The 60948-nt window shown below is 36.4% G+C and overlaps 3 protein-coding genes, 3 long non-coding RNA genes and 1 pseudogene across 6 annotated transcripts; 4 read left to right on the plus strand and 3 right to left on the minus strand.

Annotated features, from left to right (window-relative positions):
* Positions 1 to 4100: 4100 nt before the first annotated feature.
* Positions 4101 to 5830, minus strand: LOC108323033 (uncharacterized). The gene is made up of 2 exons (XR_001831634.2): positions 4929 to 5830; positions 4101 to 4862 (listed from the first exon to the last, which is right to left on the minus strand). It is a non-coding gene; the product is annotated as an uncharacterized LOC108323033 (long non-coding RNA).
* A 3008-nt stretch (positions 5831 to 8838) lies between these two features.
* Positions 8839 to 11234, plus strand: LOC108323031 (beta-amyrin 28-monooxygenase-like; annotated as a pseudogene).
* Positions 11235 to 12409: 1175 nt separating this feature from the next.
* Positions 12410 to 14677, plus strand: LOC128195533 (uncharacterized). Its single transcript, XR_008247152.1, has 2 exons — positions 12410 to 12472; positions 14297 to 14677. It is a non-coding gene; the product is annotated as an uncharacterized LOC128195533 (long non-coding RNA).
* Positions 14678 to 16911: 2234 nt separating this feature from the next.
* LOC108323058 (uncharacterized) lies at positions 16912 to 18176 on the minus strand. Its single transcript, XR_001831636.2, has 3 exons — positions 17839 to 18176; positions 17617 to 17704; positions 16912 to 17489 (listed from the first exon to the last, which is right to left on the minus strand). It is a non-coding gene; the product is annotated as an uncharacterized LOC108323058 (long non-coding RNA).
* Positions 18177 to 20479: 2303 nt separating this feature from the next.
* On the plus strand, positions 20480 to 23738 carry LOC108323046 (F-box protein At5g39250). The gene is made up of 2 exons (XM_017555370.2): positions 20480 to 20618; positions 22659 to 23738. Exon 2 carries the CDS (start codon positions 22672 to 22674, stop codon positions 23425 to 23427), a length of 756 nt encoding a protein of 251 aa, XP_017410859.1. The 5' UTR covers positions 20480 to 20618; positions 22659 to 22671; the 3' UTR covers positions 23428 to 23738.
* A 5728-nt stretch (positions 23739 to 29466) lies between these two features.
* On the minus strand, positions 29467 to 31651 carry LOC108323050 (expansin-A23). Its single transcript, XM_017555374.2, has 2 exons — positions 31455 to 31651; positions 29467 to 30218 (listed from the first exon to the last, which is right to left on the minus strand). The coding sequence occupies exons 1-2, from the start codon at positions 31591 to 31593 to the stop codon at positions 29596 to 29598; spliced, it is 762 nt and encodes a 253-aa protein (XP_017410863.1). The 5' UTR covers positions 31594 to 31651; the 3' UTR covers positions 29467 to 29595.
* Positions 31652 to 45168: 13517 nt separating this feature from the next.
* LOC128195190 (uncharacterized) lies at positions 45169 to 46635 on the plus strand. The gene has a single exon (XM_052872255.1). It carries the CDS (start codon positions 45169 to 45171, stop codon positions 46633 to 46635), a length of 1467 nt encoding a protein of 488 aa, XP_052728215.1.
* The last annotated feature ends 14313 nt before the right edge of the window (positions 46636 to 60948 follow it).

Here is a 60948-nt window from a genome sequence, read left to right on the forward strand (position 1 = left end):
ATCTAATGGAAAAAACGTCAAGAACAATATCAACACCTTATTTTTGAAAATTCTCTTACTAGTAAATAAATAAAACAAAAATAATCAAGACATTGTTTATATAATGACAATTGTTTCGGTTAAAAGAGGTTGAGAGTAGATCGTCTTACCTTAAACTGCTTCATTTTTCGATTGTCTAAGCTTCTTCAAAAAATTAATCTGTTGACCTATATAATAAAAGACAATCTAGATCGAGGAAAAAGTGTTTTTACCTCGATATTAATTATATATTTACATAATTTATAACAATCAAACCTATTAATTCACTATTAATACTGTTATTATCCTGCTAACTGATCATTAATGTATGTTACACTATTTGAATGGACAATATTTGAATGACCAATTTATTGCTAACAAGATCCTTGGCCTGTTGGTAGGAGGCCACGACACTGCAAGTTCTGTGTGCACTTTTGTCGTCAAATACCTTGCTGAGCTCCCTCCCAATATTTATGAAAATGTCTACCAGGGTATATCACTCTCTTTTACTTGGTCTCATTTGAAAATTAAAAGGTTGTTTTTTTTATTGATCCCATGCCTGTTCCTGCCAAAGGCCTCCCTGTTCGTCTTTATCCTCACCAACCTTAAATTCAAGGACTTATATTTGTAAAACTGCAATATCTATCCAAATTTGAATTTAGTTAATAAAATGATTTATTTCTAATCAATGCAATTTGTATATAATTCTAATTCAATTATTAATATCAATATGTTTTTTATAAAGATCTGAAAAATAGAGTGTTATAGAGCATATAGGTATGTTAAAATAATGAGATCGATTATTTTAATTTAAAATAATCTTATAATATAAATAGAATTTTATAAACACTTCTCATTATTCTAAGAACACTTCATCTCTCTAGAACTCAATTCCTCACAGTTCTCTGACTTCTCTCTACAATCTCTCTCTGCTAAGTTATCTGTTCAACGATAAGGAGGTGCCTAGACGATCTTGGCGTTGAGGACTTCGTTTTGGACCGATTAATTTCGTGTTCTTCAGCTGGTAAGTGGTTTCCATTTCTGTCTGTTCTTCTCTGGGCTGTGAGCACGCGATGATTCTGTATTGCATGTGGTTAATTGTTCCTCTTTCCAATTTCTAGCTCAAATTAGGTTCTAAGTGTTGTTATCTATCACCAATTGGTGAGTTGTAGGTTTTTGTTGAGTTTCCTTGCAGGGCAAGGTACGGTTGGAGCGTTTTTGTGTTTGAGGTTGTTTATCCCTGAGGTAAGGGAAGCTAAGTTGTGTTTCAGTTATCAGTTTGTGTTGTATGGGATAATTCTGTGTTATTGTGCTGTTTGGTTGAAAATTTAGCTGATGAATGTGTGTTGTATGGGATAACTCTGTGTTATGTGCTACTGTAATTGAATGTATATTCAGGTGTAAAATCTGGTATTGTGGTGATTAAGTAAGTGTGAGGTGATTTGAGTGTGTTTAGTGAGTTTTAGAGGAAGTGAGGTAGTGAATTTGAGTAGTAATGGCCAAGGGCTGTTAGGGACTGTTGGGGTAGTGTAGATAGGTTATATGTGACTGGTTTGAGTCATCAAAATGGTCAAAAACAGGTTCAAAGTGGTAGAATTGGTTTTGAGTCTCTAAGTTGATGAATTGGAGGTTTTAGAGTAGAGTTTGGTGCATAAACACTTTAGATTGAGGATAGGAAGGTCTAGAATCATTTAGTCAAGTCTTAGTAAGTATATACAACGAATTAGGAATGTTAGAAGTTGGCAAAGTTGAGTAGAATTGGTGAAGAGGGGTTGAGTTGCATAATTCTGCAGAATTTCGTTCTGTAGATTATGCAGACTCGTTGTGCGAATGGATTCGCATAGCGAGTCACCTTGGCGAGGTACTCTCTGTCAAGACACTCGCATAGCGATTTGGTGCGTTGTGCGAGTGAAGTGAGAGGGTTGCTCTCTGTTTGTAAATCCGCATAGCGAATCTAATCGTTATGCGACTGGCTGGGGTCTGGAACCATTGTTCTTTTTATTCGAACAACGAGTGGGTCTCGCTCTGCGAGTGTTTGAGGAGTCAAGTCTCTGTCTGAGGTTCTCACATAGCGAGTTGGGATGCTATGCGAGGGGTTGGGGTCTGATGCATTTTCACAGTTTATTCGCATAGCGAGTTTAGTCGCTATGCGAGAGATCAAGAGTTGTTGGTCTCTGTATAAGGTTTTCGCAAGGCGAGTTAGGTCGTTGTGCGAGAAGCTTATAGCCTCGCTATGCGAAGGTGTGCGCTGTGCGAGAGGTGCATTTCTAGTTCAAGTTCTTGTGTGCTCTTTTGTTGTTTTTATATGAATCAATGAGGGTTGTATGAAGTAAAGTGAAGTTGTAACCTGTAATATCTGTGGCTATTGTTGTATGTTTATTTCAAAGTATGTATAATGGACATAATTCCATGATCCTCAAGGAGAGGAGACATGGTGGTGCCCTATGTTGTAATTCAAAGTGGAATCTCTAGTTGAGATTCAAGTAAGTTTAGAATGATCTGCATGGTAGCTTAGTCTTGGGGGTTTTCCTAACACTCCAATGGTCTTTCATTCTCAAGTAGAGATGATTGATCCATGTCGTGAGGAGTAGCAAGAGGTCCTAGTCTTGGGTGCTTCCAGTATGACCCAAGGTGAGTGATAACAGACTAACCTCGTGAGTGTAGTAGGGTGAAACCCATTGGCAACGGCTTTGCAAAGCAGTAGAAGCCACCACGAGTGCATAACCCGCCATAGCTCGGCAATCATTCTAAGTCCGGACAGTTAAAGTCAGTGTGGTGTTATGTGTGAAAGATTTAAGTGATGTGGATGAATAATATGTTTGTATGAATTTAATTGATTTGAAGTATGATTGATTATGTTTTAAACTAGCTTACCCTGTTGTATGCTTGTGTTTTGTATGATTCTGCTGTTTTTCTTCTGCGATGACCATCCTTTGGATGTGAGCAACGGAAGAAGAGGTTTCCATGGAGCAAACTTTGGATGGAGGTGATGTTGCTGAGTAGTTGCCTTAGTTCAATAGAACCTTGTGTACAGTTTTGAGTAGACTTTAGTCTGTGTATAAAGTTTTAAATTTATAGTTGTTTTTGGATGACTGTAAAGATATCACTTTATGCTTTAGATGGATAACTGTACTACTTTATCATGCATGTTGCTTCTCTTTAATATATTTTACACTATATATTTTGGGATGTTACATTTTTAATCAATGCAAATTATTTCTAATATCAATTTGATTGGCTATAAGGGGAAAACTGATATTGTCTTTTTATTTTAACCTAGATGAACTGTTATAATTATAATTTAACATTGTATCCGGCTGTAATTTATATGTCAATTTTTCTTTGTTAGTATTTGATATGAATGTATTTTTCGATATGATTTTGAAGCATGTAAAAATATAGTTAAATTTGAGAACTTTAAATTTGTTATTCTGTAAATCAAAATTACAAAGCATAGCATTTACAAGAACACTCAACAATGTTAGATCTAGCCAGTAAACTACTACCACCACCATCTTCACCCACCAATTCATCCATTTCCTCCTCTGATCTTGACACCGAGGTAATAATTTTACCCTCAACAAAATCAAACTCAACTCTCATAATTTCTAAAGTTTCGTTATTTCCACCTATTTATTTCATTTTACTTCTGGGTTTTCCATTTTCATAGTCTACGGGATCCTACTTCCATGACAGGAGCACACACTGGGCACTTTTATGGGTATCAGCTTGTTTTGTTTTTACTTTATTTTATTTTATCTTATTTTATTAGTTTTTTTATTTTTATTCTATTTTTATTTTATTTTAATTTTTATTATTTAGAGTTATTTCATTTTATTCTTTTTTTTCTTTTACGTTAGTTGTTTAGTTTTATTTTTATCTTCTTTTGGTTTAATTTTTATGTTAAACGTTAACAAAACAAAAAAAATCTAAGAAAAAAGAAAAAGAAAAAAAAAATAGAAAAACGCAATAGTCAATTAAGCCTTTTAGGAATAACAGACTTGTGCTTCTCCCCATTCTCAATCTAGACAAGCACGAGTTGAGCTCTCTTTCCTGGGACATACCACAGCTCACAGCATTCTTAATATAGAAGATTGTTTCCCCTGCAACAAGGTGCTCACAGTGTACAAACCCAAAAATCCCTACGCAGAGCTACAATCATACATCAAGGAGGAAAGGATCTCTGATTTGTTTTGATCGATTGATCCAATTGAAACATAAAAAGAGAAAAAAAGACAAGGAGGAAATGGAAAATCCTAAGGGATACGTTCTGATCATCTACCAAGCAGAGGGGAATCCCGGAAACATTTTTTTCACGGAAACAAAAAGAAAAATTGATCCCTCTTCATACACACAACACTCATTTCTCACTCGAACAGAAAAAAGGCCCTCCTCATCATTAGTTCATCTGGGATTTACCCTCCCATCTTTTTCAACACACTCAAAACCAGAGGACCCATCATTTCCCATCTTCCATTCACACAACAGGACCCTCACCATCAACCAGAATCCACTCTCGTTAGCACTATCATTGTCGTAGCTCGCGGGCACTTACGGAGCAAGGAAAAGCTAGAACGCGAAAGGTAAGTCTTCACTCTTAAATTGCTCATATGCTATGAATGTTTGGGTCATTGATGGTTGTTGTCTGCTTGTATTGGGTTGATATCTGCTTCCATTTGATTTGATAACGCTTGGCATGGTTTGCTTGCTCAATTTGAACTAAAGATGTAATTATACCGGGGTATATATTGTCTGTTACTTCTGGTTTGCTTTTGTGCCCTCCCTTACCACTCAATCATCCCCAACTCCAGCACCATAAACATGGCCTTGCTATATCCCATCACCTGAAAAACAGAGAATCAATTCTCACATTCACACCCATACGCACACAAGCACGTTCCAATGCATACCTTGTACAATGAAGCTGTGAAAATCCATTTTCGGTCTCTCCTCTTCGAAGACATAGAGCAGCACGAGCTCTCAGATTTTCCACAGTCTTCAACGTTTCTGTTCATCTCCAATCCCCAACAAAATTGAATCCTCAAGCAAGAAACACTACCTCTCTAATCACGACATCATGGTCTAGTGATGATTATCAATGGTACCGATAAGGAGTCGCATCTCGCGGTGGTGGATCTGTAAGAAGGCGAGCCCAAATCGAAAGAAAGAAAAACGGGGTAGTGTCAATGGTGGCATCCTAGGCTGTTGGTGGCGGAGCCGAGGCGGTTGTCGGCGTCAGTCGCGTGTATCGACGGTGAGTTTGGGCTGTGCGTGAAAAAGAGAAGGAGAGAGAGTGGAAACCCCTGCCTTCGGGCTGTGCCAAATCGGAGGGTGACAAGGGAGAGCATTCTCCCTGAGGTTGTTTCCAGACTAGAAGATGGAGCGGCTCGATGCGGAAGAAGGTCTATTAGAGCGATTCTCTCTCACGCGTGAAGAGAAAAAGAAAAGGGGGAATGGCCTGGTGCCTTAGCTGACGATGGCTCCGGTGGCGCGCGTCGTTACTGGCGACGCCATAAATGGCGGTTCACGACGGTCGGTTTGAAGAAGTGGTGGTGCATGTGCGACGGAGGCAAACCCTTCCATGCGTTGTCGTTTTCGAAGCGAGGAAAGAGAGAGAGGGCGGTGACGCCGTGGCCGGCGGTGGCTTCGGCTGAGTGGTGTCGCCGGCGACGCCAAGGCGGGTAGGAGGCGATGGCGTGCGAACCCCATCCCTAGGCTGTTCGAGAGAATGAGACTTTGAGTCTCCGATGTGCTTGAGTTGAGTGAGTGAGAAATGAGGGGAGGATGTGAAAACCCCTAAAGGGGATTCTGAGCTTGGGGTGGACAATGCTTGGGCCAGCGCTGGGCCAAACCAATTAAAAAAAACTCTTTTTCTGCATCCCTTGGTTCCCATTTCACAGCCCTTTTCGTTTGGGCTTAAGCCCAATCTGTCCCTAAAGAAAAACACCTTTTCCTCCTTGCACCCTCTTTGTTGCCTTTTCTCTTTGGGCTTAAGCTCATTCTGTCTAAAAAAACATTTTCTTCCTTCCACACCTTATCTTTGGTTCACACCTCCTTTGCTTTTGGGCTTGAGCCCAGTCTATTTATAAAAATGGTTTGGAGACTTCCCTTTTCTCATTTAAGCACCTCCACACCCTTTTTATTATTTTATTTTTCTTTTTTTTACTTCTTATTTTGTTTTACTTTTATTTTATCAATTTTTTTAATTTATTTTTTTATTCCTTATTTCTATTTTTCTATTTCCTTTTTCCTTTTTTAAACATTTATCTACTTTTTCAATATATAAATATTAAAAACAACAAAAATATTTTTTTGTAAAAAAGGATTAAACACATGTGTGATCGCTCCTATCGTACTTGTGCTAAAAACATTTTCTCTTTCTTTTATAAAAAAATACCAAAGAATGTTTTAAAGGTTAAACACATGTGTGATCGCTTGCATCGTCCTTGTGTTAAAAAACCTTTTCCCTTTCTTATATAAAAATACCAAAAATATAAAATCTTCAAAAACTAAAAACATCCACATTTTCAAACAACAAACAATCTCTCAGCCAGAACTACGTGATCCTTGATTCTCCATCAAGAGTGGAGATACGTAGGAGTAAGGCTAGTCCTTGTCAGGTTCACTTCCCCAACAATCCAAATTTATCCATAATCAATTTCTCAAATAAATTTCTCAAACAAATTTCTCAAACAATTCCTCAAACAAAATTTTCAAGCAGTTTCTAAAAGAACTACGTAACCCTGATTTCTCATTTTGAATGAGTATACGTAGAAGCAAGGTCAATCATTGTCGGACTCAAAAAACTAAAAAATATATTTTGTTTCTTTAGAGTTTTATTTTAGGGGATAGTTAAACATTTTGAAAACCACATCACATTTGCGTATTTAGTTAAAGGTACTACCTTCGGCTAGGCGTTGTAGGGTGCTAATACATTCCCTACGCGTAACCGACTCCCGAACCCAGAATCTCATTTTCGTAGACCATGCCTTTTCATTTTATGATTTTTCCGTAGTTTTTCAGAATAAACTATGGTGGCGACTCCAAATCTCTTTTCAAAACCCGTTTCTCTTTTTGGATCGTCGTCCCATCGATTCCGGCTGCGACAATTATTATTTTATTTGTAATGTACTTATTATTTATTTTTCTTAAATTTAAATTTACAATTACTTATTAAATGGAATACAAATTCATAATTTGATAAATATTTACAAATTATTCATAAGTATTAGTTGTATAATAGTAAATTCAAATAAAATATTCCAAATTTTATTACATATTATAATAAAATTTATTAATTATTTTTTGTATTATTTTTAATAATTAAATTCATTTTAAAAGTTAAATTATATATTATAAATAATATATAATAATATTTTTATACAAAATCTTATTAAATCTATTTTGAACTTAAAATTTATTCTATATCAAACAATTGTAAGAAACATTTAATAATATATCGATCGAACAAATATAAACAAAATTCATTTAGCACTTTTACTTAATAATATAAAATATATTTGTTGGTGTAAATATTTATATATTAAATAATATTTTTATTCTTTTATAATTATTTATTTATTATTATTATAATTTAAAAGACAATATATCAATTTTATAGAATTTATTTTTATTATTAAACATTAAATATTGTTTAAAATAATGCCCGTGCGTTCCACGGGTGCACGACAATTGTGGTATACATAAAGGACACTTCATCAACAAATCCATCCCGTGGCCCTCTTTCGTTGTCCTCTTTCTGATGGGTTGACTCAGTAAATAATTCCACTTTACAATGAAAGATTGTTGTACTAGGTTTCAGTCTCTGACTCAGATGTCTCTCTCTCTTCACATACTTTAAAAGAAAATAAAAAAAGTTTAAAATTTTACTAAAAAATATTTTATTTACTTTTAAAACATAATTTTAATGTCAATGTTCCGAATTTTATTATTTTAATTTAATTAATTTTCATTTCTTAAATGAAATAGTTTTACTTATTTTCAAATTAAAATCAAATTTAATTTTATATAAATATTATACTATATTTTTATTACAATTTAAATTATTATTAAATATTTTAACAATGTTAAAGTTATTTAAATTTATATTTTACATTAAACTTTATTTAAAATTATTTTAAAGATGTTAATATAAATTAATATTTTTATACTTTATATAAATTTACTTCTAACTCATTTGTATCAATTTTTTTATTTAAACGTCACGATATAAAATAGATGAAAAACATTAAAGTATAAAAAGTAGTTCTTATGAAAATTCTTTTATTTCAATTATTTCCGTGAAGATATAAGCGTTTAAAAATTTTATAAAAAAAGCATTTTTATTTAAGAGATAAAGAAAAAACTGAAAACCGAAACACTACCCTTTGATTTTGAAAACAAAAATATTTTTCAATCAAATATAAAATTAAGATATTTCTCTTGTAAAGTCGAGGTTATCGGTGAAAAAACATAAGTGAATTAATCCAATTGATAATAATAATGTTTTAACTTAAATTAATTATTATTAATATATTTTAATAAACACAAATTTTTTATATTTATTTGATATTATTTTTTCTTATTTTTATTTTTTTAAAAGATTAAAAAATTCACTTTTTGATACTCCTTTTATTTTTATAAAATATCTATCGTTATTTTTCGTTTATGTACTCGTTTTCCACGAGGCAGAAGTATCCTACAGGGGCTTCTCAGAAAATTTCTAATAACCGAAATTATTGCGTCATGAAAATCCAGTCCAAACGTATGCATGAAAAATGAGCTACCTAAATTTTTCCAACGCTTATTTATTGCGTGCATGAGAAACATCGTTTAGTGAAGAAAGTAAAACCATGGAACAGTTCTATCTCTCCCTTCTGCTCCTGTTTGTGTCTATCATCCCTCTCTCATTTCTCTTCCTTTTCTACAGGCATAATGCTCAGTCCCTCGTCCCCAACTTGCCACCGGGAAATATGGGGCTTCCGGTGGTCGGCGAGAGCATTGAGTTTCTATCATTATGGTGGAAAGGGAATCCAGAGAAGTTCATATACGAACGCATGGCAAAGTACTCTTCCAAAGTGTTCAAGACCTCTATCTTTGGCGAGAATACAGTCATGGTCTGTGGAGCCGCATGCAACAAGTTCTTGTTCTCTAACGAAAACAAACTGGTCATGTCTTGGTGGCCAGACAACGTCAACAAGATATTCCCAGCGGCGCTGGAAAACTCTAAGCTTGAAGCCAAGAAACTGAGAACATACTCCCTCAGTTCCTCAGCGCCCAAGCCCTCCAACGTTACATTAGCGTCATGGACACCGTTGCCCAAAGACACTTTGCTTTGGATTGGGAGAACAACACCTGTGTTACCGTGTTCCCCTTGGCCAAAAGGTCATTATTCATTGCTAACTTTTTTCTTTCTCGAGACACTCATGGAGTTGGCTAGTTCGATAAGTTCCATTTTCAGTGAACTTGTTAACTTAGGAAACGTAGATGGTTTCCTTACTTGCATGCGACAAGCTTTACATAATTCAAAACTTAGATAACAAGACAAAATGGACTAAGGTTTCATTCTAATTAACAACAAAGAATTGCAAATGAAGTTGACTGAAAACCTAGTAATTAAAATAATATTATAAACGGAACCTCGGATCTTAGATCGTTTATTTGACGTTGTTTTTTTTCATCTGGTGTTTTGTTTACCTTTTCGTGTTGACCAACATATCACAGGTATACCTTCTGGGTGGCTTGCCGTCTGTTCGTGAACGTTGAAGATCCTATCCATGTCACAAAATTGTTGGAGTCTTTCAGTAGAATAGCCCCAGGAATCATGTCAGTGCCCATTGACTTGCCTGGAACTCCGTTCAACAAAGCCATCAAGGCCTCCGAGTTCGTTAGGGAGAAGCTATTGAAGATCATCATACAGAGGAGAAAGGACCTGGCTAATGGAACAGCCTCACTAAATCAAGACATTTTGTCACACATGTTATCATCATGCGATGAGAATGGACAATATTTGAATGACCGATTTATTGTTAACAAGATCCTTGGCCTGTTGGTAGGAGGCCACGACACTGCAAGTTCTGTGTGCACTTTTGTCGTCAAATACCTTGCTGAGCTCCCTCCCAATATTTATGAAAATGTCTACCAGGGTATATCACTCTCTTACTTGGTCTCATTTGAAAATTAAAAGGTTGTCTTTTTTACAAAGTTCTAACCATAAACTATCATAGATATAAATATTATTATTTTCTTAAAAGTTATATATAGAAGGATGATTTTTAGTATTAGCGATGTAAAGAATACATTCCTAATATTAAAGTCTTGCATGATGATCTGTTTCATTTGTCTCGTAATTTGGTCAGAACAAATGGAGATAGCAAAAGGGAAAGCTGCGGGAGAATTGTTGAATTGGGATGACATCCAGAAGATGAAATATTCGTGGAATGTTGCTTGTGAAGTAATGAGACTGGCGCCTCCACTCCAGGGTGCTTTCAGGGAAGCCATGGATGACTTTGTGTTAAATGGATTCTCAATTCCAAAAGGGTGGAAGGTATTTGTAGAACTCTGGCAAAACTACAATTAGTCCATAAAAGTATGGTCCTATAAATAGAAGAGTAAGTGTTTTGTTGGTGATGCAGTTGTATTGGACAGCAAGTTCAACACACAAGAATCCAGAGTGCTTCGCAGAACCAGAGAAGTTTGATCCGAGTAGATTTGAAGGAACAGGACCAGCTCCTTATACTTATGTACCATTTGGAGGAGGGCCAAGGATGTGCCCTGGAAAAGAGTATGCTCGAATGGAAATATTGGTGTTCATGCACAACTTGGTCAAAAGGTTCAAATGGGAAGCCATTTATCCTCATGAGAAAATTTTTATTGATCCCATGCCCGTTCCTGCAAAAGGCCTTCCTGTTCGTCTTTATCCTCACCAACCTTGAATTCAAGGACATATATTTCTATATTTTTCTACCAATCTCAATCCTTGTAAGTTATAACGTATGAATAATGTCTCTTCTTATATATACATATGCGATGTGATATGTTATAGGCTTTTATGTCCGACCTATGTTGATGTAATGTTCGGAGAAGTAAATTTATTTATGCTAAAATATCATACTTAAATTTACGTCTCACGCATATATAATTGACGTAAACTTAGGTCTGATGTATATATTGCCGACGTAATGATTTAGCTTATTTTTCTTTATTTGAAGTCAAAATTTATCTCCTATGAATGTTTAATGCAAGCCAAATGAACATATATACAAAAAAAATTATAGAACACAAACAAATGAATAATCTAAAAGTTGTATACATATCTAAGGTGTGAAAGCATGAATAATCTGATAAAAAGTGGACTTTAAACCTAACTCAATCTCACAAAATCGACTTGTAAGATGAGATTTGTACTCACTTATATACTATAAATTGATCTTATCTTTAGTCAATTTGGGACTTTCAGAATACAAGAAAACACCACTAAAACTTTCAGAATTTTTTAAGCAGTACGTGTATCTTAAATAAATCTCTAAAGTATAGAAAAATGGTAAAAAGTACTACAAAAATAAAAACATATATAAATGATAGAACTTTTTAAATTTCAGTCCTTCAATCTCCATAAGGTATTACCCATTGTATTCTTTGTTCATTTTCAATAACTTTCATTTTTGAAATATCTTCATATGATATGATGCTCATAACAAAAATTCTGATTATTTAAAGTTTTTAACCACTAAATCTTAACAACTCTAAATCTATGATTAATATGTGAGATGTGTAAGGACTCAAAAAAAAAAAAAAAAAAAAAAACGTGCGTCCACGTGGCGGCAGGAGAGCGCGCCACGTCAGTAGTGTACATGGCCGACAGCAGTGCCCGACAGCCACTGCTGGACGCCAGCCGCCACACGTCCGGTAGTGGGGAACAGTGGGTCGGCCAGCTGAACGAGCATCGGCGATGGTGGAAGACGCGTGGCAAAAGTACAGTGGTCGACCGTCCAGAGTGGGTTGGTGTAGTGCGTCCGGCCGAGCGCGCACTGGTATAGTGGAGACGTGCGTTCGGCTGAGTGGAGCACTCACCTCTTAATTTAATTCTGATAGATCTCTCTCTTCACCTTCTTTCCTTCAGTTTCTCAGATTCAATTCTCTCCTCCTTCTCTCTTCACTCTCTGCACCCTTCTCTCTCTAAGAAATCACCACTGCACCTCCTCCATTCCACACTCCGGCAAGATTGAAGGACGCTCGGCGTAGGAGTTCCAGAGAGAACGTTCGACTGGTGAAGCTGGTAGGTTCTTCCTTCCTCTCTGACGTTCGTCTTTAGCTGTGTTTGAGTTGTACGTTCGTATTTCTTAGAGTAGAGCGGTTCTGATTTTTCATTATTGGGGTTCGTCTGAACAGTGGATTAACGAGCGCTTGTTATTGGAGTTTGAGTAGAGAATCTGTGAACGTTCGTCATTTCCGGGTAAGGGAAGCTTACTTAATTTAACTGTTTTGTTGTATGTGTGGGTGTGAACGTTCGTTATTTTACTGTATAGATGCATGATGAATGATGAAATGATGGTATGAACGTTCGTTATTTCACTGTATGATGTTGCCATGACTGATTTGCATGAACGTTCGTTATTTTGAAAGTATGAGAATATTATATGTTGATTTGGATGCATGAACGTTCGTTACTTGGATGAAATGAAATATATGAAAGTACATGATATGAATCGTTTGAAAAATGAGATTTTCTTTATGTGAACGAGTGGAACTATGAGAAAGGAACTGGAAATGAAAAATGAATTGTAAGAGGACTTTATGAACATGTACGTTCGTACTGAACAGTCATTTACCGTTCGGTTTTCCCCTAATAAAAGGTTTGAAATGTTGATCCTGTCATTTTAATAAATCCCTGTTTGAGGACGAACGTCCTCGTCCTAAATTGCCATGCTTGAGCGTTCGGCCAAGCACTGTTTTGATCTTCTCTTTGTAATTCCCATGATATTTTACGTTCGTTACTGAGACGGTCTCTGACCGTTCGGTGTTTGTTGGTCAACATGATAAATTCCCTGGTTGAGGACGAGCGTCCTCACCCTAGAATGCTCTGTTTGAGCGTTCGGTTTGGCACTGTAGAAATGTTGTACGTCTGATAAACTTCCCTCTTTTTGTACTTGTATATATATACGTAGCAGTGCATATTTCCGTTCGTATTACTTCTCCAAACTTCTCTCAGTTTATTTTCAAGACTTATCAATCTGAGTTACTGGACGTTCAGTCTTACACCAGACGTTCGCCCAGAATAGCGTTCGGTCTTACACCGGACGATTGTACTGGAAGGCGTTCGGTCTTACACTGAACGTACGCTCGAAGTGTCGTTCGGTCTCCAACTGAGCGTTCGTTATAAATAGTGCTCGGTCTCCAACTGAGCGTTCGGCCTAATAGTGCTCTTCTTTGAATTGAGCGTTCGTCCGAATAGTACTCGGTATCGTTTTGAGCGCTCGTTCTCTTCTCCCACTAAATAGCGTTCGTCCAATGAACAGTACTATTGGAATTTTCTGCAGATTTTAGCGTTCGGTCTTCGTTCCGAACGAGCGTCTTTTGGTCTCGCTTTTAGCGTTCGGTCTTTGATTCAAACGAACGTCCTTTTGGTCTCACTTACAACGTTCGTCCTCGATCTTTGGGGACAGAACGTTCGGCTTTTGGTGATTTTGTTATGAATGATGAAAATGATTATGGATTGATGAATAATGAATGATGAACAGTATTTGAGATGATATGAAAGTTATGAATATTGAACGAGCGTTCCAGGCAGGAACGACTCATGGTTGAATGTTGAAAGTTGTAAAGTATGACTGTGGATAGTTAATGCTGGCTGTTCATCCTGATGTTCCGTGAGTGCTCGTTCTCAAGTAGAGGACGCACGTCATGCGTGGGAACGGCAGGAGGTCCTTAGTCCATAAGTTAACGTGGGCGACGTAAGAACGGACTAACCTCGGGTGGCAGCTGATGAGGATGCCAGTTACCACACCACCCGGGTGCGTGAACGCCTGTAACTACGCAGATTTCATACAGTCCGGACAGTCAGTCGTGTTGAGTTTTATTTTGTACATGTGTTAAATTATGTGATGTATGATGAATGCGTACGTTGATATGTATGTGTGAAATGAACTGTTTGCTAGAAATTATATGTTGATGCATGAGTTAAATTACGTAAGCTTACCCTTTCGTTTTCCTTGTGTTGCCCATTGTACTTGTACGTCCGTCTTGTCATTGCAATGATCATCCGTGTGGGTGTGAGCAGAGGGAGATGAGCGTTTGGAAGAAGCATTGAATGAAGAGAGCCTGGTTGATGTTGAAGTGAAGATCGAGCAGTGAGATCGCTCGGCCAGTATTGTATTTAGTTGAATTGAGTGGTCGTTCGACCATCTCTTGTTTTCTTTTGAGTTAATTCGACCGTTCAGTAATTATCCTGTGTAAACCGTTCGGTCAGGTTTCTTGTACGTTTATCTTAAATTTGTAAAACTCTTATGTGTGGCGTGCGACTTTTGCACATTCGTCCGTTATGTTGGATTTGTACTCAAGGACGTTCGTCCTTGAGCGTTCGTTCGGGTTTTATTTTGTTTTTAGTTGGAAAACTGTATTGAAATATTATTAAATGTGATTTTCTGATTTTATGGTGTTATGCTGTATTTTTGGGATGTCACAAGATGCAACACTCTACATTTGAATAAAACATAATAGAACTTATCACAAAAAATAAATTTTGTCAAAAATAATTTTCTACCTATTTTTAGTGAGTTTTACGTGATAAGGATCATATTGTTAATACACAAACCAATTAGAAAAGAGTGATGATGAGAAAAACCAATCTCAATTCCAAAATATTATGAGGGAAAGAAGTTTTCTAGTGAACCACACACAATAATTGTAGAAAATGCAACCTTTAGCATCAAAAGAACGCTACCACGCACATCCTCACCGACGTCGTAGGTTCTCTTCACAAGGGGAAGAAAGTAAAATAAAATGGAGTGTTAGAGTTTTCTTAAACAATTTACATCCAAGCATAAAAATTGATTTTTACGTCTTATCTTTATAGGTAAGACATAAATTTATTAATTAAAAAAATGGTATCGTACATTTTTTGTTTGATTTATATAGGTCATATATAAATGGAATGATATAATAAGCATATATGAACAAAAGACAAAAGTTAATTTTAGCATAAAAAAAATTAAACCGACAAAAATGCAAAAACCTAGGACATCTTTCTCTAAAACTTAAAAAAAGAAAATAATAATTAAGTTTTCTTATAATTGTAGTTGGAGAGACTTTTTAATGATCTTTCTAAAAGTTATTGTCATTATGTTTGGTTACGACAATGACTACTTTTAGAATGCATAGAAATCCTATTTGTATTGAGTTATCATGTCATTTTCACCTTTTCTTTTGTAATTCTCTTCTCTTTGTATTGCCTTCATATATATCCTATGTATCTCGTTGCGCATTCAAACTGTCCATTTCGTATCTTTATGTTTGTTCATTCCAAACAGACAAAACAAACTGTCAAACATCAAATTTGTTTTATTAAAAGCATCAGCCTCTAATAGAATGAACACTATTTGTTTAATAAAAATTTCATTAAAACAAATGCAGTAGTTGAACTTACAACAAGTTTACATAAAACGAGTTACAAACAACTTTTGCGTTGAAAAATTAAAACTTGATTTCAGTGTAATAAAATGTATCCGTTAGAATCCAATTTCACCTATGAAACGTTCACCATGTACTTTTATAAATAAGTATTAAAATGGTTGTTCTTAATATAAACATGTGCAGAGTCGAATTTCACCTATGAAACAGTATATACCTCCATAGTGTTCGCTTGAAAGGAAAATATTGTAGAAATGTATTTGCACATATGGATTGGACAATAAAATTATGTTCGCGTGGATTCGGAAGGGAGGAAAGACGATGATTGGTGAGATTAGATAGATTTTCATTTCTAGGAAAAGTGCTCGGATTTGAGGATATTGAAGTGCAAAATTCAATTTTGACCTCTAACAAAAGAAAAAGGGCATGAGAATCTCTGCATATGTGGACATGTAATTGATTCCAAAACAAAGGAATCAATACTAATTATCTGAAAGGATCTTCAACTTGAGGTTGAAGTTAAAGAGAAAAGGACGAACCCAAGACCTTGGTGAACCAGAAAGCCATAAAAATGAGAGGAAGAAGATGAACCACCAAGCTTGTAACTAATTCCAGGGTACAACTCAACTAAGTGGAATCGATTCTACAATGCTATAGATGGAGAGCATAATCGTTTGTAAGTGTAACCGATTCCAACTATTTGAAATGGAATACATGGTCTTATAACATTTCCATGATTTTTGGAATCGTTTACATGGTCTTACCAATTCCACGATTTTTGGAATCGAGTACATGGTCTCCCTTAATCTCTATATAAGCATATTTTCTCCTTAATTACTAGTGTGTCTAGTAACATGCAGGGAGAGAAACCTCACTGGGTTTTGAGCCTTTTATTTTTTATTTTGGTTGAGCCTCTTCATGTTAACTGCTTTCTTTATCTTTGCGTCAATGGACTATAATTTTCTTTTGTCTAATAAATTTGTTCTTTTATAAAAAGAAAAGAAGACTACATGAAATATGATTTATCACAATAAGAAGCAAAAGCAAAGTACTTCAGCGGTGTTTTAATCTCTCATTCCCTCCCACTTAGGTAGCACTGAAAACATGTTTGTTTTGTAAGAAGGAAAGAACTAGGTGAAAAATAGATGAGAAATAAAGTGAAAATAAATGTGAAGATTAGGATATAGATAATTAAAATTCAGTAAAAACAAAATAAATATGAGGATAAAGCACATCAAAGAAACACTATAGAACAAGGCTCTTACATTTACATAATTTCCATACATTCTAGGAGGTCGAGGACATTCAATACCAGATGCAGAATCAGATTTAGGGCAAGGAGTACATTCTCTTAGAAGTGGCAATCCAAATGAAATCACTAACGTTAAAATGGATACAAGGCATGATTTCGTCGCCAAGTGGTAATATAAAGAGTAAGTTGGTTGAATAAAGCTCCTACAAATTATTGAAGTCCAAGTAAAACCGAACAAGATCCAAGTAAAACCCACAGTACAGATGAAGTCCAAAATAAAGGAAAAAATTACTACCTAGTAGACCTCCAATAACCCCAATAATAGCCATTGGAAATAACTCTACAAAGGAATAATCCTCTTGGCCACTAAAAACAAATCAGTCAAGAAGGGGAAGGAAGAAAACAAATATCTGACTATTCAACTAACAGTGAAAAAGGTGACAACTTAGATCTTAACTTTGATATATCTCATATTATAAATTCACCGGACCCAAAATGTCCACATTTTCCACTCTTACACCATCCCATTGCAGTTCGAACCACAACAACAACAGAAGTGAAGAAGACACGACACATTAGTTGACTGCTCCACCTACAACAGCACATGAACAAATTATTAGGTATAACAGCAATAAACAAATATAAGAACAGACATTACTGCCTTTACTACACATATCTCTAAGAAAACGGAATCTTTGATCAAGAATTCAAATTTATACCAAGATGTAACCTCTTCCAAAGCAAACAACACACCACCAACTGAGCTCTAAATGCAGCAACAACTCCAACAGCACATCCACATGTTACCTTTAAAGATATCAATGAAATTATAAATGAGCATTTCTTCTTTCACATTTAGGATTGGAGCAAATTATATGAAACTTTAGTTACTTAAACCCTTCAAATGCCTCCAACGTAGTTTAAGTTCGATCAAGCCAAACCTGTGATTTCCTGCTCTACGATCGCCACCTTGGAGCTTGTCTTCCGTCCAAGCTCGAGCAACTTGCGGCGGAGTTCTGGTCGTTGCGGGAGCCGAGGGACATTGGGGTTGGGGGAGAGTCAGAGTGGAGAAGATGCAAAACGCGACGTGAAGGAGCGCAGGGTTGGGGAACGAGTGACAGAGTGAAAAAGATAAAAAGGCAAAGGAAAGGCAATGCGAAGGAGAAGTTAAGGTGAAAGAACGCGAAACAAAGTGAAGAAGAAAAGGCAAAGGGAAGGTGTGAAGACGGAGTGGAGAGAAAGCTGAGAAATTATTTACACACTTACAGGTGGTTCGATTAAGAAACTGCCAGAAAAGTTTTGTAAAAAAATGAAAAAAAAACATAGTTTCGGTTTTTATTAAAACAGCCCGAATTTAGTGGAGGTTTTTAAAACCGCATAAAAAAACCCTATTATATTATATTTTTTTTAGTGATATATTCCTTAAAATTTAATGTTTTAATAATGTAATATTTTCTTGTTATTAAAGAAAATATATAAGTATTTTTCCCAAAACTCATGTATTAATATTTTCTGTCATTTGCATTATTGTCTAAATGATAAATTATGATTAACTTTAAATCTACATGTTATCTTAGTCTTGGGACACATGGCCACAAATTTTAAGAAATTATATTTCTTTCTTGTCTACTGATTTAAAAATGTCATTGTTTTTCAATTTTTTTCAACAAGATTCTTATTATTAATTATTTCTTTTGTGCATCATATATCCATTTGTAAAGTGTAGGAAAAAAGAAAATAAATGGTCATAACATTACATGATTAACAAATTAGATAACTATTCATTTTGAAACTTATTTAGAAGTTTTAAATATACTTTGTCCACATTGTTAGCATATGACTTTGCTTCTTACTTGTATTGATTAGTAATTACTTACGTTCCACAATCTACTATTGGATTCAATTAATAGTATGATTTATAAGAATTAGATTTCTTAACACATGCCTTCTTAGCTTTTAATTCCTGATAACTTTTATTTATTTCTTTCAAACTCGTTTAATTGATGGAAGTCTAATCATTTTTGTTAACATGAATATAGTGTTGATTCTTTCCATGTACTGAATTGCCCTATAGATAATGTTCATTTAAGTTGAATATTTTTTTTACTGAGATGTAAGAATATGTAGTGTTGTGATAGCAAGTATTATAGGTAAAAACTATTAAGCAATAACATTTGATAAATGTCTTTCTTCATTAGAAATATTAATGGTTACTTTGACTTAATATATATTGTTTATTATTGTACATAAATCAATGTCTAAGTGTGTATAATTGTGCCAAAAAAAACTAATTTTGTCAATATTTATTATCACATTACATACAGATTTATTTGTAGGTAATTACATACGGTCATAGGTAATTGTATACGAATGTATCTGTATGTAATTATTTATAATATTCATATATAATTACTTACGAATTTATTCGTATATAATTACTTATAGATTTATCTGGGTATTGATCAAAGTAACGTTATCTACGAAAAAATTCGTAAGTAACGTTATCTACAACCATTCTATCTACGAATTTTTGTTCATATATAATCCATAAGTAACATTGTATTACTTATAAATTTTAGGCTTAATACCCTATTTTGTCTCCAATTTCGCCCAAAAATGTCAAATTAGTTCATTTAACGGAAGGGATTTCATTGATGCAAATTTTATTAAGTGAGGACATAATTGACGCATTTTTTAAAAGATTGACTAATTTAACATTTGCGAGCGAAACTGGAGACAAAATAGGGTATTAAGCCTAAATTTTAAGGCTTAGTTAGAAATTTTTTTTGTAAGAAATAACATTTTCTAGCTATAGGAAATAGTCTTTTTTGCTATCACTCAAAAAACTCATATGTGTATCACATTTGTGAGCTCTCTTTTTTAAGTACTTTCTTGCCTTTTTCATTCAGATCTTCTTTAGCCCTTGACAAAGAGTGACAAATCAATGTAAAAAACATGACGAGATTTAATTTTGAATTAAGGGGTTAAAGATAAAAACAAAACTCTACACATATGAAGGAATTTTAAAAGACACAAAATATTTATAGTTATATCATAAATTTTTATATTATTTTTATTGATGAATAGAAATGATTTTGTCGTTATATCTTTTTTATTCAAAATAAAATGTCACATGTAAATAGTTATTATTAATTTTTGTTAATTTAAAAATTTTACTTTTACAAATTTTCAAGTAATTATTACAAATTTTTGTTATGATAATAATTTAAATTTTGATTAAACCATAACTAAATTATTCATCTACATGTTTATTAAGTTGAACTATTTGTAACATAACAAAGATTGTTAAACTAATTTATTTTGAAACTAAAAATTAGAAAAAATTTACATTTTAAAACTGAAAACTCACTTTTCAAAAACTAAAAACCAGTTATAGGTTTAAAAACTTTAAAACTTAAAGTGATTCCTAATTTTTTGTTGCAAGCACTTGGAGTTGATTAAAAACCAAAATTGTTTTTTCGTCCTTTAATCAATGTTTGGGCTAAGCCCAGTTGAATGGATCAGGAGAATTTGGGCCTAACCCTCTATCATTTTCACACTTTCTCAAGTTCTCTATTTTTTTTCTTCTAACCTCTCGCTTTCCACTCCCCTCACCCTCTCTTCTCTTCGCTTTCCTTCTACCTTCGGGATCAGATCTATTTCCCTCACCACTCCTCCTCTGCGGTGCGCCACGCGCCACTATCTCTTTAACCTAACGCCGGTAACCCCCTCTTCTCGGTGTCATGCTTCTGTATTTGATGTTCAATTTTTAGGTTTTTCATCATCGTTTGCATGATTCTGCATTATTCTAATAGTTTCGTTATCAATCGGTTTTTCTTCATTTTTCCTTCTAGCTTGACAACTCATTGCTGGAGGCATGCTTTGTAGAGTGACAGGGTTCTGTTATTTCGAATTTGTTAATTTTAACTATTTTATTTTATTTTTCATATGTGCGGTGTTAAACGATGTTATTGCAACTTTATTTCATTTTTTGGTTGATGACGAACGATGTTATTGCAACTTTATTTCATTTTTTGGTTTATGACGAAGGAACCAAAATAAATAGGCAGTTCAGCACGTTTCATTTGTTACTAAGGCATTTCCCAACCTGTTTGGTCACACTTCTAGTTATGTAGTTTTGTCCTTAGCTTCATTGTCTCCCTTCTTCCTGCACAATCATTGGTTTCATCTCTCTTAACAAAAATTTGGGGCTCTTCACATTTATGTTAGTTTAGTTTGGGTTTTCTCTGTGTCATTCTCTTTCGTGACTTTGTCGTGATCATGAATCATGTCATGATGTTCATGCACCTTCCCCCACCCTGGCCCATCTCTTGTTATTGATGGTGTTGGTTGAAGTTATTGATATGGAGTGTAAAATGCTTTATCTTTCTTTGGTTCTTGTAAATCTAAGATATAGAAATGATTTATTTTTACATAACTATATCAAATGATTTTGAGGCATGGTTATTGTTGTTGCATGTTGATGGATTTGAGTGTTAGGGTGTCTACTGGTGTGATCTGCTGATTATTTGTAAAGTGTTAAAGTGAAACATCAGCAACGAAAGTAAACTTTGCTACATTACCAAATACGAAATGATCGAAGATACATTCTGAGTAAATTGATGGTTCAGATGCTACTTGTTGCCATTTCACTCCTTTAACTGTATTGTTCAACAAGCTAGTCTCAAAGATATGAAATAGTAACCAAACTCATCCTTTTATTCTCTTTAGTTTTTCACGAGAATGAAGATGATGTTTTAGTTCTTTGAGACACAAATATGGCTGCAAAAGTCTGTGGACTAATGTAGTCCTTAGCAGCTTTTTGCCTGTATGATCAATTTAGAATTTTAATCTAAATTTACTTCACTCTGATTTTTGGTTGCAGATTATTTTTCGAAGATTAAATAGCCGTCTTTTATTAGAATTTTATGATGGATGTTGCAAGGGCGGTGTAATTATTGTTTATCCTCTTGTATGCTTAAGCTAAAAGTTATGTATCTATTTCCTTGTTCATTTTATTCTTTCATTAACGTGAAGTTTGTAAGGATGGGGATAGCCAAAACATGAACATCTTTTTGTAATGCTGTTTGAGTCCTTAAATTTCCAATATACAGATTTTTCATCAAATATGGTGAAATGAGATTGTCAAACACTGTCGAGTTAGTTTGAAAATCCTATAACTTGCCTCATTATACTCAATTTTTTAAAAACTGTCACATGGTTTGTGTTTAAGTCGGGGACTTACGTTGTAGATTAGTTGAACCAACTTCAAACAGTTCATAATTTCTTCTTTCTAATCTGGCAGACTCTTCCTTCGAAATTCTGAAAGAAAGAGGGCGATTCTTTTATGGATTGAATAATGTTTACTATGATTTTTGGTGCAGTGTGATGATATGGAGCATGTTTAAAAATTGAAAATTTTAAATTTAAGTTGCATTAATGAAGAATTGTATCAACTATGTGTATACATCACTATTTTGGTGGAGGTTTGGTCCTTGCCACACCGTAATTTCCTTTTCAATGTTTAAGAATTTATCAAATGAATAATTTTCTGTTTATAGTAACTCTGTTTGGAAGGCAACATGAATATTTTATGCATTTCAATGTGCTGTCAATCATTAATTATTACATTTTTTATTTGATGTGGGAATTATATGTTGAGTCTTGCTCTTGAAAGGCCTTGGATAATTTATTCTTCATATGTTCGCTTCCATTTTCTTGTAATCCTAGTGGTATTTACGTTTTGGTTTTTTTATTGCAGTGTATGATCAACAATGGCATCTGAAGAAGTTCTGAAGGTTGTTTTCCCTTTCCTGGAGGGTGTTGATCTTGCTTCTTGCATGGCTGTTTGTAAGCTGTGGAAAGACATAGCTAGAGATGATTTCTTTTGGAAATGTCTGTGTGCCAAGAGATGGCCTTCAATCTGCAAGCGACCTAATCCTTCTACTTTAACCTACTACAACTTGTACAGAACCTTTTATAAACGTCTGCATCGAAGAATTCTTCTCCCTCCAAGAATCTCATTTGATGATTTGGATTTTTTCATTGACATTTGGGCTGAAAACATATTAATCTTCTCAGAAGTGGTGCCTGGTTCTGTCCTTCAAGCAGGTTTTAGAATTCCTGCATCTGGGGTTTGTGAAATGCTCAAATATCACCTGGAAGGTTCGGAATACAAGATGACTTTTCCTGTGGAACCCAGGTTTACTATCCCTTCTGGACAAAATCAGAATGTTAGTGTCTCTGTCATGGTTGGGAAGAAGGATTCAAATAAGTTTGCTCGCATAATAAATAAATCCATGTTTGATTATATCGATCGCTCATCATATAGAGCGTTGGCTTTTGATTACCTAGACATAGCCCCTGACTACCCTTTTTTGACTGGCATCCGTGCGTGGATATCTTTGCTATTCATGGAAGATAAAAAAGAAGATCTTATGGATGTATTTGGGATCCAGATGGATTTCTGTGATGTTGCAAATTCCAAGGAAGAAGTCTTGTGGCTGTTGGACATGCTTGACTGGAAGTAAAAGAGAGATCTCCCATTGTTACAAGAAAAATAATTGGACATTGTGATCTGATGTTAACTTGTTAGTTTACATGGGGGTGGTGCATTGAAAAGTTTATGTTAATGTCTTGAGTGTTTGGACTATGTAAATACTCCGCAATCCTATGTTATCAATAAATGTGTTTATTAAGCTCCTACTCTAACACGTGATAATGTTCTTTTTGTCAGCCCAACCTAGATTGGGTTACCTATGATTGTGGCGGAGTGAAGAACAATTTCTGTACTAGTTTGGAGAAGTGTTGTCTTCTATAGTAAGTTGCATCATTATCTCTATCTTTTGTGCTTGTTTTAAAATGTTACGTTTCTATTCTATGATACTTGATGTGATTCATGGAGAGGTACAACTATTTATATAAATAGACGTCGTCTTGCAATTAAGTGTAGCGGTTACTTAACTGAGAAGGGTTGTCAAGTAAGTATTTACTGTTGATATGGAGAAACTTTTGATTTGAGGGAGAGGAACTTATTCTTAGTGAATTTGTTTGTAGATTTACTACAATGGATGAATTTTTAGTGTGATGGTTAAAGATACATGTTTCTTTTTCAACGAGGCATCCTGGAGATTTTAAAAAGTTGAATCTAAGTTTGACGTTTTCATTACTGGAAAGCATAAGAGAATGTTGTTAGAGAAAACTCAATGTTATTACTTTGAACTCTAGTAAAAAAATGTTTCAGCAAGTTTAAAAAAAAGATTGTAGTATGATTATGAATGGAGTTTGAGAATTTCTACAATGCAAATTCCTTAGTCAATAACATATATCTGAAATAGAGCACTCATACTAGATAAGTAATGAAAAAGTAATCAGACAAATCATATATGAGGATAATCATTGTTGTTATTCTCATTACCAAAATTGCATCACTATTTAAAGCAAATCTTGATGTATGGAATAGAGAACTCTCTTACCAAAAATAGGGTACAATATCTAAGAATGAGAACAAGAATAGGAAGAGATCTAAGTCTAGACAAAGTAATGGTGGAAGTAATGTTTTTAACATTATAAGTTATATTTTAAAAGGAATTATAGAAAAGGATACGTTGTAAAAGGAATGGTGGAGACAATAATAGGCAGAAGAAGGCTAATTACTTTGATAAATTGTGTGGGTCTGATTAAGTAACTTTAATCAAAGACGATTTTGAATCATCAATAATCTTAATGATGTCTAACATTGTTAATGTTACAGAGAAGATTATAAATTATAAATATTCATTCTCATGATATTTGACCGATTCCAAAATTTAGAAAAGTTCAATCCTTCTCATTAATGGAGAATATTACAAGGTACATTAGTTGTCCTGTGTCATAAAAGAGGTAGGTTAGGTTACAATCAACTTGTAATATTCTGTTCCACTCTTAAAGAAAAAAAATTACGTCCTAAATATCAGCTATATTTTTTATCTAATAGTAAGTTCTCAATCTAATAATTGATATCAACAAGTACACTCTTAAATAATAAAAAAAAAAGTTACTTCATGAATATCAGTCATAAGGGTTCTCGTACTGGTAACTGTTACCATAGTCGATATTGCAAGTTCAATTTCATCTTATAACTTATGGTATGCATTTAACTTTTTTGTAATTTTCAGAAGGGTCTAACTTATCAGAACATAAAGGTGTTGTGGCTTCCACAAATTTGTTAGAATTCAGTAGATGAATATAATGATAATTAAATAAGGATGTTTGCAATTTATTTTATAACGTTTGTCATTTAATTCTAATAAATAAAAAAACATAAAATTAAATAAGTTAAAGAAAGAGAACAGATGAAATATAGAGGAGTCTGATGTATACTACTACAGAAAAAGAAAATCAAACATATACTTATTCTTTTTACTCATATCTCTTTTGTTCTGTTCCAATTTTAAGTAAAAGAAGATAACTCTTTCACACTTCTTTGAAATATTGATTTCATAATATAGTATTTCTAATACCTAAGTATTTACTGTTTCACGTACAATTTTATTTTTACATATGCAAATAATGAATGTTTAAAATATAAGAATTTGAATAGTTATATATTAATTTTTTTATGTTATTATACTCACTAAAGTTCTTAATGGAAATTATTTTTGAGAATATATAAGTTTTGAATATATTATTTTAGTTTTTCGAATTCCTTTCTTTATGTGTTTCTTATGTTTTTTTTAGTAGTATTTTTCTAATTCCAATTATTATTTTAGGAATAAATATATTTTTGTCCTTAGATTATAAGTAAAATTAGAACTAGTGTAAAACTTTCATTTCTGTTTGGTCTTTAACTTTGAAAAACAATTGACCTATGACCAATTAACACGTTTCTTAATATGTGTTGTCCACATTTTAATTAAATTATGCTTTGCTCAGTTTTAATTCTAATTTAATTTTACTTTATAGAAACTAGGAAATGCAATGAATTATTTAACTTCATTAAAAATATTAATAAGATTTTCCATTTCATTCTGTTTAATTTACATTATAATAAAGGTATATATAAAGTAATTTTAAATTTACGATAAATATATACGTAAAGTAATTAAAAATTTAGTTAATAATAAAAATATAAATGTCAAGGAAAAATATTGAATCCTACTGGTGATTGTAAAATAGCAATTAGATTAAAGCAAAATATATATTTTAAAAATTTGGACACTTAAAAAGCAACAAATTACTTTTATTCATTCTCAATTATATTGTAATTAATAAGTTGAAATGTCAATAAATTTATTTTCTTTTTAATTAATATAATTTATTATTTTTTAATTAATATTATTAATTTTCTTTCTATGTAACATCTCATTAATAATATAAAATTACTAAAAAAATATTATAAAATTAATGAAACAGATAGCTAGAAAATATGAATTTCTTAAAAGAAATAAATTTCTATATAGAGGAGTTTACGAACTACTTGATCTTTGTTTTCATCATAGATGTATCACCACTTAACTCTTCGTCTGGTCACACCGTAAAATGATCATAGCAAGAGAAACAAAAAAAAACATAAAACACACAAAAACACATAACAGGGTAAGCTTGTATACAAAAAAGTTATCCTTAAACAATTAAATAATGTTGAATACAACATGAATAATACAATGAATCATATACATGAACACAGACGGTTGACACCAAATTCAATTATCCGAATACATGTCCTTAACATCAGAATCCACTAGAGACGTTCCCTTGTGGTGGTCCTTATGCTCTATATTGCCATAGCCAAAAGGGTTATCATTAGAGTCGTAAAAATTGATTAAGACCCATGAGTCAACCTGGCCTACCATGAGTTTGAATCAAGTTAGATTAAAAAAATTGTAAATTTCGTCACGGGCCAAAAATAAACTCGGTCCACTAAGAACACGGTTCACCTAGGTTGAACTGGTGATAAGCCAGGTTGGCTCACCAACTCACCCATAAATTCTAAATATTATATTATATTAAAAAAATTGAAAATCCCAAATACTTTCATATTTCTAAATGTATTTGGATTGTATTGTAGTTTTGTGATTTTAGATTGTATTTGGAGTTTAACATCATTGTATTTGGATTGAACTTTATTTAGATTTTAATAAAAAAAAATTGTAATTTTTTTGGGATTGAAGAAAAAAAATTGTAATTAAGTGAGTCAATACATTTAACCCACCAAACCGTAGTGAGTTAGGCCGAGTTTGAATTTTTTGAACTCGCTAATAAGTTTGTCGGGTTAGGTTGACTCACTAAGTGACCAATCCCGTGGTGGGCCAAGCCAGATGGCCGATTTTGACAGCTCTAGTTATCACCTTATCACACACGAGGTTAATCCCCTTCGCGCTAGGACCAAAAAAGTCAATTCACTAGGACCTTCTGCAACTCTCAGCACATAACTCATTCTACTTTATTTGAGTGTAAATGATTATTAAAGTATCAAGATATCTCAATACTAAATATGATACATCAATGCATACACTAAAGTTACTACCATAAAGAATTTCTTCTCGAAATTCCTTAAACATCGTCGTCATCATACATTCTCACAACATTTTCATCTCAATTAAACACAATCAAAATCATCAACATGCATAAGGTCCATCACAGACATATCTCAAACAACCAAACGAGAAAAAAGAGCCAACATACAAACTGATACTCAATGACATTTTTGGCACTTAACAACATTCTTCTTGCAAAAAGTTGCGCTCAACGGAACTTTCCGGCGCTCAGTGTCTTGAAGCTAAAATTCTCCAAACCTGTAATACAGAGATGGCGCTCAATGGTGTCCAACGGTTACTCAGTACCAAAACATTCACAAAACATGACACTCAGCAGTACAAACTAGCGCTCAGCGACCTAGAGCTAAAATGCTCCTAGACCTACACAACGAGGTTGGCGCTCAGCGTTAGCGTACTACTACTAAACGTTGTACCAGATATTAGTAGATTAAATTTTGTAAGTTGGGGGAAATGAGACTTGTTCAATTGATCAATTTGGTATTTCCCTCTTAGTCTTTGCTAAAAAAATAATTTTTAAAAGTTAGAGCTCATATTAATTTGTTCAATTGAATCAACACAAAATCAACACAAACACTCAAGCAGAAATAATCATCCAAATCATACAAATCAAACCAGTAGTACACACCAAATCAAATTCATCAAAAACGGTTAATTTTCATCCCCAATATGCAATAAAGCCAAGACAAGGATTATCCACTCAAAAAAATGAGCAAAACTCAACTTACACAACTAAGAACACTATGTAAGATGAAAACTATTACTTTAATTGTTTCTGATCATTAAATTTGCTTTTTATTAAAAATGTTTGTTTAATAAAATAAGTAAGGTTATGTTTAGTAAAATTAACCTATAAGCTAAGTTATTGGAATATAAGTGCGTGGTAAACTAGTTAGTAAATATAAAATGACATAAAAGAATATAAATACGAAAATTTTATTATATAAATTAAATTGGTATATTTTTATACAAAAATGTATTATTAATTTTAATTTTTTTTAAATAATTATATTTTTACTTATCTTTGCACAACTTGTATTTTTAATTTTTAATTTTTTAAGTTTTATAGAGTGTTTTTATTTGAACTAGTGTTCAATCTATATAAATTTATGTAATGAGTATTAATTTTTCTTTTTAATTTTTTAATTTAAACTAATGTTATGTTGAATTTGAGTTTTACAATTTTTATTGTGTGTAATTCTCACATAATTATATATTGAAACATTAGTTATTTAACTTTTTAATTTAAATCTTTTCTAATTAAAACTACATACAAATTATAACGAATCCAATAAACATTAAAAATTATATAAAAATTAATTATTTTTATAAAATTGGTGTAGTTATGGGTAGAGAGAAATTAAAAATAAATAAATAAACGAAATATAATATATAATATTGTAGTGGAAGAAAAAATAAATAAATTATAAACAGCAAGCTAAAATCTTACCAAATCTTAGATCAAATTAGCTTATAACTAATCAAATATAAACTACTAATTAATTTATTAATGTTGTCAAACATAAAATTAAAAAAAATGAGGATAATGGTTAAAAAATAATAACAATACAAGAATTGTATATGGTAGCTAATGTCTTAGTTATAAGGTTACCGGTTGAAAGATGAATAAATATATAAAATATTGTTAGAGTTGTATATGAAAGATACAACTTGTAATATTTTAAGAAATGGTATTTTACTCTTCAATTTTTACATTTTATAGATATAAAAGTTATTTTTTTAATGACCAAAAAACATCTTTAAGATATGTTATTAACTGGTGTCAGTAATGTAAAAAAAACATTTTTCTTTTAAGGTAATTATATATTTTTAATTCAAAAACCAATGTTTTTTCAGTTGGATTTGTATTAAACAATAGTTAGCATTTTCTAAAATAATTATAATTAAGTGAATGAGACATTAATATTTTAACGCCTATTAATAAAAACATATCCACTTGGAAATCAAATATATAAATAGTTTAACAGTACTATATTTTTAATTTTTAACTTAAAATAGTAATTAAAATATATATTATTAAAATGAAGTGAGAGTTTATTTTTGAAACATGTGAAAGTACAATTTTACAATGGAAACATCACAGTCTAAAAAGTGAGCAGGATGCAATGTGACGAAATCCAAGAACTACAAGAACAAATACATCTAAAAATTAGTGTGGGCCTCGTAGCTCTGTCCAAATTGCCAACCGGAAGGTGCAACCTCGTCGAACTCCACCACTTTTCCATCACTGGTAGTCACCTTAAAGGACAAAGATCGCCCCACCAAGTTCTCTCCGGTCAACCAATTCTGTCCCCAAACCCTAGACATGGATTTCCACTCACCATTCGATCCTTTGATGCTAACCTCGGAAACATCACCGGCATTGCCAACGTTGTACACCAAAACCAGAAGCCAATAAGGGTTCCCTGCTGTTTGGAATTTCACACCCCCACTTTTTCTGCATGCCACTCTACGATACTTCACTGGGATTATCCCAGCTCTGTATGCGGCAATGCTGGTGAACATTTTCATCGACAAGTCGAAGTGTTCCTGTGGAGGATTGCACCAGTGGTCTAAATTCGGTGGCGAGTAATTCGGCGGACAGAAATTTGTTGCAGTAACTTTGATCGAACCTGCATTCGGAATGCACCATCGAGGGTCGTCCACGCACTTTATCTCAAAACATGCACCACAGCTCAGGCCATTGTTGAACAGTGCTGTGCTTAAGGCGGCGGTTTCAAGCCCGTAACCTTGCTGGAACAGATCGCCATAACCACAAGCTCCCTCTGCATTTCATGCTCCATTCAAATCAGTAAATAAAACGAATTTCTGCATAATTAACAGTGCTTTTTTGTTTTGTGGAATCCACGTTAATGTATGTGAAAAATGTGACTAAAGGGAATTTCTGGTTTGGTTTTCACTTTCTTAGACTGTTTTGTCTTTATCTGATCTGTCATACGTGGCATTAAGCTTATGAGAGAAAACAAAGAGGAGCCAGAATATTTTCTTTTTAATGTCATTTATTCTTTTTGTATGTCACTGAATCAAAAGGGTCGTTAAAGTATATTTCTGTAGCAGAATGAATATGCAAATCAGGAAGAAAAGACAAATTTAAATTATTGAAGGAAAATAATTAATATATACATTCAATGCAGTACTGACAAAAATTGTAATTAATAATTAATGGTAAACAAAAGTATCTCAAATTACCTTTTTGTCTCATTCAAAGACACAATTTGCTGATAAACTTGCATCATCTTTTTCTATTTTTATTCTAATTTTAGGTAAGTTATCTGCTATACCTTTTTTAGTTTTCCTGTTTTAATCTATATTTATCTGCAGTTATAATTATTCTCTTCTGAAATCATAATGAGTTTGTTTTCTTTCTATATATATTATATAAAGAAAATAATTAAAAAGATTATCTTATATATGTTAACGTTTAAAAAATAACATATAAAGAAAACACATTTCATTAGAAACCTACCGTTAAAGATAAAGAGGCGGAGCATATTAGAAGGTAAAAAGAGTTTAATTGAGATAATAATGTTAATTCGAAACTACCAATAAAGAAACGTAGGTAATATAAACAATAATTAATTATATCATAAATATTTTATTAATATTCATACGTTTAATTGCAATAAATTAATAATAAATGATTAAAAAAACGTTAAAATGATAAAGTAGAATTATTATTTTACCCCATTTTTAACTCTTGTTTTCTTTCTTTCCTTTCGTTTTGTAACTCCTAACATATCAAATATGCATTAACTATTTAAACTCTCGAGATAATTAAGGAATAAATGATTTTAAATAATAATTAATGCACTTCTTCAACTCCTCTATCTCAGAAAGCATTGATAGATGAAAACTGAATAGTTTACAAAGGAAAAAAATTAATCAAATTAAAAAAAAAGAAAAAAAAGTAGACAGACTGAGAATTTGTCGATGATGAATAATGAAAATGAGGATGATAGAGTGATTTTACGTAAAAAGTTGCAGAGAAGAGTTTTACTTACGCATGGTTTCTCCACCTTGCATGTCACCGTAGAAAGTTGCATGGGCACTATGCCATGCACTGGCATATGAGAAAGCTGGTACAGAGAGAGCCATTAAAAGGACCAAAGGAACCAAACAGTTAGAGAAAGCCATCGCCATGAGAGTTTCAGAAGAAGAAAGGAAAGGAAGAAGATGAAGTGGAAGCTTAAGTTTGATGAATGCAAACAGTGGTATTTATAGATGAGAGAAGTGTTACATGGTAATGCAGGAAATGAAAACAATTTAAGAAAAATAAAATTTAATTCTGCATATATGGTCAAAGTGACTTTAATACATATAAAATAACTCACATTTTGTTGCTATAAATAAATTATTCATAAATGGATGTTTTAAAGATAATAATAAATATAAGAGTAGTAATAGGGTGACACGCCTACGTGTCACTTACACTCATTTGACACGGTCCACGTCAGCTTTTTTCAAAAAAAAACTGCAAAGTGATGGAGGGTAAAAGTGGAAAAACACATACTAGGGTTTGTTTTTTTAGAATCGAAATCCCCATTTGAGTTTTCTTAAGAAACTCGATTTCCACCACTGTCATATGGTTTTCAGTTTCATCTTTCAGACACCTTAGTCATTTGTTGTGAACGTTATTGAGGCGCTTCATTGGTTTATTGTGGAGGCGTGTGCTTGGTGTATCGATTTGTGTCGCGCGTTTCGTCTTCGGATTTTACGGTACAGGTTTTTGATTTTTTATTTTCTGTCTTAGGCTGTGTAGTTTTTGTCGCAATGTAATTTTTTGCTACATCGGTTTATTGATGTGGGGTTGTGGGGGACCAATCTCTGATTTTTGGGTTGATGGGAGGTGGGGTTGGTTTGTTGGTGATGTGTTCTATGTTGGAGGTGGGGTTGGGGTTGCTTTGCTGGTAACGTGTTTTATGTAGGAGCTTTATGTGTGGTGCGACAGGAAGCAGAGTAGTAAAAAGGTTGAGACTTTTGAGTTTCATTTTGACCCTAGGGTGTAGGCGTGATACGGGGTCCATTTGGTTTAAAATTGGGGAGGTGGTTTTTTACACTTTTGAGTTTGTTTTTGTCGCTATGCCGTTGACTGAGGTGGGTTTTTAAGACCCTTTATGCATGCATGAGTTGAGTAATGAGCTGCAGTAAGTGGTTATGTTGTTAATCCTATGTGGTTATTTGTAAATCTGGTTTTGTACTGCCGTAGAAGTTTTTTATATTCAATGAGACAATGAGAGCCTTAGAAACAATGAGACCCTTCACAACCTGCTAAGCCAGTGAGCTTGCAGGACAACCTTTTCTTCCACTCCCAAACGAAATCAGATTGCAATATTCTACCTGCAGTAGCTGGTTATCTTGTTAGTCGGATGTGGTTATTTGTAAATCGGTTTTTGTACATCTGTAGCAGTTTTTATATACAATATCAATGTCCACATTTTAAAGTGCAATAAGTGGTGTTATGGTTAGTTATGCATGCATTAGTTAGATACATTGTATTTTTTGGTACAGTAAGTGGTCAATGTTCAAATTTTGATATCACGATTCCACTTTATGCATGCATTAGTTTGATAAATTGTATTTAACCAATTTATTAATTTGAACATGTGATTGTCAAGTGAGATACATAGTATTATACAATCAATTTTATTTTGTTTTGTTAAATTTGCAGGATATAGTGATATGGACAAAGAAGTCAGTGAAATGGTAAGTATGGTGTATTTTTATTAATTTACTATTAAATATGCACATTGTTGTATTGAATTAAGTAACATATGGTTTGATTTATACTTGCAGGCCTCACTTAGAGTTAGGCATCGAGTCCAGACACAACATATAGTTCAAGTGAACGGTTGCCTATCATCCTTTCAAAAGGAACGTTTAAAGTCAACACCTTTCAAGTGGTTGGTGGATATGGTTGATGATATGGTTATTTCTAGCCCTATTCTTATAGAGTTAATCAGTAGGTGGGACGTGGTTCATAAGGCGTTTAGGATTAGGGAGAATTTAGTGCCTTTTAGAGTTGATGAAGTTTGTTTTTTTTTAGGTTTACCTAATGTTGGTGAGAGTGTTAATTTAGAGAATGATGTCGGTGGCATTGTCAATGACTTGTTTAAGGATGAGGACATCACAATTTTAAGTATAATGAAAAAGATGAAGCATAAGACATTTAAATCCAAAAGAAGTGTTGACATGTTTTGCAGGTTGTATATTTTGTTAGGTTTTGGAGCATTTTATTTTCCTAGGAATAGTAATGTGATAAACAGTGTCCCTTTTAGTAAACTAGATAACATTAATGATCTAAATATATACAATTGGGGTGATGCTGTACATGGTTTGATAGTAAGTAGTTTGAATCGGGCATGCAATAAATACAATAGCAGATCTTACCACGAAGTTATACACATAGCTGGGTGTGCAACAGTTTTGCAGGTATGTTTATACATTCATTTATTTAACTGTTACAAAATAAATAATGATATTTTTTGAAAGAGATATAACTATTGTAATGAACTTTACAGTTGTGGGTTGTTGAACACATCAGTTTGTATCATCTTGATGGACGATGTATTTATCCCCGATTTCTTCATTGGGTTGTTATTAAAGATAAAAGGAAAAATGCCCGATTACACAACGGTTGGTCTTCTTTAAGTATATGTTTGTATTGTTTTATATGGTTTTTGAAAACAGGTTATTAATTATAATATTTCACAACTGTAATATCAATGCAGGAGCAATTACAACTTATTCGACAACAAACGGTTTGTGATTGGGTATTACATGAAGGAAATATGCATAGAAGTACAGTAATGAAGAACTGTGGAATGCTATAGCAAATGAAGAAGTCATGAAGTAGGATATAACTTGTAATGATGTTGGTGGAATATGATAGAATATGAAACAATTTTTGTTATCGTTTTTTAAGTTGTTTACTATGTATAATGAAGGATCACAAATTGCATTACTTATGCACTAGTATCACCAATGTCCAATGTAGTTCCAGGAGGTGTTAAATGACCAATGTCCATTTTGTGTACATAAGCTATTAACTAAATTAGCAGAACATGCAGTGAACAAAAGTTATTGAGCAAATAACCATATAAAACTTAATAGATAACCAGTTACTGTACGAAAAATATTTGACATTGAAATTGAAGTTGAACACTTGTATTGTTGTACATAACCTATTCAGTAAATAACCGAATAAAGTTGTCCATATATCCAGTTACTGCATCAAAGAATTAAAACTTTGATATTGAATTTAACCAGTACTATTGTTGTACAAAATAAAATTCAGAAATAACCACATAGGTCTAACAACATAACCAGTTATTGTAACCAAATCAGCGCCTATGCATGACGTGACCGAGCGCTCTCTACACGTGACCGAGCGTTCGCTCTGTCCAGCTGACCGAGCGTCCAGCGTTTCAGCACATCACCGTGTCGCCCAGGACGCTCGTCACATAGCGAGCGCACGAACATTTCATAGCAAGCTGACGCTCGTCGCCCCCTGCACGCACAAGAGGACGCTCGTCCACAGAATATCAAGTCGACGCTCGATCTGCTAGTGGACGCTCGTCCATACGTCCGTCGCTGGCACATGGACGCTCGTCTAGCGCTCGTGCAGACGCTGGACCAGATGGACGCTCGTCCAGACGCTCATCCAGAAGGACGGTCGTCCAGAAGGACGGTCGTCCAGAAGTGGACGCTCGTCCAGAAAATTGGACATTGGTCCAGCGAGACAGCCGTGACTCAATAATTGGACCCTTGTCTTTAAAAACCAGATCTCGAGTCCAGAACCAGAGAGTTCTGACGGGGAGGAAACCAGAGGACGCTGCAGCCGTGGTGGTGTAGAAAACCAATTCAATAAATAACCACTTGTATTGTTGTAGAAAACCAATTCAATAAATAACCGAATAAAGTTGTCCATAAAGTTAAACACTTTTAATTTTCACCAAATGAACTTCATATAAAACTTATAACATAACGAACATTACATAAGCACTTAATGCAACAACAAATTGATCAACATAAGTTAAGTAGTTCACAAATTTTTCTAAATAACACATCCATGTAACCACGCACAATATTCGACAACAAACAACAACGATAAATCTGAAATACAGGCAAGGAAATTATGAAAGTTTTAAAGTTGTTGCATTTATATTGTTCTTCTTTCATCCAGTGCCTTCAGGTTTGTGAAGAGGTGGAATCAATTTCGATAGAATGTCATCAACGGAGCGTGTTGGAGGCTTGTTGGTATCAATTGGTATTGATAGACGTACTAGGTCATCAGTTGGGCCCCCAATATCACTTCCAAAAACCTGCACAATTCGAGAGTATCATTTAAAGTCATAGAAAAGTTTACAACATATATAACAGTACAATAGAAAATTGTTCACAAAAATCCCTTTTGCAAATAAGCAAAGCAAGCCCAAAAACACTAAGGACAGTAAATAATCCTACAGGTTTGCCCAATCCAGAATTTTATCTCTCACGACATTTCCCCCTTTAGTCTAGGGTTTCCGAAAATAAACCAAAAATATAAAGAAAGATAGACAAATTATGAGAAAAGAAGAAAGGAAGAAGAAACTCATACTTTATATTCTTCAAACGGTACAAAGGGGAGAAATTAGAAAGGGGACAAACCTTCCGCGCTCCACATCGATGACGTCCGGTACGAACTTTTCCTTCGGCTTCACCTTCGCTGGTACAAACTTTTCCGATCACGTCCAGCCTCCGGTGGCAGCAATGGAGTTCTCTTTTTTTTTTCTCCCTCGATCTCTCTCGTTCTCTCGTTATCTCTCAATCCTAACCCTAGCTCCAACTTTCGAAATTTCAAATCCCACACACGATCCTAACGCAGCAAGTGAAACGCAACGTTTCATTTACTTTTTTATAAGCCAACTCAGCACCAGCCCATAAACTGAAATGACCAAGCTATCCTTCATGATGTTGACAATTATCGGGTCCCACCGCGTGTCAAATGAATGTAATTTGCTTTAACCGTGTCAAAGAATCATTTTTGTAAATATAATACGCGTTTACATATATAGATCAATGAATCATGATTATAAAGATTATTTCCTTGTTTCAATACTCTTTTAGATTGATATGCTTTGGAATCATTAAATTCTTGCATAATTGCTATTAATTAGTGTAAATGTATTTTTTTCTTTAAATTAAATACATTGCGAAAACTTTGTAATGGTTCAACTAAACAGAGCCAAATTCTCAACTGGAAATTCACTTTTTATACCCAAAAAATTTTAAGTTTATAATTATTTTTGTATTTATCTCTTTCTTCAAATTTTAGCATTAATTATTTTCTTTTTTATATTCAAGTTTAAATCTTTCCAAATTTGAGTGCTACTAATTGCTCATGCTTGATTTACCATGGCTATCTAAGGCTTTTTGTAATAAAAAATCATAAATATTATTTATTTACTTTTACATTTGGTATAATTTTGAGTGATTTATCATATCACTTTTAATTTTTTATTTCAATCAACAATTACGTATCATTATATTTTCTCCATATGTTTTTATCTCTATATCAATTAAATTAATTAGAGTATAATTATATATATATATATATATATATATATATATATATATATATATGCTGCCTTAAAATTTTAAAAAATTACAGATAAAAACACATTTTTGTTTGAAAAATCAAACAATTAGAAAGAGTAATATAACTATTCCCCCCGTTACATTTTGAGTTAATTATTTCTAATATATATAAACTAATATTTCTCATACCAATACCCTTCCAAGTAAAACTAAGTTCAACTTTTTTTTTTATATATAAAAATCTTGTGTTCAGTTTTTTGTGCTTAAGAGAAGAATATCATTCATGTGATTAGCTTAATCTTTTAATTTTTTTTTATTTTTGTATTTTATTTAATACATGTTGAACACAAATACATCTTGTATTTGAAAATAGTAAAGACAAACAGTTTTTTATGTATGTTATATTTATTTTATAAAAGATGCATAAATATAATAAATGAACCCATTAAACTCAAAAACTTTTATTTACTTAGTTTATTAATAATTTATGTTTATTAACATATATGCATCATTATCTTTGCTTAAATATCAATAGTAAATTAAACACTACCTACTGTCAACACTCAATTTCGTCCGGGTTGATTAAATAAAGTTTATTTTCAAAAATATCAAAAAAATAAATAAATAAATAAATAAATACAAATGAAAGTATATAATAACAAAAATAAAACTGTAGTTGGACCGAACGTTTTCGCGGACCGTTCGTCCTTCATGATCAGCTTTCGAACATGACGATAGGACGTTCGTCCTCAAACGTGAGTCTTTAGGACGTTCGGCATTTCTCAGGCCCAGGCGCTCGTCCTGATCGTTCCAACTTTCAAACGTTCGTCCTCTTCATGGCGCGACCGTTCGTCCTCAGCCTTTCGGACCGTTCGTCCTCGCCTTATGCGACCGTTCGCCCAGTAGCGACTGCTTGAGCGTTCGGCCTTTCACACTTTTAGGACGTTCGGCAATTCTCATGTTCAACCGTTCGATCATCCTCAAGCGTTCACTATTCGGCCGTTCGGCCATGTGTTAATTTAGGACGTTCGTCCTCTGTTTCGAACCGTTCGTCCTCTTTCGCATAAGTCGTTCGTCCTCTTCCCTGACTGACCGTTCGGTTTCTTCAACTGTGCAACCGTCCGTCCCAAGCGACATCTAGCGCTCCAATTGTTGAACGTTCGTCCCATACCGTTCGTTCATCTTCGCCTCAGTTTTAGGACGAGCGTTATTGATTGTTCTCGAGGATCGTTCGTCCTCTACATGGCGCGATCGTTCGTCCTCCATTGAGCGCGTTCGGTTCTTCCCACTGATGCTGTGACCGTTCGTCCTAAACCGTGATCCCTCAGCGTTCGTCATTTCTCAGCCCAGCGTTCGTTTTCATGCCAGGACCTGTATAGCGTTCGGCAATTTGCGTGTTAAGGCGCTCGTCAAAAGCATAGACAATTTCGAGCGTTCGTTCGTTGTGGTTTAGTGATCTTGGGCGTTCGTCCTTAAATTTTTATTCTCAGAAGATGAGTTCTAAACGTTCGCTCTTGGTTCTGTATTATTGATTGTGAGCGTTCGGTATAATTCAGATTGTGAGCGTTCGGTATTCTTTGGTTGACCTTGTGAACGTTCGTTCTTGGCTACTGTTTGCGTTCGGCCATGTTTCACCTCGTGAGCGCTCGGTCTGAGCGTTCGTTCATGTAATATGAATGGTCGTTCGTTTTCTGTTTGACCGAGCGTCCGAATAGTGGTGGCTGCACTTAAAAAGAATGGTCTGAACTTGCCACCGATGATTCCCACTATTCCCCACCGTAACAGATTCCACCATCCACTTCAATGAGTGCTCCACTCATCGCCAACGAAGCCACCAGAAGATATATTTTTATGAATCAGTGGACAAGGTAGTGGAGGTCTGCTATGGTGGACAGGTTTATTAGTGGATGATCAACAGACTTCCACCTGAGTCTGTCTCCCACGAGCATCCATCTGGAGCGGCTGCCCATCTCTGCTACTCTGTAAAGTTACCTTTTGCACCATTATTGTATTGGGGTTTTCTGATAAGCAAGGGGAGAGGTCACGTGAACCCACGATCTTCGATCCTTGGTTTCTTCATTCATTACCAACTCACGGGACCAAACACCACGGACCTTCATCTCCTCCCCTCACACTACTCACCTGATTCACCCGGAACCATCAATAACCACTCGGCCAGAGACAAGACAGATTTTGAGAACCTGAAATATTGAACCAACAGTCATGGGTTGAACCAATTCGTTTTTGCACTCTAATGAACATTGCACCACTGTAACTCACCACCGTGACCGGTCCAACACCGTCATCATCTTCCTCGGAAACCTTCCACCCAAACCGCCAAGTTGCTGCCTCCATGCTTCAACCGCCGCTGTCATCCTAGTCACCGCCACACTATCACCTTGCCTCACTACTCCCAGCCAAACTTCTCCTCCTCTTAAACCGCACCCCCATCTTCATCACATTCCCCATCTAACCCAACACTACAGTGGCAGTCACCGCATGCCATCACCTTCTCAACCCTGTTACCACCGTGAAACTCCCTATCACTGCCTGCCTCATATCTCCATTCTCCATCACCCATCCTCTTCCCTCTCAACACTTATCATACTCACCAAACCAGACTCAAGCTCCAGCTTCAACCACAATCCATCAACCACCGAGAAAGAGTCCCAGCAAGTAGCTCCCATCCAAGCTTGAAAGAATACTCACGACCTGGAAGAAACTCACCACCCTTGCAACTTCCAGAAACCGGTGCAGCAACTCTCATGCATGCAAGCTGTCCAGGAGCTTCTCGGCAGTAGAAACACCGTCCAGTTGGTTATGGGGAAAGGAGCTTTCACTTGGAAGGATGATACGGACAGCAGCTTGGAAAGGAAACACGGTCCAGCCACCAACAACAAGTAGAAGCGTGAGAATCCAGCAGCCACCCTCCATCACGTACAACAGAAGAACTCGCCATTTCTCCAACCTGCATCCTTATACCTCACGGCCAACATCGATCTTCAGTCAATACTCCCTCACGCTACAACACTCCACATTCAGAGGGTGGAGCACCTTATCGAAAAAGGCAAGCTAGCCATGAGGATGGAGAAGACATCGGACGCACGGGATTAGCAAAGAGTGAACCAAGCTTCAAGAGGTTAGTAATGCTTCCCACTCCTTGTTCTACTGAGTTTGGTTACTTGTCTTTGAATATGTTGGTTACGTTGCCTTTGAACGTTGTCTCTCTGTCATGTTGTTGCTAAGTTTGCATGGGTTGAGTTTGCATGTATTGTTGTTAAATAGATGTGTTGTGAATATTTGTATATGTCTGTTATTACCGAACAATCGTCACATCCAACCATCTTGACACCCACGGCCACTGCTAACACCCACGGTCAAACACCCATACTCGTCCACTCCAAACCCACCAACTTCATCCTTACCATTCGACCAATAGCATCACTTTCATCTCCCACACTGTTCCAACACTGAACCAGCACCTCATCTTCATCCATATACTATTTCCAACATCATCATCTTCACCTCACGGCCAACACCATTTCTTCTTCATTTCCATCACCAAACACCCATCACCTATCATACACTTCGTACTATTCACCTATTCACTGGAAATTCCTCAGCCCCAAAACCCGTAACCACCTCTACCACTTTTTCTTTTTTCACCCACGGCTACACCCTTTCCCAACAACCCAAACACGATAGAATACCCCTGACCCCATGAACATCAGACTCATCGACACCCATTCATTGCTCTAGCAATAAGGAACGCCAAAACAGATACGAATCACCAAAAAGGGAACCCAAGTATATATGTGAAGAGGCGGAAGGCACTATACAAAGGAGGCGCCCTGGTATCTTGACGGATACGGACCCCTCCCTGGGTGGCCGGTATGAGAGAGAGACAAGAAAGAATGAGGAAGATGTGAGCGGACCCCTAATGCTGCTGCTGGGAAGAAGTTTTGGGGCCCTCGGGCCTGAGCAGCCAATACCCAGTGGCACCCCCTTTTTTAATGTTTACACCCCTAGCGGATCCAAAGTTGGAGAAAAAGGAACATTGACCCAAACAAAGGAGCTTCAATTTCACTTGGCACCCCTGGTTTTTATATCTGTACCCCTAATTTAATTGAGCTTTTCTCTTGTTTTATTTTTTACGCTTTAGTTTCTTAATTTTATTATTTTGTCTGGTCATTATTTTTTATTGTGTAATCCCCTTGTAAGATAACTCCCATCCCTCTGTATTGTATTTGTCTTGTTTATTTGTTAAACACTGCACACACTCACTTTTTTTTTTAATTGAACAGAAATCACAAAAAAATAAATAAATAAAATAATAATATTTCTCTTTCTTCAAAATACCAAAAATACGTTTTAAAGGTTTAGGCACATGTGTGATCGCACGCATCGTCCTTGTGCCAAAAACCTTTTCTCTTTCTTCAAAAACGCCAAAAATATGTTTCAAAGGTTTAGGCACATGTGTGATCGCACGCATCGTCCTTGTGCCAAAAACCTTTTCTCTTTCTTCAAAAATGCCAAAAATACGTTTTAAAGGTTTAGGCACATGTGTGATCGCACGCATCGTCCTTGTGCCAAAAACCTTTTCTCTTTCTTACATCAAAACGCCAAAAATATGTTTCAAAGGTTTAGGCACATGTGTGATCGCACGCATCGTCCTTGTGCCAAAAACCTTTTCTCTTTCTTCAAAAATGCCAAAAATACGTTTTAAAGGTTTAGGCACATGTGTGATCGCACGCATCGTCCTTGTGCCAAAAACATTTTCTCTTTCATCAAAATTACAAAAAATATGTTTTAAAGGTTTAGGCACATGTGTGATCGCACGCATCGTCCTTGTGCTAAAAACCTTTTCTCTTTCTTAAATAAAAATAAAATATAAAATCATCAAAAAACTAAAAACATTCACTTTTTTCAAAACTACAAACAATATCGCCTTCCAGAACTACGTGGTCCTTGATTCTCCATCAAAAGTGGAGATACGTAGGAGCAAGGCCAGTCCTTGTCAGGTTCACTTTCCCAAAAATCCAAATTTATCTAAAATCATTCTCAAACAAATCTCTCAAACTATTTTCAAACAAAATTTTCAAACAGTTTCAAAAGAACTACGTAACCCTGATTTCTCACATGAGAATACGTAGGAGCAAGGTCAATCCTTGTCGGGCCCCAAAAAGCTAAAAAATATTGTTTGTTTCTTTTGAGTTCTATTGTAAGGGAAAGTTAAACATTTTGAAAACCACATCCATATTCACGCATTTAGTTAAAGGTACTGCCTTAGGGCAGGCGTTGTAGGGTGCTAATACCTTCCCTACACGTAACCGACTCCCGAACCAAGAATCTGGTTCAAATTGACCATGCCTTATCATTTTATGGTTTTTCCGTAGTTTTCCAGAATAAACTATGGTGGCGACTCCAAAATCTCTTTTCAAAACCCGTTTTCTTTTTATTGGATCGTCGTCCCGTCGCGATTCCGGTTGCGACAGATGGCGACTCCACTGGGGAAAGTGAAGAGTCTGGCCATTTAATTAGATGTGCGAATTCAATGTGGTTTTTCTTTGTGTTTTTCTTCCCTTTCTTTTTCTTTATCTTTGTTTGATTTTTGTCATAATTGTATGTGTGTTTGTTTTGTTTATATTGAACCCTAGGGTAGAAAACATGTTATATCTGCCTGGGATTTTTCTGGTTGTTTTGCAGGTGAGGGTTTGGGGTGTATAATTGCATTCTCCCTTCACACACACACAATATGCATATCATGAGTGGGGCCCTATACCCGGGTCTGAGCGCAACTTAGAAATAGAGGGGTTGTGTAGCGGTGTCATTTGGGACATACTTCCTGTTTGGCTATCGTGAGAACCCCAGCCAGAGTCTGTTCTCTTCATTTGTGTCTCCACATCTAGTTGATTACTCTGACTGTTGTGGAGAAACAGTGAAAAGAGCCATAGCTCTGGTGGCCTGATTTAAGCATTAGGAAGCTATCCTTGTGAGTGCATATATTTGGCCTTAGAACTTCAGTCATCCAACCTTTGATAAGGCACAAAAGGGAGAAATGTGTATTCTTATAACCCTCTTGTTCGCTTAATAAAAATCATGCACCTTGTACATACCTCTTTATCCGTTTTTTTTTTCTTTTTACTTTTTCCTTCTTTCTTAGCTCATGTTTTTTTTTATAGTCTTGTCACGTTTTGTGGATTCTAGTCAAAAATTATAAAGTTGTGATTAAGGCCTTAAGCTAAAAAAGGGGAATTAACATGGAATTTTGAGTCAAGAGGTATTCGAGTTCATACATTTTGACGAAAAGATGCACGTCGAGTAAAGGAGGATAATATTGGTAGGGTATAAGAATTTGTTGAGTCTGTTAGAGGCGGAGGTCCAAACATCAGCAATTACTACTTTAGTCCAGTACTATGATCCACCACTAAAGTGCTTCACTTTCCAAGATTTCCAACTAGTACCACCAGTGGAAGAATTCGAGCAAGTCTTAAATATGGAAAAGACTCCATACAACTACCTTGAGCAGTATATCCTTGTCTTGCAGTTAGCGAGGATCAGGAAAGTACACCCAATGAAGTTGGAAAGCGAGTTCACAATCAAGGGCAAAGTGAGGGGCCTTCCTCAAAGATACTTATAGGAATACCTACATCGTTTGGCTTAAGAGGAAAATTGGGAAATGTTTACAGATGTATTAGCCCTTCTCCTCTATGGTGTCATGCTTTCTCCTAAAATGTTAAGAACCTCATCGATTATGCCGCTATGAATGCATTTGTGGGAGACAAAGAGCGCTGTGAGAATCTAGTCAGTGCCATCCTGGCTGAAGTTTATGGGACCCTTAATCGTTGTTACGAACTTAAGGGGGGAAAGATGTTATGTTGTCTACCAGTGTTTTATTTGTGGTTCATTTCCCGTGAGACTGGAGACGCCTAAAATTCCCTATACCCCATGGACGAGTTATTGCAGTATATGATCGATTACAAGGACACTGTAAACGATTACCCGAGATAAAATTGGATTTTGTACAGAAAGTCCATCACAGGTACTCAGTCAGGTGAACAGGGGTCACCATTGGAAAAAGAAGTGATTTTTAGGAACTTTTGCACTTGTATTAGGCTGTTCCTTGTGAACCACATGTGAAAAGAGCAAATGAATGGGCGCAACTTTGTGCAAGTTTAAACGAAGAACAAGATAAATGGTGTGTCCCTTGGCAGCATAGATCAGATTACATATCATTGCAGGAGGTATCCTAATGTACCCCTCATGGGTATTAGGTGGTGTATTAATTGCAATCCTATGTTAGCGCAAAAAAATAATTTGAGTATCCTGAGAGGATCGCTAACACCTGCATCTCTCGCCACATTGCAGATCATATGAGGCATGAATCTTTTGCTGAAATGTTTCATCAAGTTAAAGACACTCGGGGAAATGTTGTTCGCTTCAAAGAAAGGTCCAAGATCATGGACTGTTAGTGGAAGTTTCCTTTAGCCAATGAATCACAGAAAGGGTTAAGACAATCAAGTTGTAATTAATTTCCCTTACCCAAATTGCAAAAAGAAATTTCAAAATAATGAGCAGTGGATAGAAGCAGCAGTGACAAAACTAGAAGGAATGTTGCCATTCAGCTAAAAGGGGACATAAAGATTGATGAGTCAGATGAAGGAATATGTCGTTGAAGAAGGACAAGTCACTCACAATTAGCTTTCTTCATCAATGAAGTCATTGAAAATGTTCCTAAGCTATTAGCTGATGCTGGGTCTGTAATGTCAATCATCAACCCGCCTAAGGGGATTGAAACATTCCTTAATTGCTGCGAGAAACTGATCAGACAAATGAAGAATGTGATGACTAAAGCCTGCGATGGTTGACCAAGAATTCCTATGTCTAGCATTTTGGGGATTTCAGAATGATGAACCACCTTATTGACTCTGTTTCGTGTTAATTTCCAAAATTATACCGGGGCAAATATTTTCACAGCTTTATAGTTTCTGACTAGAGAATTTGACCTATGTTTTCTTTTCTTTTCTTTTCTTTTTTATTTTTATTTTTCTTTTTTCTTAATTTGTTTCACAAAAAAAAAATAAATAAATAAATACAGCTAAGCATCTAAGACACCCTAAAGGATACGAACCAGTGGCAATGGAGAACCAAGTAGAAGTTCAAGAAGGAATAGAAGCCGATATCCAACAGCTGAAAGGACAAATCAGTCGAATCTTAGAAGCCCTGAATGCCTTACAAAGCCCCGGAGATCCATCTGCACAAAGACTACAACAAGAAGTTCCGGAAGCACAAACTTTCCCTTCCCATCGTCTTCCCCCGAATTATACTCCACCCTTAGGAGTGGACTTGGGACATCTTGACACTCAAAAGGCCGAAGATAATGCAGTTGAGGTAGAAGACGAGCCTGGGGCAACCACTTTCACAATTCCTGGGCAGATTATCCAACCAGGTATTGAAAGCATGATGATGAAAAAACAACCTAAGACGAAGTCTCCATCTTGTGTCATTACACCAGGAGATTTTAAGGATGATAAGAGCAGATTAGAAGTCCTTGAGAAGAGGTTGAGAGCCATAGAGGGTGAAGGAAGTTTTGAATTTGAAGATGCTAAAAAACTGTGTTTAGTTCATGATGTGGTGATACCTCCAAGGTTCAGGATGCCAGAATTTGAGAAATATCGGGGAAATACTTGCCCGAGGGGCCATATAACCATGTACTGCAGGAAAATGGCAGCTTATGTCCACGATGAAAAACTTTTGATTCATTTCTTCCAAGAAAGTTTAACTGGCATGGCTCTAACTTGGTACATGCGTTTGGAAACGACTCACATCTACTCATGGAAAGATCTGGTTAGCGCATTTCTAAAGCAGTATGAATATAATAAATATCTAACACCTGACAGATTACAACTGCAAAACATAGTGAAGAAAGAGTCCGAATCATTCAGAGAATATGCCCAAAGGTGGAGAGAAATTGCTGCTCAAGTAGAACCGCCTCTGAGCGACAAGGAGATGACTATCATATTTTTGAATACTCTGCAAACCCCATTTTATGAACACATGATAGGCAGCGTTTCCTTAAGTTTTACTGACATAGTAGTAATTGGAGAGAGGGTTGAGAGTGGCACAAGAAGTGGAAAAATTGCACTAGGCCCAGAGCTAGTAGCCAGTCTAAACGAGTATGGTCTTAGACATGAGAAAGATAAGAAGCAAAGAGCTAATTCCCATTTTACTGCCTATCCTCAAATGTCACATTCCTATGGGTCTAGTCGAGCCACTGAACGAAGAAATTACAATCGTGATGAGAAGGTCGCCAACTTCACTCCTATCCCCATGACCTATACAGAGCTACTACCAGATCTTCTCTGCAGAAACCTCATAAAGATTTGTCCAACCAGGCCTATACGACCTCCGTATCCAAGGAGCTATGACGTAAATGCCAGATGTGATTATCATGGAGGGGCGTGTGGACATTCAATAGAGGCATGCAAGGCTTTGAAACGTAAAGTGCAATCTTTGATCGATTCAGGATGTTTAAAGTTTGAAGAAATGCAATCCAGCATTGTGGCAAGGCATGAGTTCACCACTACAAATGCCAAGGACGAGTGAAGAGGACTCTCGGATTATTTAGGAAAGCATAAGTTATTGTAAAAGTTGGAATTGATGTTGTTTTGCTCGAGCTTTAATTTGCCTCGCTATGAGGTTTATGCTCATTGATATCACGCTTTCATCCATGAATTTTAATGTGAAATTTCATTACTTGGTATCTCCAAGGTTTACTGGAAATCATGTCCTAATAGGGTGTCGTGGAGAAAATGAAAAAAAAAAAAAAGTAAAATTGAGGAAAATCTTGTGTCACTTGTCTTACTTGCAAATTACCAAACTCATGTTCTTCGAAAATATCAAATTTGTTAATCAAGAGCAAAGTTACAGTGTCAGATTTTTCCCGAATTTGATGTTTTCTTGCGAGACGTGTTTTCCACCCAGACAGTTATTTCAGCATGTATTGCATCAGGTTTTCCATCAAAGGCTTATCTTGAGCCCTTTTCTTCGTTGTTTTTCCATCAAAGGTTTTTCCGAAGTTATTTTTCCTTATCTTCCTTCATCGTAAATTTTTTAATATCTTCTTCTTCTTTGTTTCAAAGGTTTTTTCGATTAGAATTTTTCTTTGGACCAAATAAAAAGAAAACATAAAAATCTAATTTTATTTCATCATTTGGGCAAGATTTACAGTAAGGTCGGAGAGTTGATTTTGAACAAGGATATCATTTGAATATACTCATACGATCTTAACATTTGAAAAATAAAATAAAAATGCATAAAAAAGAGAAAAAAAGCAAATATAACAAAAAAGTGCAAAGTCACAATTTCAAATAAAAAAAAGGGGCAAATAAAGCAGATAACAAAAGCAAATAAAAGATTGTTCAGAGTTCGATCACTAGTGATCGTTAATATTACAAACCATGAAAATAAAAAAAAAAAGGAAATTCAGCGAAAAAATTCCCGAGCTGGTTGCGGTGGTATGAGGGAGAGCTCCGTCGAGGGAGCTTTGGTTCGGAAGGTGAGATGCATGGGTGGAGCGATTTGTCGTCCATCCCTGTCGTCGTCAATGATGATCGGAACGGGGAACAAGTTCAGCAGCCTCGGCGCCCTCATGATCACCCAGTCGTATTCTTTCCAAAAAAAAAAAAAAAAACAAACAAAAAATTTTGTCAATAATAAGATGAGGAGAAAATTTTCAAAAAAAAGATGGAGGTGATCAGGGTACTTACCATACATGTATAGCGGCAGTTGTGAAAACTGAGTGTCAGTAGGGTCTATCTCCGCTTGCCAGCGCCTGACCCGATTGCCGTGGTTGTTAAACCAGCAGTGCACATTGTATTCAGTGGCATCTGCGAAAGCCCTTAGTCGAGATGCAATCTCGACGACTTGGGCTCTGCTGGGATGTGTGACCCCGTAATTGTAGATATGGGTCATCATTTTGACCTGATCGTCAGTAGGTCTCCACCGCTGACTGGTGTACCTCTCCATCTCCATCTCGCTCATCTTTCCTCTCTAAGTTTTCTAAAACACAAAAAAAATAATAAAAAGTAAAAAGAACAAAAACATAACAAAAGCATAAAACAAAAAAAAAAATATTTTCAGTGTTTTCTTTTTCGTTTTTGTTTCCTTTTAAGTTTATTTTGTCCGGTCGGTCTTTGTTATTTCAGTGTCTGGTCTCGGATCTGTTTCACGGTCCTTGCAAGAGGGTCCTAAACGGATCTATGTCCTTTTGTCTTTGTCCATATGGTCCATGTCCGGTTCATACAAATTAATTCTCTTTTTAAGTTTTCTGATTTTATGGGGTACGTGGCGTTGTTCTACCCGATTGTCTCTGTCATACCTTCAAACGAAGGGAGATAAACGTCTGGTTTCCAGCCTATATACCCCTTAAGTTTAAGACATTTTTGTTTTTTTTTTAAGTGTTTTAAGTTTTTAAATTTTTTTTAAAAAAAAAAAAAAAAAGAGAAAAAGAGAAAAGAGGACTCAGAAAGAAATGCAGAGAAAGGCGAGAAAGAAATAAGAGCAAAAACAAAAAGCGAAAGCATAAAAGAAAAGAAGAGCAAAAAAAAAAAAAAAAAAAAAGAGCATAACGGGAAGAAAGACAGGAAAACCGAACAAAAAAATGATGAAGGGAAAAAGAAAGAAAGAGGATTAAGAGTTTAGAGGACTTACCTGGAAGTGGAAGGCTTACAGAAGCTCGTCGCAGCCCTGGGACGCCTCCGAAAGCACACGGGGGCAGAGGCTCCTCGCAGAAATCCAGACGCTCAAGGAAGAGAGAGAAGAGAGAGAAGAGGGAGAAAGAGAAGGATAGAGAGAGAGCGAGATCGGGAAAATGTCGCTCGACCCCGAAGGGATACCCGTTTTATAGCTGAGCAAATCCACTGTGGCTACAGTTCCGGTCGCTGCAACCGTCAGGTGTCGGTCCGTTTTCTTTCTGAGTTCAAAAAAAAAAAATTTGAAAATCTGAAAACGGGTAGGGTTTGTTGGGTCAATCCGGCCCAATTCAAGATTTCTTAGATGATCCGATTTCACAAAAAAAAACAATAAAACAAAAAAATCAAAAATATGATAAATAGAAAATTTTCAAAAAAATAATAATAATTGGAGTGATGTAAAATTTGAAGTGTTCAAAATTGTTTTTCATTTGCATGATAAAGGACATTTCACATCACACCATTTTGTTTGTTTTTATTCCTTCTTCTACATTTTGAATAAATCAAAAATATTGAAAAAAAAGAAGAACGGTGCTCGAGCCCATTAGGCTCAATGGCCTTCGTGGTTTTTTCTCTCGAGCCTACTTCTTTTGAAAATACGTCAAAAATATTTTGTTTTCGCATTTTTGCTGTTGAGTGATGTTTTGTACGTTTGTTCAAATTGTCCTGTGTGATTTTCTTTGAATTTGTAGTTTAAAAAAAAAAAATCTCTGAGAATGAAAGATGAACAGTTTTTGGGCCCATTAGGCCCTTTGTCATATGTGGTTTCTCTTGAACCAGTGCATCTGAATTTCTGAAAAATAAAAAAATACATGTTTATGTAGATTTTGTGTTTTCAATTCATAATTTCCCTTTTCATTTTGTGTTTTTTCTTGTCTGAAGATTTTGTCATGGTCGTAAGAAGAATAGTGTTGGGCCCGTTGAGTCTAGTTGTGTTGCAAAATTTTCTCTAGTTCAATCTTGTGAGATCCTCTCGTAACAAAAAATCAAAAAAATGATTTTCTTTTAGCTTGTTCCATAAACTTTGAAAAATGCAAAAAAAAAAAATGTTTTCTTCGTCATCTTCTTGTGACAAGTTCACACGGCTCAGGTCATCTGATCCATTGGGTCAATGTGCCTGGTAAGTCCAACTTCTTTCTATTTTACTTCTCCTTGGGTCCGATCCGATCTGGATTTTCCCGTGTCAGAAAGTAACCAAAAAAAACATTTTTATTTTTTTTCAAACGTTTTCCTAAATCAAATTTTTCTCATATCAATTCTTTGCATTGCCCATAAAAGCCCAGTTCCTACACTGGCCCATAAAAGCCCAGTTCCTACACTGGCCCAAAAGCCCAGTTCCTACACTGGCCCCCAAAAGCCCAGTTCCTACACTGGCCCCCAAAAGTCCAGTTTTCACACTGGCCCCCAAGCCCAGTTCTCTCACTGGCCCCCTTAGCCCAGCTCTCACTGGCCCCAAAAGCCCAGTTTTCACACTGGCCCCAAAAGCCCAGTTCCTACACTGGCCCATAAAAGCCCAGTTCCTACACTGGCCCAAAAGCCCAGTTCCTACACTGGCCCCCAAAAGCCCAATTCCTACACTAGCCCCCAAAAGCCCAGTTTTCACACTGGCCCCCAAGCCCAGTTCTCTCACTGGCCCCCTTAGCCCAGCTCTCACTGGCCCCAAAAGCCCAGTTTTCACACTGGCCCCAAAAGCCCAGTTCCTACACTGGCCCATAAAAGCCCAGTTCCTACACTGGCCCAAAAGCCCAGTTCCTACACTGGCCCCCAAAAGCCCAGTTCCTACACTGGCCCCCAAAAGCCCAGTTTTCACACTGGCCCCCAAGCCCAGTTCTCTCACTGGCCCCCTTAGCCCAGCTCTCACTGGCCCCAAAAGCCCAGTTTTCACACTGGCCCCAAAAGCCCAGTTCCTACACTGGCCCATAAAAGCCCAGTTCCTACACTGGCCCCAAAAGCCCAATTCTCTCACTGGCCCCTTAAGCCCAGCTCTCACTGGCCCCAAAAGCCCAGTTTTCACACTGGCCCCCAAGCCCAGTTTCCATGCTGGCCCGTTAAGCCCAGTTTTCACACTGGCGAATATTTTTTAAATCACAAGTTTCAAAAATTCTCAAAATTCAAAAGCCCAGTTCCTACACTGGCCCCCCAAAAGCCCAGTTCCTACACTGGCCCCCTAAGCCCAGCTCACACTGGCCTCCAAGCCCAGTTCTCACACTGGCCCCCTAAGCCCAGCTTACACTGGCCCCCAAGCCCAGTTTTCACACTGGCCCCCTAAGCCCAGCTCACACTGGCCCTCCAAGCCCAGTTCTCACACTGGCCCCCTAAGCCCAGCTCACACTGGCCCCCAAGCCCAGTTTTCACACTGGCCCCCTAAGCCCAGCTCACACTGGCCCCCTAAGCCCAGCTCACACTGGCCCCCTAAGCCCAGCTCACACTGGCCCTCTAAGCCCAGTTCTCACACTGGCCCCCCTAAGCCCAGCTCACACTGGCCCTCTAAGCCCAGTTCTCACACTGGCCCCCTAAGCCCAGCTCACACTGGCCCCCAAGCCCAGTTTTCACACTGGCCCCCAAGCCCAGTTTTCACACTGGCCCCCTAAGCCCAGCTCACACTGGCCCCCTAAGCCCAGCTCACACTGGCCCCCTAAGCCCAGCTCACACTGGCCCCCTAAGCCCAGCTCACACTGGCCCTCTAAGCCCAGCTCACACTGGCCCCCTAAGCCCAGCTCACACTGGCCCCCTAAGCCCAGCTCACACTGGCCCTCTAAGCCCAGTTCTCACACTGGCCCCCAAGCCCAGTTTTCATACTGGCCACCATACGTAATTTTCTCTTAAAACAAAAAAAAATATGTTTTTCAACTAGTATCATCATTTTCATTTCATTTTACTTTTCTTCATGCATAAAACCAAAAAATACGCAAAAGTTGAGTCAATTATTTTCGGTGCAAATCATCCATTTTATGAGATTTAAAAAAAAAATAAATAAATAAGTATAATGGATGTCATAATCTCCTGGAGTCAAATGATCAAATCACATATTCTTAAGAGATATTTGTGTGTGCATCGCTTGAAAACATCATCCTTTAGCCCTCGCTATACCAAGAGATTGGCCCAATCATGTTCTTGAGCCCAAATAATAAACACCAAGTTTTACACTGGGGCAGATTTTCCATTACCTCCACTGCTTTCATTTGGGAGATCCTGGAATCCGTTAAAAAAAATAAAATTAAAAAAAAAAGGATGAAAAATGACTCTTATTGAGATCATTTAGTCTTGTCTCCTAATTAATCTTTTGAAAATGAAACAACCAAAATTTGAAATGATGTGTGGCCATTTTTCTTCATCCAAAACAAAAATATATCCTTTGATACCCAAATTTGAGCCAATAAGAAATTTCTTTTCAAAATTTTACCCAAACAGAGGTTACCATCATTGTAGAAATCAACTCAAATTGCAAGAAGAACACACTTAGTGATCAAATGAAGAAAATTCCTCAAAAGCAAAAAAAAAATACAAAGAATCACAAAGTGATGGCAAACAAAGAATGAAATTTGAGAAAGGGCAAAATAGTCAAAACAGTTTTGACGAATAACTAATACGAGGTGCAGATGGTAACTCTTGTTTCAAATAACCCACAAAATTTATTTGAACCTTTATATCCTTTCTTTCAACACCCTTTAGCCCAAGCCACATTACAAGCCCAATAAAAGTCCACACAGATTGAATGATGGTTGCTTAATTTTTCATGAAGCATTAATTTTGGGACAAGACAAAAATGACCAACAAAAAAAAAAATGAGTGATGAAAAATAAATGTCCTCGGATGAATGGAACTCCCTATTGATCAAAATTACAAAGGAGAAACAAGCCAATTGGGGCAATCTTTTCAAGCCAACCCTTTCCATATCCATCACAAATTCCTGAACACATTCAAATCTCATTCAAACTCTTCCCCCGGGTCCCAAACTTGGAGCAACTTTGTTTGTCTCATGATTTGTTACATCTGTATATTCAGTTCGTACCAAGACCGGGGCATCCCTTGTTGGGCCTCTCAGATTTGTCCGTACTGAAATTCATAGATCCACCCTCAAAGCAGGGGCAGACACTTTGGGGCTTTGTATGATTTTGAGCCCATCTTATCGTTCGTAAACCCAAAATGGGGGGCAACCTTTTGTTGAACCTCGCTTAATTGACTCATACCCAAAACCAAGGCGTGACTTTCATATGCTTCAGCCCATTCAGAGTATTGAGCAATTTTGTTAAATCTCAAATTTTTTTCATCTGAATATTCAAAGCTCATACAAAGACTGGGGCATCCCTTGTTGGGCCTTGCATGATCTTGGTTCGCCCCGAACTTCAGAAACCTAAAACCACCAAAATTGGGGCAATTTGCAAATCCCACATGATATTCTCACTCCTTGATTCCTGACTTATTCCCTCTCAATTCACAGATACATTTGTCCATACCAATACTTTTACCATGTTCCAGAACAGCTTCTGGGTATCTACTACCTCACATTGGCCTTTGTAGCCATTTTAAGGAGTAAGAGACTCAAGTAGCCAACCCGGTACTCTCCAAATCCTTCCAATCATCCTCCACATATTTTTCCAACCCCTGATATCAAGCATGTACACACTAGTATCTCGTCAAGAAATGCGTAGCACACAAGCTTCATTTTGCACAGTTGACTTTAGGATTGGACATCCATTGAAGGAAATTGGAAGTCTAGATCGTCATAAATTTGATGATTTCAAAGAAAGCAAATTGACTCAAAAAAAAAAATGTCATAGTTTCATAATCTTCCAATACATCATGTACGTATTTTCATCAACTTTGAATTTGCCTCCATGTATATTCATCAAATTTTTCTTCCTTCAAAAAGAAAAAAAATGCATCAAAGTTTTCCCCTCCATGTACATTACATCAATTTTTCTTCTTCAAAAAGACAAAAAAATCAACATGTATCAAAGTTTTCTTCTCTAAATTTCAAAATTTACATCAACCATGTTTCTCTTGCACATTGAGGTTTCAAAATCCATATACTTGTACAAAAATGCAACACCTTGTTTCTTAATTTCAAAATCAAAATCAAAATAAAAAAAAATTTCTCAAAATTTCAACAAATTCAAAAATTTCAATTTTCAAAACAATCAACCAATTTTGCTTTCCGCCATTGGTGTCTCGGCCCTCTGTAAGACAATGGTCGTGCCCAATTTTACTTTCTGTCATTAGTGTCTCGGCCCTCTGTAAGACAATGGTCGAGCCCAATTTTACTTTTTGCCATTGGTATCTCGGCCCTCTGTAAGACAATGGTCGAGCCCAATTTTACTTTCTGTCACTGGTGTCTCGGCCCTCTGTAAGACAATGGTCGTGCCCAATTTTACTTTCTGCCATTGGTGTCTCGGCCCTCTGTAAGACAATGGTCGAGCCCATTTTTGCTTTTTTCAAACGACCCTCTGCATGGCAATGGTCAAGTACAGATTTTTACTTTTTCAAACGACCCTCTGCATGGCAATGGTCAAGTTCATATTTTAACCTTTTTCAAACGACCCTCGGCATGGCAATGGTCAGGTCCAGATTTTAATTTTTTCAAAACGACCCTCTGCATGGCAATGGTCGAACCCAATCAGATTCAAATTTCTCATTCATTTAATCTTGTTCATTTTATTTTAAAAAAAAATAAAAAAAACAAAAAAATAAAAAAAACAAACAAAAAACAAACAAAAAACAAACAAAAAACAAACAAGAAAAAACAAAAAAATTTTAATTAATTAAAAAAAAAATGAAAAAATTCCCTGTTTGTTCCTGAAAAATGAAAAAAATTCCCTTTTTGTTCCTTGTGTATTTTGAAATCCGAACGAAATTAGTATTTCTATCTTTACTTATCTTTTACTCTGATAATATGAAAACTTTGTTTACCATATGATCTAGTAAAATCTAAGTAAAGAGGGGCAGCTGTCAACACTCAATTTCGTCCGGGTTGATTAAATAAAGTTTATTTTCAAAAATATCAAAAAAATAAATAAATAAATAAATAAATACAAATGAAAGTATATAATAACAAAAATAAAACTGTAGTTGGACCGAACGTTTTCGCGGACCGTTCGTCCTTCATGATCAGCTTTCGAACATGACGATAGGACGTTCGTCCTCAAACGTGAGTCTTTAGGACGTTCGGCATTTCTCAGGCCCAGGCGCTCGTCCTGATCGTTCCAACTTTCAAACGTTCGTCCTCTTCATGGCGCGACCGTTCGTCCTCAGCCTTTCGGACCGTTCGTCCTCGCCTTATGCGACCGTTCGCCCAGTAGCGACTGCTTGAGCGTTCGGCCTTTCACACTTTTAGGACGTTCGGCAATTCTCATGTTCAACCGTTCGGTCATCTTCAAGCGTTCACTATTCGGCCGTTCGGCCATGTGTTAATTTAGGACGTTCGTCCTCTGTTTCGAACCGTTCGTCCTCTTTCGCATAAGCCGTTCGTCCTCTTCCCTGACTGACCGTTCGGTTTCTTCAACTGTGCAACCGTCCGTCCCAAGCGACATCTAGCGCTCCAATTGTTGAACGTTCGTCCCATACCGTTCGTTCATCTTCGCCTCAGTTTTAGGACGAGCGTTATTGATTGTTCTCGAGGATCGTTCGTCCTCTACATGGCGCGATCGTTCGTCCTCCATTGAGCGCGTTCGGTTCTTCCCACTGATGCTGTGACCATTCGTCCTAAACCGTGAGCCCTCAGCGTTCGTCATTTCTCAGCCCAGCGTTCGTTTTCATGCCAGGACCTGTATAGCGTTCGGCAATTTTCGTGTTAAGGCGCTCGTCAAAAGCATAGACAATTTCGAGCGTTCGTTCGTTGTGGTTTAGTGATCTTGGGCGTTCGTCCTTAAATTTTTATTCTCAGAAGATGAGTTCTAAACGTTCGCTCTTGGTTCTGTATTATTGATTGTGAGCGTTCGGTATAATTCAGATTGTGAGCGTTCGGTATTCTTTGGTTGACCTTGTGAACGTTCGTTCTTGGCTACTGTTTGCGTTCGGCCATGTTTCACCTCGTGAGCGCTCGGTCTGAGCGTTCGTTCATGTAATATGAATGGTCGTTCGTTTTCTGTTTGACCGAGCGTCCGAATAGTGGTGGTTGCACTTAAAAAGAATGGTCTGAACTTGCCACCGATGATTCCCACTATTCCCCACCGTAACAGATTCCACCATCCACTTCAATGAGTGCTCCACTCATCGCCAACGAAGCCACCAGAAGATATATTTTTATGAATCAGTGGACAAGGTAGTGGAGGTCTGCTATGGTGGACAGGTTTATTAGTGGATGATCAACAGACTTCCACCTGAGTCTGTCTCCCACGAGCATCCATCTGGAGCGGCTGCCCATCTCTGCTACTCTGTAAAGTTACCTTTTGCACCATTATTGTATTGGGGTTTTCTGATAAGCAAGGGGAGAGGTCACGTGAACCCACGATCTTCGATCCTTGGTTTCTTCATTCATTACCAACTCACGGGACCAAACACCACGGACCTTCATCTCCTCCCCTCACACTACTCACCTGATTCACCCGGAACCATCAATAACCACTCGGCCAGAGACAAGACAGATTTTGAGAACCTGAAATATTGAACCAACAGTCATGGGTTGAACCAATTCGTTTTTGCACTCTAATGAACATTGCACCACTGTAACTCACCACCGTGACCGGTCCAACACCGTCATCATCTTCCTCGGAAACCTTCCACCCAAACCGCCAAGTTGCTGCCTCCATGCTTCAACCGCCGCTGTCATCCTAGTCACCGCCACACTATCACCTTGCCTCACTACTCCCAGCCAAACTTCTCCTCCTCTTAAACCGCACCCCCATCTTCATCACATTCCCCATCTAACCCAACACTACAGTGGCAGTCACCGCATGCCATCACCTTCTCAACCCTGTTACCACCGTGAAACTCCCTATCACTGCCTGCCTCATATCTCCATTCTCCATCACCCATCCTCTTCCCTCTCAACACTTATCATACTCACCAAACCAGACTCAAGCTCCAGCTTCAACCACAATCCATCAACCACCGAGAAAGAGTCCCAGCAAGTAGCTCCCATCCAAGCTTGAAAGAATACTCACGACCTGGAAGAAACTCACCACCCTTGCAACTTCCAGAAACCGGTGCAGCAACTCTCATGCATGCAAGCTGTCCAGGAGCTTCTCGGCAGTAGAAACATCGTCCAGTTGGTTATGGGGAAAGGAGCTTTCACTTGGAAGGATGATACGGACAGCAGCTTGGAAAGGAAACACGGTCCAGCCACCAACAACAAGTAGAAGCGTGAGAATCCAGCAGCCACCCTCCATCACGTACAACAGAAGAACTCGCCATTTCTCCAACCTGCATCCTTATACCTCACGGCCAACATCGATCTTCAGTCAATACTCCCTCACGCTACAACACTCCACATTCAGAGGGTGGAGCACCTTATCGAAAAAGGCAAGCTAGCCATGAGGAAGGAGAAGACATCGGACGCACGGGATTAGCAAAAAGTGAACCAAGCTTCAAGAGGTTAGTAATGCTTCCCACTCCTTGTTCTACTGAGTTTGGTTACTTGTCTTTGAATATGTTGGTTACGTTGCCTTTGAACGTTGTCTCTCTGTCATGTTGTTGCTAAGTTTGCATGGGTTGAGTTTGCATGTATTGTTGTTAAATAGATGTGTTGTGAATATTTGTATATGTCTGTTATTACCGAACAATCGTCACATCCAACCATCTTGACACCCACGGCCACTGCTAACACCCACGGTCAAACACCCATACTCGTCCACTCCAAACCCACCAACTTCATCCTTACCATTCGACCAATAGCATCACTTTCATCTCCCACACTGTTCCAACACTGAACCAGCACCTCATCTTCATCCATATACTATTTCCAACATCATCATCTTCACCTCACGGCCAACACCATTTCTTCTTCATTTCCATCACCAAACACCCATCACCTATCATACACTTCGTACTATTCACCTATTCACTGGAAATTCCTCAGCCCCAAAACCCGTAACCACCTCTACCACTTTTTCTTTTTTCACCCACGGCTACACCCTTTCCCAACAACCCAAACACGATAGAATACCCCTGACCCCATGAACATCAGACTCATCGACACCCATTCATTGCTCTAGCAATAAGGAACGCCAAAACAGATATGAATCACCAAAAAGGGAACCCAAGTATATATGTGAAGAGGCGGAAGGCACTATACAAAGGAGGCGCCCTGGTATCTTGACGGATACGGACCCCTCCCTGGGTGGCCGGTATGAGAGAGAGACAAGAAAGAATGAGGAAGATGTGAGCGGACCCCTAATGCTGCTGCTGGGAAGAAGTTTTGGGGCCCTCGGGCCTGAGCAGCCAATACCCAGTGGCACCCCCTTTTTTAATGTTTACACCCCTAGCGGATCCAAAGTTGGAGAAAAAGGAACATTGACCCAAACAAAGGAGCTTCAATTTCACTTGGCACCCCTGGTTTTTATATCTGTACCCCTAATTTAATTGAGCTTTTCTCTTGTTTTATTTTTTACGCTTTAGTTTCTTAATTTTATTATTTTGTCTGGTCATTATTTTTTATTGTGTAATCCCCTTGTAAGATAACTCCCATCCCTCTGTATTGTATTTGTCTTGTTTATTTGTTAAACACTGCACACACTCACTTTTTTTTTTTAATTGAACAGAAATCACAAAAAAATAAATAAATAAAATAATAATATTTCTCTTTCTTCAAAATACCAAAAATACGTTTTAAAGGTTTAGGCACATGTGTGATCGCACGCATCGTCCTTGTGCCAAAAACCTTTTCTCTTTCTTCAAAAACGCCAAAAATATGTTTCAAAGGTTTAGGCACATGTGTGATCGCACGCATCGTCCTTGTGCCAAAAACCTTTTCTCTTTCTTCAAAAATGCCAAAAATACGTTTTAAAGGTTTAGGCACATGTGTGATCGCACGCATCGTCCTTGTGCCAAAAACCTTTTCTCTTTCTTACATCAAAACGCCAAAAATATGTTTCAAAGGTTTAGGCACATGTGTGATCGCACGCATCGTCCTTGTGCCAAAAACCTTTTCTCTTTCTTCAAAAATGCCAAAAATACGTTTTAAAGGTTTAGGCACATGTGTGATCGCACGCATCGTCCTTGTGCCAAAAACATTTTCTCTTTCATCAAAATTACAAAAATATGTTTTAAAGGTTTAGGCACATGTGTGATCGCACGCATCGTCCTTGTGCTAAAAACCTTTTCTCTTTCTTAAATAAAAATAAAATATAAAATCATCAAAAAACTAAAAACATTCACTTTTTTCAAAACTACAAACAATATCGCCTTCCAGAACTACGTGATCCTTGATTCTCCATCAAAAGTGGAGATACGTAGGAGCAAGGCCAGTCCTTGTCAGGTTCACTTTCCTAAAAATCCAAATTTATCCAAAATCATTCTCAAACAAATCTCTCAAACTATTTTCAAACAAAATTTTCAAACAGTTTCAAAAGAACTACGTAACCCTGATTTCTCACATGAGAATACGTAGGAGCAAGGTCAATCCTTGTCGGGCCCCAAAAAGCTAAAAAATATTGTTTGTTTCTTTTGAGTTCTATTGTAAGGGAAAGTTAAACATTTTGAAAACCACATCCATATTCACGCATTTAGTTAAAGGTACTGCCTTAGGGCAGGCGTTGTAGGGTGCTAATACCTTCCCTACACGTAACCGACTCCCGAACCAAGAATATGGTTCAAATTGACCATGCCTTATCATTTTATGGTTTTTCCGTAGTTTTCCAGAATAAACTATGGTGGCGACTCCAAAATCTCTTTTCAAAACCCGTTTTCTTTTTATTGGATCGTCGTCCCGTCGCGATTCCGGTTGCGACAGATGGCGACTCCACTGGGGAAAGTGAAGAGTCTGGCCATTTAATTAGATGTGCGAATTCAATGTGGTTTTTCTTTGTGTTTTTCTTCCCTTTCTTTTTCTTTATCTTTGTTTGATTTTTGTCATAATTGTATGTGTGTTTGTTTTGTTTATATTGAACCCTAGGGTAGAAAACATGTTATATCTGCCTGGGATTTTTCTGGTTGTTTTGCAGGTGAGGGTTTGGGGTGTATAATTGCATTCTCCCTTCACACACACACAATATGCATATCATGAGTGGGGCCCTATACCCGGGTCTGAGCGCAACTTAGAAATAGAGGGGTTGTGTAGCGGTGTCATTTGGGACATACTTCCTGTTTGGCTATCGTGAGAACCCCAGCCAGAGTCTGTTCTCTTCATTTGTGTCTCCACATCTAGTTGATTACTCTGACTGTTGTGGAGAAACGGTGAAAAGAGCCATAGCTCTGGTGGCCTGATTTAAGCATTAGGAAGCTATCCTTGTGAGTGCATATATTTGGCCTTAGAACTTCAGTCATCCAACCTTTGATAAGGCACAAAAGGGAGAAATGTGTATTCTTATAACCCTCTTGTTCGCTTAATAAAAATCATGCACCTTGTACATACCTCTTTATCCGTTTTTTTTTTTTTCTTTTTACTTTTTCCTTCTTTCTTAGCTCATGTTTTTTTTTATAGTCTTGTCACGTTTTGTGGATTCTAGTCAAAAATTATAAAGTTGTGATTAAGGCCTTAAGCTAAAAAAGGGGAATTAACATGGAATTTTGAGTCAAGAGGTATTCGAGTTCATACATTTTGACGAAAAGATGCACGTCGAGTAAAGGAGGATAATATTGGTGGGGTATAAGAATTTGTTGAGTCTGTTAGAGGCGGAGGTCCAAACATCAGCAATTACTACTTTAGTCCAGTACTATGATCCACCACTAAAGTGCTTCACTTTCCAAGATTTCCAACTAGTACCACCAGTGGAAGAATTCGAGCAAGTCTTAAATATGGAAAAGACTCCATACAACTACCTTGAGCAGTATATCCTTGTCTTGCAGTTAGCGAGGATCAGGAAAGTACACCCAATGAAGTTGGAAAGCGAGTTCACAATCAAGGGCAAAGTGAGGGGCCTTCCTCAAAGATACTTATAGGAATACCTACATCGTTTGGCTTAAGAGGAAAATTGGGAAATGTTTACAGATGTATTAGCCCTTCTCCTCTATGGTGTCATGCTTTCTCCTAAAATGTTAAGAACCTCATCGATTATGCCGCTATGAATGC

Source organism: Vigna angularis, chromosome 2, assembly GCF_016808095.1.
Source record: "Vigna angularis cultivar LongXiaoDou No.4 chromosome 2, ASM1680809v1, whole genome shotgun sequence".
Classification (NCBI taxonomy): domain Eukaryota; kingdom Viridiplantae; phylum Streptophyta; class Magnoliopsida; order Fabales; family Fabaceae; genus Vigna; species Vigna angularis.

Excerpts from the sequence above, each read along its gene's own strand:
- LOC108323046 (XM_017555370.2), top strand. The coding sequence starts at position 22,672 with ATGGCATCTGAAGAAGTTCTGAAGGTTGTTTTCCCTTTCCTGGAGGGT.
- LOC108323050 (XM_017555374.2), bottom strand. The coding sequence starts at position 31,593 with ATGGCGATGGCTTTCTCTAACTGTTTGGTTCCTTTGGTCCTTTTAATG. Across the intron at positions 30,219-31,454 it reads GCAAGGTGGAGAAACCATGC|AGGGAGCTTGTGGTTATGGC; the intron begins GTAAGTAAAACT and ends CATGAAATGCAG.
- LOC128195190 (XM_052872255.1), top strand. The coding sequence starts at position 45,169 with ATGGAGAACCAAGTAGAAGTTCAAGAAGGAATAGAAGCCGATATCCAA.